Source organism: Alexandromys fortis, unplaced genomic scaffold, assembly GCF_014885135.2.
Source record: "Alexandromys fortis isolate MF-2015 unplaced genomic scaffold, M_Fortis_MF-2015_v1.1 scaffold_122, whole genome shotgun sequence".
In the NCBI taxonomy this organism is placed as follows: Eukaryota; Metazoa; Chordata; class Mammalia; order Rodentia; family Cricetidae; genus Alexandromys; species Alexandromys fortis.
The window spans coordinates 4,674,325-4,743,098 of NW_026068004.1; the positions used below are offsets into that span (position 1 = coordinate 4,674,325).

A 68,774-nucleotide genomic window follows, 5' to 3' on the forward strand; every position below is an offset into this window, starting at 1 on the left:
ACTCATTAAGTAGACCAGGCTAGACTCAAAGTCAGTGATCTGCCTGCCTCTGCCTCCCAAGTGCTGAGATTCAAGGCATGTGCCACCACACCCGGCTACCTCACCACCTCTTTGGGTCGTCTTCACGAGAAAGGCAGGAAAGCTAGACAAGAGTGCCAGGGACGAGGGCTAGAGCAGCAGGTCTTAACCTGTGCGTCAAGACCCCTTTGGGGGTCGAACAATCCCACTGGAAAACAGATGTTTACATGATTCTTAACAGCAGCAAAATTACAGTTACAAAGTAGCAACGAAAATAATTTTAAGATTGGAAGGTCATCATAACATGAGGGACTGTATTAAAGGGCCGCAGCGTTAGGAAGGTTGAGAACCACTGCTCTAGAAGAAGGCTCATGACAGAGAATGTTAGAAGGAGCTGTTAGGGGTTTGAGGAATTTAGGAAATCTGCCCTATTTATGTGATACAGCTATGCAGTAAGAAAAATAAAACAAAAAAGAAAGCACACACAAGTGGCCTTTGGAGTGAACATCAACTGCCTGGCTAGAAAGATCACTGGGGTCTTTCGGGTGAGGTAAGGGAGGCACAAGGAACACAACAGCTTTGGTCTCTGCCATGCTTGGGAAGTGTTCAAGTAGTAGCTCACATTCTGAGGGCATGTGGCTCTTAACAAAAGACCACATTAGAGGGACCAAGGCTCTGCCTCGTTGACACATGAGAGTCAGGCACAGGACAGACAGAGCCTGCTAAAGAAAGAAGTTTGTCCTGTGGACTAGAGTACATGTTGATGTCCAAGTGACACGATGGAGCACCATGGCCTGCCAGAAAAGTCACTTCCTGTCCCTATCATTTTCCAAGTGCTAGCCCCTGCACATTCCTGACTTTGAGGAAGCAATCACTTCAAACCTCTACAAGTTGGTGCTTAACACTCAGGGCAGACCAGAAAAAGGAGCACAACTCCTGGTCATACTACTGGTCAGTGACAAGCCACAAGAGGCTCTGCTGCCACTCCAATCTGGAACACACAGGGAAAAATGTCCAACTCTTAGTTCCACTGGACATTGATCAGGAGCTGAGCAGGGTGGGCGTTTGGAAGGCTTCAGCCTCCGTCCTGCCTAGTGCTGGGATCAGCGCACACGGCTCCTGTGTCCACCAGACACAGAGAATACATTGTCCATAAGGAGGATTATTCTGTACAAGAAACTCAGACAAAGGGAGAGGTTGTTTCCAGCTGCTTGGGGGAGGTGTGGAGGGGGTGGAAAAGGGCTCGGCCTCACATTGGGGGCATTCCTGCCGAGTTTAGCTTTTTCCTTTCAGCAGACTGAGGTGGTTCATCCTCGCTAGCCTGTACCTAGTGCTGGCAATCTGCAAAGCTACATGGAACATTTGGCTACAACCTACCTATCTTAGCTATTGTCCCCAAAAAGCAGTTGAGTGTGGTGAGCCAGCTAAGTAGGACAGCAATTCTACAATGGAAGAAGAGAAAGAATAGGTGGCCAGGACAATCAGCAATGGCTGAATCCCAGCCTCAGGGCAGACTAGAGAGAAAGGTCTTAGGTAACCTTGTAGGGCTTGACGTGGATTCCAAAGTGGGATGAACTGCTGTGGGAAGACATCAAGTTTCACACCTGCTGCTGCTTTCTCCATCCCAGAGCAACCCTGGGAGACAATGGAGCAGACCTCTAGCTAAGGGCCCCAAGTGCAGCAGAGGATGGTTAGAAACAGGAATGCTAGAGCAGTGCAAGTCATCTACAACCCAGATCTGAGCAAGTAAACAATGTTCTTTTCCATAGGCAATTCCATATACATTCCTCCTGAGAGAGCAAATAGTAGGGGTTCCAGACATTCTTTCCATTGTGGGGTGAACTGGTATATGAGCCCCAAAGTGGGAGAGCAGCAGATTTGTATGCTGAGATCTCTGGGGCTCTGAAGGGAGGAGGCGGTGGAAATGACAGTGTGTGCTACCAGAGCAACTAAGAGAGGTGTGGGTGCCTCCACCACCAAAGTGTTTGCTTAAGGGCATGAGATGTAGGTGAGGCCCTGGATGCTCCTCTTGCAGCAGGAAGATATTCCTGTTCTTGGAGAACAAGGAAGCCATTTCAATAGTATGGGGGGAATGAAGTCAGTTTAGCTGGAACAACAAAGACTCTCAGGGTTGGTTACAGGCGGAGCAAAGAACAGCAGTCACTGGAAGATACTCTGAGAGTCTGGAAAAGACCAGCTAGAGTTCTATTCAATACCCCAGTTAGCTTTGACATTTAGTGGGAAGAGAAAAGATGAGAAGATAAACAACACCTGGATGGGCTAATGGCCCGGCCAATTTAAGTGGGAGAAAGGTTTGGCATTGCCTCAGAGCAGATGACAGGACTCCCCTGGTACAGTGTTCTGTGGTCACTTAGCTTTGTCAACACCACTCATGTTTCCACAGCCCAGCAACAGAGGACCACTTTTCCAGGCCTTTGCTGCCACAGCCTGGTAGAAGGCTGTTTAACAAAGACCAAAGACCAAAGCATTAGTGTGTGGCAGGAGAGAACACCAACAGTGCAGCTGGAAGAACCTCTTTGGATCTTTAAATAAAAGAAAAATTAAAGATAAGGGAATACTTTAAGGTGAATTAGAATTACCTGGTAGATTGTTCATAAATTTGAATCAGACAACCCTGAGTCAGTGAACATCAATTTAAATAACTTTATTGAACAAAGAAACCCTTTGGCCCACTTCTGCTGACTCAATCCCTGCCTTTGTCCATGAAAGAATGCTGAGAAAGGCAACATGGCTGCCTGTCCTTTTGGACAGTTCTTCACCTCTCCAAAAGCAGACAAGGTGGATGGGGCTGTGCCCTTCCCACTTTCAATCTGGATTTTATCTGAGCCACACACTGAGTGCCATGGAAGAGGACAGAAACAGGGAGTACTGACTGTGAGGACAAGGCAACCCTGACAAACGACAGTGTGAAGTACAATTTGTCTCAAAGGAGGAAGATGGTATTTCATCTGTGCTATTGCCTGACAGGGCCCCTTCCTAAGAAATCTCCCACCTACTGCTCCCTAGACATCTTCATAGGCAGGGTAGGGTAAAAGATGGGTACTTTTCCCTATTTTCCAGGTAAAAGCAGAACTAGTTTCACCAGACCTGGTGGACGGTGTCCCAGCCCAGAAACCTCTTCACCCGCAGCCTGGATGGAGCCAACAGGATGGAACCTGGGCAGGAGAGCCTACAGCAAAAATATACCTTCAAGACATGCAGGCTGCCATGGTCTTTGGATTACTTGATCCTGTCTCCATTAGCGCACCACTGTCATGGAGCTGTATCAACCACAGCGCATTCTGGGTAAAGGACAGTAAGTAGCAGGGTGGAAAAGTAAAAAATAACTATCATTTATTCAAGACCCAGTATTTCATATACCATGCTAAGTGTTTTACATTCATTTTCTCATTTTAATCCTCACAACAACCCTATGAGGTAGGTATTATGACCATTTACAAATGAGAACCTGGGCTCAGAGAAATGAGGTCACTTTCCCAAGGTCGCACAGCTCTTCACAGAGGAGCTGAGATCTGTCTGTTGCTGAAAGCCTGTGTTCTTTTCATTGTACCCATCTACGTCAGCCTTGAGTAAAAGATAATTTCATTGCCCAGCTTGGCACGGATCACCTGAGAGTGGAGGCTGCTGTCCACACTCACCGCTGGTAGGGATGCATTGAAGCCGACTTGATGTTGGTTTTTATCCCACTTGGCATTTTCCCTAAAAGTAACACAAAGAAAGGTAAACTTTCACAATAAATCAATCAGAAATGCAGCTTCTCAGAATCCTGTTATCTATTCTGTGACTTCTGACTCTGGATGGCAGAGATTACAGGTTGTGGCTCTTCAGCCAGTTCCCTCACTGAAGGTATCAGGATCTGAAAGGAGAGGAGGAGCTGAACAATCACACACACACACACACACACACACACACACACACACACACACACACACACACCCCTGTGGACTTCTGCTCATCCACCATCTATGTCTGGAAAAGACAGGCATGTGGCCTATGTGGTCCCTGTTTAATGTTACAAGCAGAGCACTGTGTTGTTATTTTAGTTGTCCTTTTCCCTAGGCAGCTGTTCCGTGAACCCCTCCAGACTGCTCTCACACTAAGTAAAAATGAGCACGAGAGACAGCAGGAAACCAAGACCAAGGGACAGGGGCAAGGAAAGAATCCAGCAGACCCAGAAAACTGCCAGCTTGTTGATGATTTTTTTTTTCAAGACAGGGTTTCTCTGTAGCTTTGGAGCCTGTCCTAGAACTAGCTCTTGTAGACCAGGCTGTCCTCAAACTCACAAAGATCCTCCTGCCTCTGCCTCCTGAGTGCTGGGATTAACGGCATGCGCCACCACCACCACCCGGCATTGATTCTTGATTATCTACCAAATGGTCTTGATCAACGTCTGGTCACTTATTTCTCTACCTAAGAGATACACACTAACATCCAGAATAAATAGGACAATTGAGACAAAAGTCTGAAATGGAAGTAAAAAGCAACACCAGTTTTTGCTATTCAAGTCCTTCTCTTCACTCTCTGGTACTCGTTGCAAAGCTTCCAAGTGTCTTCTAAGTAGCAATGAAAAGGAGGAAAATCTCCAGGTCCGGGGTTAAAGAAGGCTTACTCTAGTTCATTCCCACACTCCTGGGTAGTTAGCCCATGTCACCCTACCTGGTTGACCTGCTTGAGCCATCTGGACTCCACTGAGCATTGTCTGCTGCTGGTTTGGAGCACCTGCCATTTGAACTTGCTGTAATCCTGAGGCTCCTGCAAGGATTGGACCAGCTCCTGGCTGGCCGGGTTGGCCAGGACCACTGCTACCTGAAGGTCTCCAATTAGATAGCCCCTTCCCAAAGGCAACAGCTGCCACTAAGGCATTGGTGTCTGCAGGGTTGAAAGTCTGCTTGTTTGGCCGGAGACCTGAAGAAAAAGCCAAGAACCCTAAAGTGTATGTGTGTTCAACTCTGGACTAAACCCAGCAGCTGGAGGGCCGTGATGACCACCAGTTCTGACTACAGAGACAACTAGAATTCCTCCAACCCCAAAGAGTTATCTTTGTCCCCCAAACCTATCTTTAATTTTCACTTTGTCCATTTCTCCCATTTGCTTTAAGGCTAGTCTCAGACACAAAACACTAACAAGATACAGACACTTTCCTTGCCAGTTTATTCTTCTTTTTTAAAATCACATTTATTTATTTTGTGTGTGGTGGTCAGAGGACAACTTGTTGGTTCTTCCCTCCACCATATTGGTCCCAGGGATCAAATTTAGGTCAGGCCTGGCAACAGGTACCTTTGCCTACTGAGCCATCTTGCCAGGCCAAGCAGTTTATTCTTCTATCCTTACTTCACCACTAGGCTGATTACTATTACTATTCTAGTGATCTTATACAGCTCCCCCTCTGCTCTGCCAACCATCCCTCCTTACCTCCACTCTCTGATTCTCGTTCTTCTTTGCTGATTTTCTCTAAAAGGTTTGAGCACATTTTATTCAAGCTCTGGATCTGCTTCTGTAACACATATGAATTGATATAGAGATTAGTAATGATTCTGGAGAAGCATCTTCCTTGTGCTCTTCCAGAGGCAGCCTAGCTGTAACCAACCACATACCCCTAATACACAGGCCTGGTAAATAAAGCCTTGTTTCTTGTGAAGGGATGGGGATGGGGCAGCAGGGCAGTGACTCAGTCTAACCTGCGCTGCATCAGCACCAATTCTGGCAGCATCTGTTGTCAGCTGCTTCTCCTGCTCTTCAACTTCAGGGTCAGGCTTGGTTCTCAAATGGTCAGGGACGACCTCATGGCTGAAAACAGGCACTCGTCCTTCAGTCTGACGCTGTAACACCACAGATTGTATTAATCCTATTTGCTATCCAAGTAAAGTTGACTCTAACCCAGTTTCCCTTCCACAAGAAACGGCATTTTCAGAGACAACACAACCTGAGGTATAAATGTAGCTTCCTATGGCACTGTCTTTTCACACACACTCTATCAGAACTCAGGCAAACTAAATTCCACACCGTAACTTTCTTCTTGTTTTTTTTTTTTTTTTTTTTTTTTTTTTTTTTTTTGATTCCCCACCCTGACCCCCATTCTGGGACCAAAACCAGGACTTTGTTCTACCACTGAGCTAAATTCCCAACCCCACATTTTAAAAGACTGATTGGACAAAATCATAGGCAGGCAGAACAGCCCCCCCCTTTTTTTTTCTTTTTTCTTTTGCCTGATATAGATGTTGGAAAAAAGGGTCATGGACTTGGTGACATGGACCTTGGTTTTCACAGCATTGTTTAAGAGTGACTCCCACCTCCAGAAGAATAAAAAAGCAAGTCTTCCAGATGGCAGCCCTTACTTTCCATTGCTATACAGAGGATCCAATCAACAACTGTGCTCTAGACTTTCATTTAACTTGATTTCCCAAGTTTAATCCTTCTTCTTACCATGAGGTCTTCATCTCGATCTGGGGACAGCACCAGAGGGATGATGACCTGGTTACGAAACAGGGGTGTCTTCTCATGCTTTAAGACCTTGTTCAAAGTGTTCAGCTGTCCAGAGAGCAGTGCAAAGCTATCCAGGACAGAGGGCCTGGGGGTGGTAAGAAGTCATCAGAACTACTTTTCCCTATAAAGTAATCTCTAAAAGTTCCCAATGCGGGAACACCCAGACTCACCCCTAGAAGACTCACAGCCCTAGGACTGGCCTAGGCAAGAACCAGACTTGCTAGCAGAAAGGATGGAGTTAGGAAAGAGGAACACACTTTCAATTTCTGACACAGATGTTGAAAAAGGTAACTTGTCTGAATGAGACTGGGAGTGGTGGTAAACAGAAACTGGTTACACTGTGCTAACTGAATACTCCTAAGGTCTATAAAAGCCTCCTTTGTAGCCTCCTAACAGAATCCACCACTGCAGGGTAGGTTAGATCGCAGATTCAGCCACATCTGTGGAAGGAGATACAGCATGAATATAGCTATAATGGTCTTCCACTGGGGGAATACCTCCTCACCAAAGAAGTCAAAGCATAAGCATTAAAACCTAGAAACAACCTGGGTTGAAAAACTGGGCACTTCTCTACTTCCTGGCTATGGAGGCCTTAAACCAAACCATACTTGTCAATGTTGGGCAACCTAGTTCTTTCCAAATCAAAAAGGATATTTGCAAACTGATAAAATAGTTACATCACTGGAGATGTCCTGTCAGCCAGGGGGCTTGGCCCCACCACCCATGGCTCCCTCCCCAGCTTGTCCTGGCAGTCCTTACCAGGTGAGCCGGTCATACTCGTTTTCCAACTTGTAAATGAAACTCCCCAGTGAATTCTTCAGATCAGCCACTTGATTCAGCAGTGCATCTAATGATGCCTCAAGCTGCTTCTCCTCCCTCTGCATCAGTAGGACATTGGGTTACTCAGATACCAGGGAGTGTGACACACAGAAAGGCTAAATTGTTTTCTATCTTGGTATTTGGGTTACTGACAGCATCAACCCTCAGACCTTTCAACCTGTTCACCTGGCCTGAGGTCCTCCTGCCAACTTGGTCCCTTCTATCCTCCTACACTATGGTCCTTCAATAAGAACATTGCACCAGGCCTAAATCCCTTCCGCTTATGACCTCATGGTTTTTTTTTTTTTTTTTTTTTTTTGCCTTCAAAACAAAATTGGCTTAGCACTGTATCCTTTACCCTTTATCTTTTCATTTCCATTCTCTTCTCCCAGCTCAGAAGGTTTGTTGCTCTTAAAAGCCAACCTTCTCTTGGATCTGCAGTAGGACATGCTCAAGCCCAATCTTCTTTCTAAGCCTAGCCCTTTTCTGGAAAATAGACAGAGTCTGCCTACCACACTCCTGCTTGCTGTCATTAACGCTGCTTTCCTTGGGCATATGGAGAATCCTTGTATTGTGTCACTTTGTGGGGTTGGTATTGCCCCATTTCTTTTTTTTCTTTTTCTTTTTTTGGTTTTTTGAGACAGGGTTTTTCTGTAGCTTTAGAGCCTGTCCTGGAACTAGCTCTTGTAGACCAGGCTGGCCTTGAACTCACAGAGATCCGCCTGCCTCTGCCTCCCAAGTGCTGGGATTAAAGGCGTGCACCACCACCACCCGGCTTGCCACATTTCTTCCAGAAGTTCAGTGCATTTTAGAAAGGTCAGGCAATGATAGCAGGGGTGCTATCGGTACTTTAAGGTCAGAAGGAATTCCTGAAGTTCATTGTCCCATGGGGGCCTCTGGAGTCCAGGTACATACAACATTATTCTCTGCCTTGTGAAGGCAGCTACTGTCAATGCCACAGTCTGGAGAATCTCACATTTTGCCTAGATGTGTGAGGCTTTCTCTGAATACCAGCTCTGCATTCCCCTCTGCAACGGGTCGTCTATCCTTAGCATTTGCTGAGTCAATGTGTGCTCATGGATGGCTGTGCCAGTATTCCAGTGCCTCTTTCGTAAACTCGGGTGACCCATAAACCCGCACTGTAGGACTACCAGGTGCAACGAACTAAATGAGTAATCAAAGACAAAGGCGAGGTAACCAACACATTGTTTCTGAACGTTAGACAATTTTAAATGCTGAGTCGGCGGAGGGTTTCCGTTTGACCATCTGTGGTCTATTTACCCCGTTTCTCCACCCTTAGCAACTGGGTACAAGCTGGGAAGAATGATACAAAGCTGATTTGCAAACCCCACAATGTGACTGATGGGGTTAGATCCACCCACAGCCTCGGATTACAAACAGCTTAATTTTCGTCCTTGGCGGCCCACAATCTCTTCAGCCCTTCTGAAGCCTTGTTACGCCAGGGTCGAGGCCTGGGGCCAGTCCACTACTTTCTCGACCCTTTCACACAGTCAATCAAGTCGGCCTTGACTCCCCCAGGTCTCTGACCCTCTCGCGTTAGCGGGCTCAATTCCCGCAGCTGTCCTCGTCCCTTCCTGCTTCGCCGTCTTTCCCCAAACAGCCGAGGCCTCTGCCCTCTCCTCACATCCCCAACTTCCCAGAGTCACCCTGTCCACCCTCCCGACCTGTGGCTAGAGGCTGGGAGGCCCAACCCGCTTCTCACCTGCATTGCCACGGCCGGGCTGGCGCAACCACTTCCTCTTCCGGTTTCTCGCACTGCCGGCTGTGCCCACCAATCAGAAAGCTCAGAACGCGGCCCGCCCAACAACTTCCGGTTCCTGCCCGGTTCCGAGCTAGCTGGGTCAGAGGTCAGGAGTGGAGCAGCCTCCCTGGCCCGGGCCGGCGCGGGAGGGCAGTGTGATGGCCTCGGAGCGCCCGGAGCCAGAGGTGAGGGGCAGGCGGGCGCGGGGCCGAGGCCCGAGGGCAGGCGTGTAGCAGCCTCCACCCTCCGGAGCCTCGAGGAGGCCGTAGCTGTTTTGTTTACTCTAATGTCATCGTGGTCCTGCGTCTCCCACCCACAGACCTAGAGATAATGGTGCTGACAAAACTCGTGTTTGGGTTAATAGTTGCGGTTTTCATTGGTCACACCGAAGCTGACCGACTTTACGGATTTTTGCATCTCATCTGTTGGAATGCAATCAGTAGCACGAGTTGATTCCTCTTTAGCGTCCATGCTTTTGCAAAAGCCCTGCCACCATCGTAGCAGTCTTAACTTCCCAGATCCTGTCTCCTTCTTTATAAAAATCTTTGTTCCGTGATGTGGCTTGGGGAGCACAAGTTAAGTCACATGAGGCACCCCTTAGATGCGAAGAACTCGTGTCAGGAATCTGGCATTTTTTATTCTCCTTTTTTTAAAAAAATATTTATTTATTTATTATGTATACAATATTCTTTCTGTGTGTATGCCTGCAGGCCAGAAGAGGGCACCAGACCTCGTTACAGATGGTTGTGAGCCACCATGTGGTTGCCGGGAATTGAACTCAGGACCTTTGGAAGAGCAGGCAATGCTCTTAACCACTGAGCCATCTCTCCAGCTCCCTTTTATTCTCTTATACAGAGCAGAAAACCGAAAATCAGAGCAGGCAAGGTGCCTTATCGTGCTAAGATACCTTAGGATTATTCATTCTAGCCCAATTAGAGGATCTGAGAAGGAAACGAAATCTTAGATTTGACTAGATTGTCCAGAACCACAGCAGAATATTTAGGAGAGAAGGGTGATGGATGTGTGTAATGATGCAAAGAGTAATGGCTGCTGTATAATCCCCACTACGTGTCAGCCACCATTCTGAGTACTTGACTGTTACCGGTTCTTTCTGCCCTATAAGGCAAGCACCCTTATCACCCCCCCTTCAGGAAACTGAGGTACAGCTATTAAAAAGGAACACAGTTGCACAGCTAGTATTAGGGCTAGAACTCCTAAATAGATGATCTAACTCTAGACCTACCAGCTGTCCTCTGATCTCCATGTGTGCACTATGACACGTGTGCTTTTCCGTGTGTACACAGAGCACGTATATCTGTATACATATGTAGGAGTACACACACGTGCATGGCTGCGTGAATGTGATGAAGAAGCTACGCATGTGAAAAAAAAAAAGAGCAGTCTAGAAGCAGAATGCCAAGAAGACAAAGCGATGTTTGGAGTTGTTAGGTTCCCAAGAGAGAGCAGTGCTGCTCTGGACCCAAAGTTGTGCTGCGTGTCAGGTGGATGCAGAGTGTAAGACTGATCCCCTCTTAAGCTTTGAGGAATAAGTGAACATTGGGTCGCAACGGGTGTGTCGGAGCAAATGAGGATGTTTCAGGTTTAATGGCACATTTGACCTTCTTCTGTAAGCAGTAAGGTGGAACTCAGGAAGTTTAAGTTCTCTTAAGTATCTAGTACAGGTACAATCCTTTTGAAATAGTCAGTCTTGTTATCCCTGTTCACAAACGAAGAGACTGACAGAGCCAGCATTTGTCCCAAGATGCTCTTAACACTTTGCTGCCTGCTTTTACTGTAGTGGTGGGTAAGGGGGCTGAGACTGGGCAGAGGGAAGTTCACGTGGAGATCGTGCTAGAAGTTCAGGTTTATAATGGTGAGAGGCATCATGATAGGAGGGAAGGATCTACATTACGTCGGAGGAAGATAGCACATGTTTTAGAAAGGGGTTAGAGGATAATTTGGCCCTTTATCTCAAAGATACAAGAGCAAAACCTGGGAAAAAGGAAGCACAGAGCCTGCAGCACTTTATTCAGGTTGGCGTAAATGGTATGTAGAGTTCACTGAATATTCTGAACAATGATAGCCTCCCTCTGCCATTGTACTTACCCCCTGTTTGCAGTATCCCTACAAAGATATCCTTATCTTATCTAGCTATTAAAGAGATTGAAGCCTGGAAAAAATTTCAGTAACCTGCAAGGTCACATGCGTAACGTATTATAGAACACATTAGAATCTGGGGCTCTGACGCCAAACGCCTGCTTTGTCTTGTTTATCAGGCTATTTCAAAAGTTATGCGCATCAGACTCCGGGAGGTTAGCATTGAGGTCTTGAAGCTCCGTATGAATGTGAATGCTACGAAACATAACTAATTAAAGCACTTCTCAAACAGTGATATGGAAAAATGCCCAGGGGAGCAAGTTCAAATGTGGATTCTCCATCTCCTTCAGCTCTTAATCCAGTTGGTCTCTGGTGGTACCCAGGAATCAAGTGTGCATTTTAATAAATAGCTCAGGTGATTCTGATGCAGCTGGTGTTCGAAGCCCACTCTGAAAAACATTCCAGCTGCTTAAATTAAGCTAGCCTTCTGGTGCTGATAAAGTACATATTGGATGTATGATACCTTAGGAGGTTTTGGAAATGTTTGAATCAAAGAATCACAGATAAAGGGGAGGTTTTTCCCAGAAAGCTAGGCAGGCGTTCCTGGTTTCAAGATGGATTCTGTAAGAACTGACAGGTGAACCAGACTTCAGTTAAGCATTGGAGACATCAGTCATTCAGAACAGCATTGAGAGCAAGAGAAAGGTTACGAATTGTAAAGCTGAGTGCCCCAATGTGCCTTCAGTAATGCAGTGACTGGTCGCTGCCCTCCATCTGGAGCATCTCATGTAGTGAGCTCTGCTGGACCATCCCATCTTCCTAGGATCCTACACAGGAGCAGGCGGCTTTGTTTCTTGCTGTCATAAAACCACATTCTTTATCCATCAACAGGCTTATTCAGTTTTTAATGATATAATAGCTAAGGTAATTATTCAGTTTTTGTGAATGATAGGTAAGTCATTCTGCTGGGAGTACAGGTTTGGGGTGGTTGTGAAAAAAACGGGTGGAGGGCTTAGAAAGGCTGCTGACCAAGAAGTCAAGCTTCTTAAAATGTACCACTTTGGCAAAATGATCGGTTTCTTCCTGTGAGAGTACAGCTGCCACAGTGTATGTGTGGACGGAGGATGAGATGTCCAGACTCATCTTTGGCAGGGGTTTGTATAGTAGAAAAATAAGGATGTTGTTGGATTGGCCACCTCTGAAGGCTCAGGGGAGAGAAACAAGCATTGGCAGTTGGTCGGCGTGTGCGTGGAGAATGTGACCCACAGGACCTTGACACGAGTGAGCTATCACCTAGGAAGCTTCATTTGCTCAGGAATCTTAAACCATTCAATGAAGGCTTCTTCAGTGTCTGCTGTGGATAGGACTGAGGCGGTTACTGGCGAGTGTTCATGTAGCAGATCGGATACTTACTGGGTCTCATGTAAATATTTGCCAAGCCCAGGGGCGTACAAGCAGGACAAAGCACCTCTCCTACCTTTAGGAGCTTATGGTTTATAAGAGAAACTCATGCAAACATTTGTGAAAACACACCATAGAAGGTAAGTTCCCTTCATCGATGTGGTGGTCTGTGTTGGGAGCACTTTTCATGACGGCAGGGATAGCCGTCAGCTCTGTTGCCTCTCCTCTTGCTGTGTAGGCTCCTTGGACAAGCTGCTTGAATGGGATGTGTATATACTGGGCACTCAATGTCCTCTTTTTTTCTCCTTTATCTCTCTCATTAGGTAGAAGAAGCTGGGCAGGTGTTTCTGTTAATGAAAAAAGATTATCGAATCTCCCGAAATGTTCGCCTGGCTTGGTTCCTTAATCATCTGCATCAAACTGTTCAGGCCACACCCCAAGAGTTCCTGGTATGTCCTAATGACTGACAGGTGGGAGGTGAGGGCATAGCCCAGAAGGATCTCTCTCTTTCTTTCTTTCTTTCTTTCTTTTTTCTTTTTTTTTTTTCCTTGGAGCTCTAAGGCTGCGAGGGGCAGTGGCTTTTCCTGTGAAGTACTTCCTTACGGGAAATTTGCTCATACATTTTCTAGCTAGTGCTGCAAAGGGTGTGAAAAAGTGGAGCCAGTGGAGGGTCATTTTGGCTATAGGAGGCAGGTCTTGGAAGCATTCCTGTGCAGGATTCCCTTGGACGGCATAGCAGCACTTTTGGTTGGTGTTAGGATCGTGTTTGCTTTGCAGATGAGGACAGTGATGCTAAAGAGGTTGTGAACGTTCTCTGCAGCCTCACAGCTACAGCCGGACTGAATTGGGGTTCAGAGAAGAGAGGGAACTCTTCTCAGCCTTCTTCTAACTTTTTTTAATTTGTCTGTGTGTGAGTGTATGTCACATGTGCGTAGGTGCCTATAGAAAGCAGAAGAGGGCATTAGATGCCCTGGAGCTGGAGTTACAGGTGGCTATGGGCCCCTGACACGGGGTTTTCTTTGAGAGCACAAGCTTTCTTGACCAGTGTGCAGTCATCCCTCCTGCCCACGACCCTTTCTTCCTCTTCCATCTTGTCAGCTTCAGTCTGAGCAGGAATTGGAAGTCCTCAGTGTTTTGCCCCCTGGATGGCAGCCAGATGAACCAGTGGTCCCAAGGCCCTTCCTTCTTGTCCCTTCCACCCGGGTCACCTTCCTGGCTTGGCAGTATCGTTTTGTTATTGAGCTGGACCTCAGCCCATCTACTGGCATCGTGGTAAGTAGTTTGAGGGAAATAGTAACAAGACAGGATGGGAGTGAGAAGGAGAGAGAGAGAGCTGGGAAAAGTGAAACAACCTCAGCTTTATGGGAAAAGACAAGCCTGTGAGTGGATGGTAGGTAGGTGTTCGGAATGGAGCCTATTCTATGTCCACGGGCACAGTCGGCCATAAGAAAAGGGTCCTGCTAGCCCTGGAAACATGCTTATTTCTGCACTCTGTAGAACCGCTTTGGACTCCCTTGTGAGATCTCTCTCTTCATTGCCCTCAGGATGATTCCACGGGGGAGATCTTGTTTGATGAAGTTTTCCATGCTCTGTCCCGTTGTCTGGGCGGGCTGCTTCGGCCCTTCCGAGTGCCTGGATCCTGTATCGACTTCCAGCCTGAGATCTATGTAACAATCCAGGCCTATTCCTCCATTATTGGCCTGCAGTCCCACCAGGTGTGTATCTTTTCTCCCAGCTCAGACTTGCACACTGAATTTCCGACAGCCTGTTGAGACAAAGCCCTTATCCTGTCTCCACTGTTTGTGCCCAGGCACCAGGTTCTCAGTTTTTCTGTCTCCTCCTCTCTCTTCCTCTCATACATTCAGTATGTCTGTGTGACTTCACCTTGTTGGTGGACATCAGAGGACAGTGTGTGGGAATCAGCTCTCTCCTATCGTATGGGTTCCAGGGATGGAATTCAGGGCTTCAGACTTGGTAGCAAGCATCTACCTGCCATCTTGCTGTCTGTCTCCCCCACCCCACCCCCAGCTCCGCTCCCCGTTGGCAGAGTCCCACGTTTTCAGAGTCCCACGTCACTCAGGCTGACCTTGAGTTTTCTTTGTAGCCAAAGATGACCTTGAATTTCTGACCCTACTACTTCCACTTCTCAAAGGCTGAGATTACAGGTGTGAGACACCCAGGGCTTTGGGCATGCTCAAAGGTACTCTACCGATCGAGCCACAGCCCCGCCTCTGCTGGCTTCTTGAGCCTGCATCGTATTTACTCCTGCAAGTCTCTCCCCTTGATTTGTTACTCAGGTCTTAGAAGAGTTTCCTCTGGTGAGTTGGCATTGGTAGACACATGCTTCTCTACCCATCCTGTAAATGTCTTTGCCACCTGGCCCTTGACTGTATTATTTGCTCTCCCCGTCCCACACCTGGTGAAGACCCCAGCTCCCCTCTCCCTTCAGCAACTCCTTTAGTTCTGTGAAGTGGCTCCTGTCAGCAGCCCAGGACACAGTCTTTTAGGATCCTTTTGTGACCTTTTGTTTCTTTGTTTTTTGAGACAGGGTTTCTCTGTAGCTTTAGAGCCTGTCCTGGAGCTAGCTCTTGTAGACCAGGTTGGCCTCAAACTCACAGAGATCCGCCTGCCTCTACCTCCCGAGTGCTGGGATTAAAGGCGTGCACCACCACCGCCCAGCTACCTTTTGTGACTTCTGAGCTATTACAGCCCCCAGAAACGTAATTTAAGAGCAGAGAAGGGTTATTTTCTGAGGGCCCAGTGCACTGTCAGGTGTAATGCTGACTGCATAAGTAAAGGTTTCTCTGCCAGCCCTGTAGCGTATCACAAAGCACTCCTTTTGGAAAATGTCCAAGTCTATTACTGAAATACTGTTTTTGACTTAGATAAACACTGGCCCAGTTTTCCCTCGTCTACTCTTAGCCACCCTCAGCTCACTGAAACTGTCCCTTATGGCTATAGTGTCACCCTCAGCAGTCAGATTTTCTTTGAGAGTTAGGTGCCAAGAACAACACCTAAAGGTCTGAAGCATTAGCAGAACAGTTGGTACTGCCAGGTCTCAAGACAGGACTGCTAGCCCTTTGCCCGAGTTTCAGGTGTTCCTAACACAGCCATGAACTGGTAGTTTTTATGTTGTGTCTCCAAACAGAGGCCTGGCTTTGCAGACACTCATAGCCAAGTCAGGAATAGCATAGCTGTTAGGTAATCATTCAAATGCTATTCCTCTTGGGAAATACTGACCAGAGCCTGAGCTATGCCATGTCCAGGCTAAGTCCCGGGGGCACAGATTAACTAGATATTGTCTGTCCTTGATGGAGTAGTTAAGAGCCTAGGAGGGAGACAGAGATTACAGGAGATAGTTTCAACTGAGTATGGTAAAGGCACTGCTAGGTTTTAACATAGGTATGGAGAGAACGCCAATAGGAAACATCCACTAGAACCCAGTCTTTTAGACAAGGCTGCATTTAAACTGAATCTCTTTTTGAGACAAGATCTTGCTAAATCAACCTGACTGGCCTGGCACTCTTATTTTCTGCCTCAGCTTTTTAGATACTAAGATTATATCATCCTGGCTCATGTATGGATGTATGGATGCATGGATGGTACTAGGGATTGAAGCTAGGGCCCCATACATGCCGAACTAATGCCCTACCCTGGAGTTATGTCTCCAGCTATTTGGAGATAGCGTCTGACCAGATTATCCATGGCTTGAAGTCACTGTATACCTTTGACCTTATGATCCTTCTGCCTCAGTCTTCCAAATGGCTGGGGCTGTAAGCCTGCACCACGAGTCATGGAGCATGAACTGAGGCATGAAGGAACAATAAAGGTTAATGAATGATTCAAGAAGGGGAAGTGGGATTTTCAGTCAGAGGAACCAGTAGTTAAAACAGTTAGCCATAGGGAGAAGGGAACCACAAAAGTTTTGATTTTTACAAAGGGAAAAGTCACCTGTATGTGGCCAGTATAGAAGGTAGATTGGGGGAGAGCCTTAAAGAGGGGAGAACGGGCTGTGAAGACAGTTGAAATAGGGGAGAGAGGGTGAGGCCTGAACAAAGACAGCAACTGTAGGCAAAGAGAGGTTGTTTCTCTCTGTAGCTGCTGCAAACAGTATCCTGCTATTCCAAAAGAATAAAGAAAAAAAAAGTTAAGGGCCAGTGAAGGGTCTCCGGTTAAATGATGCTTGCCACCATGCCTGAAATCCTTACTTTGATCCCAAGACCAATAGGCTAGGAGAGAACCAGCTTCTGCAGCCCTCCAGCCCCCCAAAAAGGTTAAATACTTTTTTTTTTTTTTTTAAAAAGCTTTTAAAAAGAAGTTAAAGGCCAAGCTGTGGTGTCACATGTCTTTAATCCCAACACTCAGGAGGCAGAGGTAGGCAGATCTCTGTAAGTTTGAGGCCAGCCTGGTCTACAAGAGCTAGTAGTTCCAGGACAGCTAGGGCTGTTACACAGAGAAACCCTGTCTCAAAAAAAAAAAAAAAAAAAAAAAAGAAGAAAAAGAAGAAGAAGAAGTTAAATCATGTTACTAATATGTCCCCTGAAGGAGATTTTAAAGCTTCCTTAAGAGAAATACCAAACCCTATCCATAATATAATACTCAAAAGGTACTGTTGTTAATGTTTTATGGACTTTGTAGTCTAAGTGTGTTAATCCTCCCTCACCGTATCTCTTCATCCAAAAGAGGAGGAAAAACCATGGTGTACCTTCCAAAATAGATGGCTCGTGTCCTGTTTTTATAAATAGAACATTATTCCATGCAAAAATAGGATTTTTAGTGACTTTATTTTTTGTGGGGGTATCTTTTGAGCAAGATCTCAGTCCAAGGTGGCTCAGTGCTCAACATGTAGCCCAGGTTGGCTTCAAACTCTTGATCAACTTGCCTTGTCTTCCTGCTGGGATACTTATTACTATTCTTTCCAGATGTATTTCAATCTCCTATTGTCCTAATCGGTAGGAGCACATTTTCCTATTTCTGTGGTTCCAGTTCCTGACATTTCCTTCTGCTCACCATCTTACAGACTGGAGCATGGGTCCCGAATCCCTTACCCAGTTGAGAACAGGGGACAAAGAAGCAGAAGTAGTTATTTGGCAGGAGGGCTGGGAAGGATGATCCTGAGGGCCACCATCTGCAGGTCCATCTGCAGGAGACACTTACTCATGGTTGAACTAGAAGAGCCCACAGAGAATGAGTGAGACATAAAGGTTCAAGCTTTGGGAATGGTGTGGCTTGGATAGTATAAGGAACCACTGGCAGTGGGACCAGGATCTAACCCTAGTGCATGACCTGACTCTGTAGAGCCCATTATGTAGGGATACCTTGCTCAGCCTAGGCACGGGGCGGCGTGGGGGGAACCTTGGTCCTGCTTCAACAAGGGGACGGGACAGTCTTTGTTGAGTTCCCAGGGAAGGCCTTAACCTCCCTGAGGAGCAGATGGGAGGTGCGGTGGGGGTGAAGGAAGGGAGAGCGAACTGGGATTGGTATATAAATAATAAATACATAAATTTAAAAGGGGGGGGATTGGCTTTGGGAAAAAGAGGAGGAAGAGGAACCCTCTCTCCAGAGCCTTGAGGAAGAAAGAACAAGCTCGGGCAGGTGTTCATCTGTAGCAGTCTTCAAAGGTGACATCAGTGGCTTGGGGGGTAGTGCATCCTCTGGGTCAGCGTGAGTTCCTAGTGGCTGACTTACTTTCTCCCTGAAGAAGAGTGGGAATTATCTACTCCAGGTAAAAGGAAGGAAAGGATTTTTATTGAGGGGAATATGGATTTTGAACTTTAATCAGAGAGTCTTGAATGCGAAATATATTTAAGAAGAAAAAGGAATGAAATTAGAATAAGAAAGACTTTGCCAGGCAGGGAAGTAGAAGTTTACAGACAGCATCCATAGCCTAACTTGGAAGGCACTGGAAGATCCTTGGGTTGCCTTGAAGGGGTAGGGAGTGAGAAGTCCAGAGTATAGGCCTGGGGACTTAGCGACACTATGACCCTAGAGTAAGTGGATAGTGACTCGAGCTTCTGAGCAGGACTGCAGGGTTTCTGGGTTGAGGGTGCTGAGTAGACTGAGGAGGTGGAACTGGATGTGAAGTTAGGTTCCGGGTGCCTGTTGGGTGAGAAGTCAGAACTCCCCAAAGGGAGATGTGCAGAAGAATAGATGTGTGCTCTCCAGCACTCTGCCCACCCCATCTCACCTCTTCCCTTGTGCTTCTCAGGTTCTGGTGCAGGGTTGCCTTTTGGACCCTTCCCAGCGGGAGGCATTCCTGCAGCAGGTGTATGAGCAGCTCTGCCTTTTTGAGGATAAGGTGGCAACTATGCTGCAACAGCAGTATGAGCCCCAGAGCCAGGTAAGTAGGAAAGAAAGCAGGCAGAAGCCCTTCAGAGAATCCATAAGAACAGAGGGTAAAGAGGAGCCATGACCCACTAGAGAAGGGAGAGCAAAGGGCAGAGTGAGCCACGGCTGGAGCGCTAGTGAACAGGAGAACAGGCTCCCTGCTAGACACAGCCAGCTCATGGACTCTTGCTGGGAGAAAGGATGTTTGTTTGTTTTGCCTTTTCTTTCTTTTTTTCTTCTTCTCCAGTCCTGGATCTGGAAGTGGCCATGGGCAGCTTTGATCTCTATTTAGCATTTTGCACAATCAGGATAAAGCTGTTTGATTTGCTGGTGTGTTCTGCCTTGTTACTTTGGAGACCTTAGAAGTGGCTGTGCAAATAGTGTTGGACGACTGCTGTGTATTTGCCTGGCTATGAATACTTGGGACCAGTGATGGGGAAATATGGAAAGGAGCCTTTCTTGGTGGAAGGTGGAGAGACTGCCTCAGTAGAGTCTGACTCTTGATCTGGCGCTTTGCTCTCTTTCTGTCTGCGGTTCAACATCTTCTCATATGCTGGGCATGGGCACACAGCAGAGCAGAGAATGGAACTTGAAGTACTTAGGATTGCACCTGTCTGACCTGGGTAGTACTGGGTTCTGAGTCCCAGTTTGAGGGCTGGGTGTAAACTCAATGGTAGACATGTACCTGGCACAGGTGAAGTCATAGAGAGACGGAGGGAACTCTGATCCTGCTGTAGGTGGGGCACAGTGCAATCATAGGTTCAGTCTCGTGTACCAAACGAGAGAGACGGAGGGAACTCTGATCCTGCTGTAGGTGGGGCGCAGTGCAATCGGTCCCATTCCTCCTTCTCTGTAATTTTGGGCCAGGCAGAAGACCAGTCCCCAGAATCAGGGGAGTCCTTGGGCCGGAAGGTAGGCGTCTCCATGGTGACAGCTGATCTTGGGCTGGTCAGTATGATTCGTCAGGGCATCTTGGCGCTGCAGCTACTGCCCTCAAACTCCAGTGCAGGTCAGTAAAAGACCTATTGGTCTAAGTGGGAGATGGGTTCAGAAAGGGTAAAGGTTGTTGGCAACGACTGGGGTTTCCCCAGAACTAATGGACCCCAGGCCTTGTTTCCTTGTTTGCCAACTCCGAGCATACTCCCAGGACTCTCAGCACTGACAGAGACCTGCTGGGAAGGACACCATCTAGGAGCACGTGCGGGAGGGCAGGAGGAAAGGGGAAGAAGAAAGGTGCTGGGAGCGGGTAAACTGCTGGTGGGCAGACACTGAGGTCTCCAGGGCTCGCTCTTCCTGTCTCAGGTATCATCGTGATCACAGATGGGGTCACCAGTGTCCCTGATGTTGCCGTGTGTGAGACACTACTGAACCAGCTCCGCAGTGGCACTGTGGCTTGTTCCTTCGTGCAGGTGAGGGTTTTCTAGGAAGGAGGAGTGGGAAGTGGGGTATCTCACAAAGTCAGGAATGGCCGGTTACTGTTTTACAGGCGAGATTTCCCAAGTGAAGATGATGACATGGTTTCCTGGGGAGAAGGTACCAGGTCTAGAGCAGGGTAGGTGACAGTGGGGAAGAGAACTCTCATTGTTGTTGGTTTTCCTCAGGATTTGTCCCCTTTTCTTAACGTTGTGGGGGAAAAATAGAAACTTTGAAATCCGAGTCAGTTCTAATCCCATCTGCTTTAGTTACACGGGTCAGAAAACCCAGCTCAGACTAGCTTAACCAAAGTAGGAAGGGGAGGCCTATTCAGGACACTACCACTCATTTGATGGATGGTCTCGCAGGGCAGGGAGCAAGAGCAATGGGAAGCAAGGCCTGAGGATAGATGTAACCAGGGCATGAATAACATATTCTGCTTTGTAAAGAAGGTTTGAGTATAATCCACTGAGTGGCGAAGGTATGTGGAGGGAAAGTTGGGCTTGTGTTTTACAAGGACAGTTTACTAATGATAAAGACAAGATGGCAAATTTAAACCTGTGCATGTGTTAGATGTGCCCGTAGTTCACCGCAGAGCAGTGAGGTGCATTGCCTTCCAGGTTGAACCTTGGCATTGTTTATTAGCTCTGTGACATTTGAGTACATGGCTTTCTCTTTAGGTGGGATTCATCTGTCAAAGGAGATTGTAAGAGTGCCTAGTGGTGGGCGAGATGATGCACTTAAAGTGCGTAGGGTGCGCACATGTGGGTAATAAAGGGCAGCTCTTCGTGGCAGATGGATACACAGATCCTGATGCCGAGGAAACAGCAGGAGTTGAGGGGTCTCAGGAGAGCCCCAGGGAACACCAGCAAGGAACAAGAGGCAGTGTGATGTCAGAAGTCGGAGGTTTGGAAGGAAGGGGTGGTTCACTTAGTGAGAAACAGCAGAAAGATCAAGTAGAGCGAGGAATGAAAAGTGCCCCTCGGATTTGTTGATCAGGAAGTCACACGGAAAGTTTTCAAGCCATTTCAGTAAAGAGGTGATACAGGAAGTGTGGATTGCAGTGGACAGAAGAGGAACAGGTGAAGATAAATGTTGACGTGAGAAATTTGCCTGAAGTGAGGAACAGGAGAGGCTAGTAGCCAAAAAGAAATAAAGGGCATTTTGTTTTATTTTCTGTTTGGTTTAGTTTGCTTTTTAAGGCGGACACTCAAGCCTTTTATCTAACTGGCATATATTCATTGCATAGTAATAGGTTTTGTAGACTTTGTCATACAAGTAGGTATTTCATCTGCTGTGGCCATACTTACTCCTGTACCCTCACTTTCTCCCACCTCTCACTTATCCTTTGTTCCCTCAGTGTCATCTCTTCTTGATGCTATCATAGATAGGCAAATCATTTTATCTGCATAAAATCTAGGATCTACAAATGAGAAAAATGAAATACATGCTTTCTGAGTCTGACTTTTATTTAACTTAATGTGATTGCCTTCTGGTGATCAGTGTTCCTCCCACAAGCAGCATGATGTATTTCTTTATCACTGAGTAAAGCTCCATTGTGGGGACTGGAGAGATGGCTAAGTGGTTAAGAGGACCCAGGTTCAGTTCCCAGCACCCACATGGCAGCTCCCAATTGTCTGTAACTCCAGTTCCAGGGGATCCAATACCCTCACATAGGCATACATACAGGCAAAACACCAATGCACATTAAATAAATAAAAATTCCATTGTGTACATAGACCACATTTTTTATTCATCTTTCATTGGACACCTAGGCTGATCATCTAACTTGGCTGTTGTGACTATGGCTGCAGTAACCATAGATATGTAGGTATCTCTGTGGTGTGCTGACCTATTTAGAGTTCTTGGGGCACATCCCGGAGTTGTCAGGCTGGGCCATATGGGAGTTATACTTTTAGTGTTTTGAAGACCCTCTATGCTGATTTCCATAGTGGCTGAAGCAATTTACATTCCTGCCGGCATCCTTACTGGCATTTAAGGTTTTCTTAACAGTAGAGACTGGGAGAGAAAATTTCTGTGTATTTTAATTTCCTTTTTTGTTTGCTTGTTCATAGTTCTAAGGGGTCATGCTGTCTGAGAGTGGTTTAAAAATTAGGGGGATAAACAGAAAAAGGATCTGGTAGTGTAAAATTTCTAAACTGACAGGGAAACATTATCACTAGAAACAGATGGAACAATTCTTTATGAACAAGTGTCTCTCTCTCTCTCTCTCTCTCTCTCTGACTTAGAAGCTAAAATGCAGATAAATTCTGTCAAGGGTCTCTGCTTCCTCTCAGCAGTAGACAATGAATCCATAAGGAGAGAAGAAGGACTGATTGGAGGACAGTCCTGAAGACGTAGCTGGGTGGGTGTTGTGTTTTGACATAGAGCAGCCTACACAGTTCCTTCACTAAGGCATCAGTGTAGACACTGGTTGGGGTTTGGGGGTAAGAAGAAAATAAGGGGGCAGATACTTGACAGTGATGATTTCAGAGTGGCTTGATCGTAGGGTCGAGGCTGGGTTGGGTAATGTGGGTCAGGATGGTCTGGATAGACTCAGAGATAACAGAGGCCAAAGACCTGGCAGACAATCTCAATGAGGTCAAAGCACAGCAGGAAGAGGGTGGAAAGAAGCTAAAGGGGTATTGTACTGTGGGATGTGGCAATTTGGAATTGCAAAGATGAATTCGTTCCAAGTGAAGCCAAGGGCCAGTGTGTAGACAGCTGCAGGTGTGTGGAATAGAGATGAAGGGTAGGAACTGAACGGCCAGGAAATGAAATGAGTCATGTAGAGCAGGTCTGCAGACATTTTCTGCAGAGGTCAGGCAGTGAGTATTTAAGTTTTGTGGGCCTTCTGTTTCGTAGCTGCTTGGCTTTGCTGTAGCGGTGTGAAAGCGGCCACAAAGTGCAAGATGAGTAGGTGTGGCTGTTCACAAACCCTCATTGACAAAAAATAGGTGGGTTTGGCCTATGGATTAGAGGTGGCTTGATCTCCAGCCGTGGTGCTGGTATTACCAAATCTTATTTTCAGCGTAGGCTCTCAGGCCCCACACCAGACATGTGCTTTAACAACATCCCAAAGGGTTTTGTATGCAACCATAAAGTTTAAGAAGCACTTTGTAAGAAGTGAATTGACAGGAAGCCAGTGGAGCAGTTGCCAAAATCTGTAGAGAAGGGAGAAGAGTGTTTGGCTTGGAAGAAGGAGGGCATAGGACGGTATGGCCAGCTGACATGGGTTTTCCATAGGCGGACAGGTGCAGGGTGCTGGTCTGTTCTGGGAGCACTGTGGCCCACTGCCCCTCAGCGTCTGTGATGCAGAAGCAGGAGTTCCCTCTCCTGCTCTCCCTTTCCTGGCCCTCTGGTGGAACAGGGTCTCCACTTGCTCACTCTCTCCAGGTGGGAGGAGTTTACTCTTACGATTGTAGCTTTGGCCATGTGCCCAATGTGGAATTGATGAAGTTCATTGCAATGGCGACATTTGGCTCCTACCTGTCCACTTGTCCTGAACCCGAGCCAGGCAACCTGGGTCTGACTGTCTACCACCGGGCATTTCTGCTCTACTCCTTTTTGCGCAGTGGGGAAGCCCTGAACCCTGAATACTACTGTGGTAAGTGGGTGGGGGAGGGCGGCTATAGAATGGTGTGGCCTTGGCTCTGGGAGGACTGCTAGTCCAGCTGGGGCTGGCTTCTCTGGTACTTTCTCTCATAGGGATTTTGGTGTAGCCCTCCCTGCCCATCCATCAGCTGACAGATCACCATTTCCCCTTCTCCATCCTCATGGGTCCTCCAGGTTCTCAGCACCGCTTGTTTAATGAGCACCTGGTCTCCGCAAGCAGCAACCCTGCCCTGGCCTTGCGCAGAAAGAAGCACACTGAGAAAGAGGTGCCAGCTGACTTGGTCAGCACTGTGTCTGTACGCCTACGAGAGGGCTACAGTGTCCGAGAGGTTACGCTAGCCAAAGGTAAGGGTCACTAGACCCTTGTACAGATTCACAGGTTTCTGGTAACTTATGTGTGCAGACCTGCCAGATAAAGGGGGACACCCACCTACCACTCATCTAAGTGTCCTCATGAGAGACTCTGCTTGTCACTTAAGACAAGTGGGCTTTGAGGTGCTTTCAGGGCTGAGTTCTCTTTGCACATAGTTCCCAGTTCCATCTCCTGCCCAAGGTAAAGAGCCGAGGGAGTGTGGTGTCTACAGTGGATGGCAGGCTGTGGTCTGGAAATGTATGGAACTGTGTTTGGAACTCTGGCCAGACTTGAGTTCCATTAGATACATGAGGCTTTGAGTAGGACTCAGGCCTGAAGTTCTGCTTCTTCTAACCCCTGCTTGCCCTTCTGCCCCCTGCAGGAGGCTCCCAGCTGGAGGTGAAGCTTGTGCTGCTGTGGAAACACAATATGCGCATCGAGTATGTGGCTGTGGCACCCTGGCCCCTAGAGCCTGAGGGCCCTCGAGTTACACGGGTAGAAGTGACAATGGAAGGCGGCTATGACATTTTACATGACGTGTCCTGTGCACTGAGACAACCTATTCGCTCACTGTATCGTACTCATGTTATCCGCCGGTTCTGGAACACACTGCAGAGGTAAATAAGGCCACCTCTTCATGAAGAGTACCCCACTTGTAGAAGGACACATCTGGCAGCTGGGAGGAAGGACTCTGTACCAGGTTCATGTCCAGAGTTCTTTGAAGCCCCGAGCTTCCCTTCATCTGCCCCCAGCAGTTTGCTGTAGCTCAGGCTTGGTCCTTGTTCTGCAGCATTAACCAGACAGATCAGATGCTGGCCCACCTTCAGTCCTTCTCCTCAGTGCCAGAACACTTCACACTTCCCGACAGCACCAAGAGTGGAGTGCCCCTCTTCTACATTCCTCCTGGCTCCACCACCCCGGTAAGAGGTCCTGAAACTCCGTAGCCTCGTTCATGTGGTTTAGACTTGAGGCCAGAACCACCACTGTTCCTTCTCTCTCAAGTCTGAGGCACCCAAACCAGTTTTCGCTTTGAAAGCATCTCTCCTCTTCCTGCATCCTAATGCCCTAGGAAAACTATTACTAGAAAAAGAGGGCCTGAACAGACAGACCATCCTAGCAGATGGACATTCTGCAGATGTTTAGGTGATGGTATCCTAGCAGGCTACCATTGCCCTTACGCATCTCCATGCAGCCCACTTGGGCCTCCCTTACCTACCTGTTTTCAACCACCACCAGCCATGAGAACTGAGTACTTCTTGAAGACCACAACTTCAGTTCTGGACTCTCTCCTACTCGGCCTACAGCTGGTAGCCTGGTACAGTGAACACAGAGACCAAAGGAGTGTGCAGTGGCCTCATCATTAGGCCTTGCCAACTCTCAGCAGTTTTCCTCTGAAGTCAGCAATATAAGATAGGCAGGTTCCATCCTCCTGCTGGGTCAGCAGGGCTGTCCAGTCCATTCCCTGGTCAGTCATCCTGATATATCCTTCACGCTGAAAACCAGTTTTTGCCTTTGTCCCAGACTGGCCTGTGTGCCTTAACCACAACCCAATTCTGACCCCCTTGAACTGGGTTCAGCATAACTCTTTGCTACTCCGAGGTTGTATTCTACTTCTCTACAACTGTTTCCCAAGGGCTGATCTTTCTGTCCCCAGGTGCTTTCCCTTCAGCATAGTGGTTCCGACTCATCCCATGCCCAGTTTGCCGCCTACTGGAAGCCAGTGCTTTCCATGGATGCTAATTCCTGGCAGAGATGGCTGCACATGCATCGCCTGGTGCTAATCCTGGAGCATGACACGTGGGTACTCTCAGGCCTGGGCCTTGGCTCTGATGGAGGAACACACTGGGGAATGGGGCTGATGGGAAGAGTGCCAACTGTGGCCAAGCCTTCCTGCTCATCAGCTTCCATGACCTCAGGGTCTAGAAGAGATTGGGGCTAGCACATCTGACTTCACTCTCCCACCCTGTCCCTAGACCACTCCCTAAGCACTTGCACACCCCGGGCAGCAATGGCCGCTATAGCACTATCCAGTGCAGAATCTCACACTCCTCACTGACCTCTCTGCTGCGGGACTGGAGCAGCTTTGTGCTGGTTGAGGGCTATTCCTACGTCAAGCTGCTCTCCAGGTGGGCAAAGTGGTGTTTCCTTACCCTTCTCCACACCTCTTCCCAGTCTCTCCCTCCAGCCTCAGAGCTCATCCATACTCCTGAAGACCATTTACTGTAGCTCAGGACTGCTCACCTAGTCCCATTTCTCCCCAGTGGCCCAGACCAGCCCCCTTCCTCCTTCTACATGGTCCGCATCATTTCCAAGACCCCATGTATGGTTCTTCGTCTGGGGTTTCCAATTGGCACACCAGCCCAGGCCCGGCATAAGGTAAGCTAGCCTCTGACTGCCCTGACTGACATCTGACTGAGGAGTTCCTCAGTCCTCCTAGCTCAGTAAGGAGAGGTGCCCCCAGACCCAGTGAGGCTTGAGGACCATGAAAGGGCAGGTTCTCTCTCTGACTGTGGCTCCCTTCTCCCAGACCTAAAGGGCTTGGGAATCAGGGATTCTGATCACATTTCCCTACAGATTGTGTCAGGCCTGCAGGAAGAGATCCTGCGCCTTCGTTTCCCTCACCGGGTGCAAAGTAAGGAGCCGACACCTAAGGTGAAGCGAAAAGGACTAGGGGGCATTGGTGGTGGCAACTCTCCCTCCAAGTCACCCCCCACACTGGGGCCACAGCAGGCCCTGTCTGATCGGCCGTGTCTTGTAGTCCTTCATAAACCACTAGACAAGCTCCTTATCAGGTCAGTATAGAGGACAGGGAAGAAGCCTCGGGGCACGAGAGAAGACTGAGCAGAAATCCACTGGCGAGCTGCCCTGTTTCTCAGGTATGAGAAGCTACCCCTGGACTACAGAGCACCCTTCTTGCTGACACTGGAGCCACCAGGACCATTACCCCTGGTGTCGGGCCGCTCAGCCTCATCCAGCCTCGCATCGCTGTCACGTTATCTCTATCATCATCGCTGGCTGTGGAGTGTCCCATCAGGCCTGGCCCCAACCCTGCCGCTCAGCGCCATCGCCCAGCTCCTCTCTGTTCTCACCGAGTACGTCTGCAAGCCAACAGGGCAGCTAGGGCAAGGAGAGAAATAAGTTGGACAGTGGCCTAAGCCGGACACTTCCCATCACCACGCACTGTTATTGACCCAGAGCCCCTGCTGTTCCTTCCCACTCTGTACTCCCCAGCTCTGCTAATTTTGGCCTTTGGTCCTTCTTAGACCTGAACACTCTAAGGAACTGCTATTCTCTGCAGGCCTCCAGTGGACTAGGTCACATGACAGCTCCTGGGTGGTGGGAAGTTGGAGCACTGAACTAAATTACTCTTTCCTCATCTTTCTGCTCTGTCCTGACTTTCTGTGGCTTCAGGGTCCGGCTTTCTGAAGGATTCCACTTTGCCTGTAGCGGAGAAGGAATCATCAACATGGTTTTGGAGCTTCCTGTTCAGGTGTGAGCCGTCCCTCCTGAAACTTACAAGGACCATCAGAACCTTGGGACACTTGCCTTCAGTTGGGTGGTGACTGCTAGAAACCGCCTCACCAGATTAAGGGACCTAGGCTTCTCCACTGCCGGGGTTTTGCACAGGATCTTCCGTTTATCCACAGAATGAACCACTGGGGCAGGCTGTAGCTGAGGAGAAGCACACATGTGTTGTCCAGTACATCCTCTTCCCCCCACACTCTACCTCCACTAAAGACAGGTAGGTGAGGCTCTGACCTCTGAACCACCTCTGCAGAGTCCCCTGCCCCAGGTTCACCTGGATGTCTGGCTACCATACTCTAATATGACCTCTATCCCAAACCAGAGCTGAGAGCTGCTGGTTTTAGATGATCCATGCTGGGGACATGCTTGTCTGGGTAGGCCGTATGGCTATCCTCATCCCCCCTGCCACCAGCCGCCACTGGACTTCTTCCAGGAGTAAACCCCCTCCTCTTCTAGCTTCTCAACAGATGATGACAATGATGTGGAGGTGGAGGCCCTAGAGGGGGATTCAGAGCTCAATCTGGTCACCGAGGTATGGGTGGAGCCTCAATATGGACAAATTGGACCTGGCCCTGAAAGCTGGAAACACCTGCAGGATTTGACCTACTCTGAGATCCCTCAAGCTGTGAGTGACCCCAGAACTGTCCTCTACTTCCTACCAGATTATACTATGCTTGGAGACTGTAGCTATGCACTTCTTGAGACCAGAGGTGGGAAATTGGGTCGAATGACGCTATCATCTGGTGTTTCTCTCCTAGCTCCACCCACGGGATGCTGCCTGCATAGGTTCCCTGCTGACCTTTGAATACCTGATACAGCTGTGCCAGAGCAAGGAATGGGGTCCTGTGCCCCCAGAGCCACGGGTCTCAGATGGTCAGTGGAGAGGGTTTGCAGGGTAGTAAGATGGGAGAAGGCAGCCTCAGATAGGTCCCCTGGGTCTCACTGTGCCCTATTCTCTCCCTGTAGGACTGGACCAAGGAAGAGACTCCTGTGTCCATGAGATCCCTTTCCAGTTTGACCTGCTAGGGTTATTGCCGCAGTGCCAGCAGCTGCAGATGTTTCTCCTTCTGCTCTCCAGAGGTGGGTACACCTGGGAGCCACTTACCCCTACCTAAGGGGCCAGCAGACCTGGGCCCCTCAGAAGGTAGAAAGAGGGGCAGCCAGCATAGTGAGTGAGTGACAGGGCGGCTGAGGCTGAAGGAAGGGCTTTGCTGGTCAGGGTGGAGCCGGGGACATTGGCAGCATTGCTGAGCAGAGTGTGTGTCGGGCAGAGCCAGAGGGTGTGCCTCTCACCGAGGGGCCCTGTCCCACCAACGACATGGTGCTGTGCCTGCTGCACAGCTGCCTGGGGCAGGAGCTAAGTGACCGAGAGATCCCACTGACTCCCGCTGACCAGGCTGCCTTCTTGAATGAGATCCTGCGGCGGAGCTGCCGTGATTCAGGTGAGCTCTCCACTGCTTTCCTAATGTCACTCTTCAGCCTTGCCCTTCTTTACCCCGGGGTGGTTTCCGTCTTTGAGTTCTAGCCTCCTTCCCCACCCTTTCACCTCAGAGCCCTGCCTCTGTGCTGATCCTGCCCTTTCCCACCATCTCTACCCCATTATAGGTCCAGAAGGTCCTCTAGTGGGGGGCCACACGGCCCCGAAGGATCCAGCAGGCAACAGCCACCAGGCCACTGGAGACTCCGCCCTTCCTACCCCGGTCAGCACTGCTGCTTTTCCCTGAGCGCTTACCATGCTTACATCCCTCCATCACCACACACCTTTTCCCAGGCTCCCTTCTCCTTGGCAGAGTTCTGGCATCCCCTTCTCTCTGGACCTTGCATGCCATACCTAAGAGGAACCGGGGTCAGGGTGGAAGAAGGGAATGGGACTTGGAATGTTCCCTTGTAAGTTGCTCTTGTTTCCTGTTTGTCTCTTACAGAGTGTAGGCATTCCTGGGGTTCTCAGGCCTTCCCCGTCTGCCCAGACCCCTCAGTGGCACTGCTATGCAAGGCTTCTGAGCCCCCAGCACGTGTTTCTGACTTTTCTCCCAGCTACCTTCACAGGTACCAGTGGCTGACCTTCCTCACCAATCTCAATGATACAAACCCTTGAGCTCCTCCCCACCCCACCAGAGAGCACTGATAGATAGGTGCCGCTTTTTTCTCTCTTCAGACGTCCAACATCTGGCAGCCTATGGCCTGGAAGGTTCCTTTCAAGAAGAAACAAAACCTAAGTTTGGGGATTGGAATGCAGTTCCCAGCCTGAAAGACCTGGGCGGGACTGGACCTAAGGCTACAAAGTCCCAGGTTCCCATCCTCAGTGTAACACTTGCTAGTGGTAAGGCTGCCGCTTGGAGTCGTTGAGGTAGATTGGGGTTGGGAAGCCCATAGCGGATATGAAGATCATGGATGCCTCTCCTCACAGACAGTTCCCAGGACCCAGGAGAGCCAAGCCCGGCTTCCTGCCAAGACTTACCGGCTTACAGTGGGCGCCAGGCTCCTCAGACAGAGGGTGCAGATGGGCCCCGGACCCGGTGTCCTGTCTACATCTATAGCTGTTCTCTGGAAGCACTGAGGGAGCAAATGGTTGGCTTACAGCCTCCTCAAGCACCACGAGATCTCATATTCCGGTGAGTGTACTCCATTTTGACTCTTGGCTTCCTCCAGCCAAGGCCTGGGTACACACTCAGGTGTAGACAGACTGTTGGTCATTCAGGAACTCAGCTTCTTAGCTGTATCGCCCAACAGATCACCAGACACTCCTAATCACGAATGCATTTCTTAAGGCTCTCTACATTCCTCTGGAGTTTGAATGGCTGATGAGGCCAAGGTATCATTTAGGGGAGTCTGCCAAGCTCTGTTTCCCCTCCCATTCCTAGGACTCAGTACCTGGACCACCCCTCTTCCTCAGCCTGGATGGAGCCCAGATACAAAGAGGCAGCCACCCACTGCGCCTTGCTGCAGGAGCACGCACAGCGGTGCTATGTTCGCGGTGAGCAGGAATATCATACAAGGAAGGAGTGTGCCTGAGGGCAGAACTACAAGGGTTACAGGGTTGGAACTGGAAGGACAATGACAGCTGACCGCTGTGATCCATTCTACTTCCATTAGGGCTATTCCGAAGCTTACAACAATCACAGAGAGTGGCCTGCCAAGATTTGCTGACAGCTGTAGATGCCTGCGAGGAGCTACTACAGGAAGTGGACATCACCTCTTTTCTGCTGGCACTATGTGGCCATACTTGGGGTTTGCCTCATGCACCCCCAAGCCCTGGTCCTCTCAGTCCAGGGCCCTTCAGCAGTAGCATCGAAGAAGGACCAGAGCCCCGGGAACGAGCTATCCTAGTTTCTGAGTCCAGGTTAGCATTGTTCTTGAGGGTTGTTAAGCAGGGTTGTAGGAGATACATTGACCAAGTCCCTACAAGCAAGACCTTCCAGTCCAGAGAAGTACACCTGAGAAACAGGTGCCTGGTCACTGGCTTCATTTTCAGTGAAGCTTTGTCCCACTTGGCTTTGGCAACAGTCTCCCTCTCAGGCATGCCTCATCTCTTCTAACTTACGGTGTTCTGATTAGCTGAGTTAGGGCTAACCCATTCCCAGAAGTGAAAGCAGAAATTTTTCTGATGTCTTCCATAATTGTCATGATTCCCCCAACTAACAGGAGTGTATCAGCTCAGCACAAAAGTACATGTTGGTTCCCGGGTCCCCGCAGTGGCCTCCACAGCTCCACAGCTCCTTGCCGAAGGGAGGCTAGAGGGAAGGACAAGGCAGGACGGTTGATGCTGTTAGCTTCTACAGTGTGTTGCTGTTGAGAAAAGAGCAACTAGAATACTGAGGGTGTCAAGGACTCCACCCCAGGGCTCTGGAGCCACAGACTCCCCATTTCCATGACCCCCTCTAAGTGAACACTCTCTTCCAACAAGCTTTGCTTCTCCTGGTCTCCACTTATACTGAACGATACCACCTTCCATTCGGTGATGGGAGTCAGAAGGAGGCACCCTGTCTCTAAGAAAGGTGGAGGTTAGAGCCCAGAGGGAGAGAGGGGGTTGAGTCCCCTCATCACCTCCCAAGCCATTGTTCTAGCACGCTCTAGAGAGAGACAGATGTTTGCTGCTCTAGCACTTGGTGGTTCTTGACGATGATCTGCTTCTTCCGACCCCAGTATAGAGACTGAGGACCTCAGTGAGCCTGAGTTCCAGAGCACCCGGGTCCTTGGGAATCCAGACCCTGGTCCGGAGATTTCTCTGACAGATGTCTGCCAACTTAAAGGAGAGGCACATGATGCCCTTCATGGCCTCATCCAGGTGGGAACTTGGTAGAGCTTCTGCAGCTCTCAGCTTCTTCCCTGGGTTGAGGATGGACTAGTGTCCTCTAAGGGTAGCTCACCTCATAGCCTCCTTCTAAACCCACAACAGGAGAAGTTCCTGGAGATCAGTCGCCTCCACTTCCGCACAGTGCCCTCCAATCCCCACTACTTCTTCTATTGCCCTCCATCCAGTCGGCGAGAGGTGAGAGTCTCTCTCTCCTTTTCCTTCCTCGTGCCCCAACCCAGAGCCCCAGAGGAACGCCCTAGCCCACCTGAGTCCTTTTGAATTTTGATTCTCTGACACCTAGTTGTCTTGCTTTGATTACCTGCCTTTTCCTCTTGCAAGGATGAGGGACCTCGAGACACTGTAGACAGAAAAGTCAGTGACCTGGAGTTTTCAGAGGCTGAGCTCGTGGGAGAGGAAGGTGTGTGAGCAAGTGGGTCAAAGAAGAATGGCTGTTTCACGCCAGGACTGAGTGGTCCCACTGCTTTCTCTGCTGTTGACCGCATGTCTTGTGTTGCTAGGGGACACGTCTGCTTGCTGTGTGGTCACCGAAAGTGATCCAGAGCTGGAGGTGGAATACCGTGAGAGCCGGGAACCAGACCAGGGGCCTGCTGGGCTAGACTCCGCATCTCTGTCAGATGCAGACACTGTGAACCCCGATGAAGACTCCTTCAGTATCTTAGGGGGTGACTCACCCACTGGGCCTGACAGCCTCATGCATGACCTGCCACCCCTCTTCCTACATCTCACATGCTCTGTGCGGTTGCGTGGGCAGCACAGCTCAGTGCCTGTCTGCAGCCTGCCCACTTGCCTGGGTGAGTTTTGAGGAGCCAGGAGGAAGGCCTAAGGTCCCCATATGGCTGGTTTGCCTGCCTGCCCTTGAGGAGAAGGCAGCGGAGAGCTTGGGAGAATGACTTAGTGTCACTTGGAACTCGGGAAGCCACACTTTTTCCAGGACACACAGGAACCCCTGATTTTACTTCTCTCACAGGCCAGGTACTCTCCAGTCTAGAGGGACCCCCAATTGGAGGCCGAGTCCCCTTGAGGGACCTCAGTATCACTCTCGATGTCTTTGTGTTGACGTTGCCCCTGGAAGTGGAACTCCCCCCAGCCACGGACCCTCAGCACCATCGGTACGGCAGCAAGCTTGGCAGGCTCTGGGGCTTTGGGGAATAAGGAGACCTTGGGAAATCCTAGGAGGATAGTAGCTCCTGATCTTTGATTCTGCTCCCACCCTGCTTAGGTCGACATCTGAGAGCAGCACTTCATTCCCACGGTCCCCAGGGCAGCCATCATCTTTAAGGTCAGATGATGGCCTAGGGCCCCCACTACCACCCCCAGAAGAAGAGAGGTACATCCTTATCTCCCTCTCAGTATCTTACTCCCCTCAGTTTCATTCTTAGGAAGCTAGTTTATAAACCTTTCTTCCACTTAGGCACCCAGGACTGTCCAGTCTGGCCACACCCCACAGACTGGCTATTGAGAACACAATGAATGAGGTGAGAGCCTTCTCCCTTCAGTGTAAGCAGTAGCCTTCCAGCGCCGTACCTAATGTTATCCTAGGACTGAGGCAGAGCTCTCTTGGTCTGTAAGGCAGTCTGTCTTCTGGTATCTTTTGGTTTGGGGTTGAAGATGTCCCACTAAGGACTTGCACCTGCATTCTGACTATAGATCCGCTGGTTGTTAGAAGATGAGATGGTGGGGGCACTCCGAAGAGGGGGCATGCCCCAGAGCGCTGCCCTACACCGAGCAGCTGCCCACATTCATAGCTCTTCAGGACGCTCTACCTGTCTTCGCCAAACTCCCCCTCTGAGTTTTGTGTTTGGGCCAGAACGCTCCCTCACACAGTTCAAGGAGGTAAGCCGCTCTCAGAACACTTAATGCTTTCCTGGGGGCTCGTCCCTCCTTGAATCCCAGAAAGAAAGACCCCATTTCTATTTGAATCCCCAGAATTTGATTCCTTGTCATATCATCTACTCCTCCCCCACTTGCCTGATAGTCCAGTTCCATGGACAGTAGACCCCCCTTGTTATTGGGCCTGCTGAGTTTGGCCAAGTCACCTAACCTTTTCTTACCTCAGCAGTGGTGATGTGATGGTCAAAGCGTCAAATGAGAAATCCTGCCTAAACTATGATCTTGGCTCCTTCCCTAGGAGTTCCGACGCCTTCACCTCCCTGGCCACGTTCTCCTTGAGGATCCTGACAGTGGCTTCTTCTTTGTAGCAGCTGGCCAACAACCAGGTGGACTCCATGGGGAGCCCCCTTCAGCGGCCTGGGCTTGGCACAGCCATGAAGACAAGGCTGAAGATGCTGAAGGGGAGGTAGGTCTGACTTGAGGACCAAGAGCTGTGGCTGTTGGCATGGAGCTAAATCTCAGTTCTGATTTCTACTCTTCAGGTCTTAATAGCCAGCCCCCAAGTCCCTGGCTCCCTGGAGGATTCTGAAGGCACCCCCCTCGTCAGCCTGCCTGGCTTGTCGCAGGGAGGTAAGAAGACGGGCAGTATAGGCTGGGGGCCACAGCTGTCTCTCCCAGCTTTCATTTCTCCTGGCAGATCTGCCACAGGAGCCAGAGACACACCAGGCATTTCTCTTTCTCTGTACAGGCAGTCAGCCTGGGCCTACCCGGGGACTAAGCCTTATGTCCAGTCAAGGCAGTGTGGACTCAGACCACCTAGGTAAGGTCAGAGTGGGGGTGGAGCACCCCAGGTTGATGATATATGGGCTTAGGGCTGCATAGGGGAAGGTATCATGGGACTTAACTTAAAAGAGACTGTCAAGCCTGATGCTCTTGAGAATCAGAAGACTCAGGCTCAGCTAAGGATGGGATGAATGTGAGCACATTTGACACAGGTTATGATGGTGGCAGCAGTGGCTCAGACAGTGAGGGTCCCAGTGAGACCCTTGGTGAGAAAGCCCCCTTCACACTTCGGACTCCACCTGGACCAGTACCTCCACAGCCTTCATTCTCAGGCCTTCCTGGGCCCTCCCTGCCTGACTTCTGGCTCATCGTCAGGATACTGCAGGATCGTGTGGAAGTATATGCGCATGCACGGTATGTAGAAGCCGTGGCCTGCACCCTGATGATTTCAGCTTCTTGTGTCTAAAGGCACACACCTTTTACCCCAGCACTTGAAAGACAGAGTCAAAAGAGGTCAACCTGATCTTCGTTATCTGTTTCAGGTCACCAGGGCTACAGTGAACCCCTGTGTTCAGGGGCGGGGGGGGGGGGGAGCAGGCTGAGAGCTTTGGTAGGATCTTCTGAGACCCACTGCTGATCTTCCCACATCTTCTAGGAAAAGCACATCACTCAAATTTATATTATTTATTTATTCATTTGTTTTTGAGATAGAACTGGCCTGGAACTTTTATAGACCATGCTGGCTTCAAATTCATAGAGTCCCACCTGCCTCTGCCTCCGAATGCTGGAGTAGAGGTGTGTGCCACCATGCCCGACACACCTGACTGTCTCAGTGGGGTTGAAAAGCTGATGGGGTTTGTGTCATCTACCTGAGCCTTCAGAGCATCTACAGTTCACAAAAGTTTCAGAGGTTGATGGCTGATAGTTAACAGTGTGTGTAACATGTAAGTGCCTGTCTAGCCTGTGCAGGGATCTACATAACAACTCCATAATCTACAGTAGTATTGCCCTAACAGTGTGGGTGAGGAAACTCAGTACAGAGAATTAAATACTTGCCCAGGTCACAGTAAGTGACAGCCAGGACTCACTTAAATACAGGCATCTGTCTAAATACCTATTCTTAGAGATGGCACAAGAGAAGGCCACATTTTGACCAAGCTTTAAGACTAAATAAGGGGCATGCTGGATGCTGGGAGCCTCAGTACAGTTCCATGAGGAGCTGGCAAGGCAAGCATAGAGCTTAGGTCTCCAAACTGCTGGAGATGTTCGTGTTTTCCCTTTCCAGCGAAGTTCGCTTCCTTTGTCCATATTTACCTCCTTTATTATGGTTTCCTTTGGCCCAGCACCATGACCTTCCCTCCCACTTGGGACACCTAAACCTTCCTCCCACTGCAGTTCTCTGTCATTCCATCCTCCCTGCCTAGGAGCCTGATTCGGGAGGATGGCGGGCCTGGCACTGAGTGTCGCCACCTGCAGCAGCTCCTGGTGAGGCGTGTTGGGGAGATCTGCAGAGAGGTCAACCAGGTAAGTCAGCCAGGGACAGGACTCAGACACTCGGGCAGAAGAGGAAGGAGTTTCTAGGAACCAAACTCTTAGAACCTGGTGGTCTGTGTCAGACTTAATAATGACAGAGACCTTTTCTTTGCACCCCAAGTTCTAGAAAACTGTTACTCCTTCATTCCCCACAAGCTGGAAGGTTTTCTTTTCGTGCCAGTGACTCCTGAGATGTTTCCTGTCCTTCCGCTGTGCTAGCATCAAGAAATCACTGAGAACCAGACACAGGGACCCTAACTCTATAGTGCTTGCGTAGAAGAGGCCATGTAGACATTGAACAACTAAAACTAAAGTACGTGGATGATTTCAGTGTCAGCTGTGGAGAATGATTCTGTAGCAGAAAAGCAGAGGCTGCTGGGAGAGCACGTGACAGGGTTCTGACCCTGGAATATCTGGGAAGACTTCCTGGATAAAGCAGTTTTAATTGAGAACTGAAAGATGGTGACCAGATTCTCTACTGGTGCCTTCCATTACTGGTACCCTCATTGGTGGTGCCCTCATTACTGAAACCCTTCATTGTTCACTCTTAGAAATTCAAAATTGTGTTTCTGACTCCCCAAGCTACCTGTCCCCACCATGGGCCATTGTTCTCTATGTCTGCTTCTCTCCAATCCAAACCCCCAGATCACCTTTTTCTCCATGTAGACTGAACATGGGTTCTGTGTCTCCTTGATGAGAAGCCTGTTCTTGGCTTTCAGTTCTCAATGCCTAGAAGTAACCTTTCCATAGTTATCAACACAGGCTGTTGTCCTGTGGCATGCAAGGCTGACCCGGTATTAAAGCAGATTGTCCTTGGCTGCCTCCTACTCCTCAGTACATCCATGGACTTTTGTTTTTGATACAGTGTGTTATAGGTAGTCCAGACTAGGCTCCTGGTATTCTTTTGACCTTGGACCTCAGCAATAGTGGTCATTCTCTGTGGCCTTTGCTCACCCACTTAGTAGGACATATTTCAGTTTTCTGACACCTTGCTCCTTCTCCTAGCGACTGCTCCTTCAGGACCTTCATGACAGTCACGTTTGTAACTCCCTCTTGGTGGCCGAGAGTGAAGAAGATCTCTGGCGTAGTGAGACGCCTTTCCATTCCCGTCAGCGGGCACCCCTGCCCAGTGATGGTATGATGCGGGCACCCCTGCCCAGTGGTGGTGTGATGCGGGCACCCCTGCCCAGGGGTGGTGTGATGCGGGCACCCCTGCCCAGTGGTGGTGTGATGCGGGCACCCCTGCCCAGTGGTGGTGTGATGCGGGCACCCCTGCCCAGGGATGTTAGGGCACAGCCAGGAGTCTCCCTCACAAAGCAGTGTCACTGCCTGTCCTTTTACCCATGCCTCATGTGAGAAGCAAAGCTAGAAAGATAGGATCCCTGCATTTGACCGCTGCTAGGTTGTCACTGACTTTAAGGAAAGCAGTTCAGTGAGAAATGGAATAGAAGCAGATGAAAGGGCTGAGTGAAGGTAGATAGCTGGAGCAGAGGGCAACTGCTCTTTCAAGTAGGTCACAGAGAAAATGGGTATATGACTGAAGGAAGGTAGAGGCAAGGGAAGACCTTCAAATGAGGTACAGAATTGAGCTTTCTTGGGTTTCGTAGGGAGAAAGTGGTACTTGAAGAATGTTGAAGACCATTAGCTCCAGTCTGTGACCTAACTTCATAATGGCACGCCTTTGCCTGTTCTTGCCTTAATACCCAAAATATTCATCTTAACGTGTAGCTGGGTTTTTTTACTCTTACTCTTTGGGGGCCCACCACCCAGTTCCCAAGTAAATACATAGAGACTTATTCTTACTTATAAATGCCCGACCTAAGCTTGACTTGTTTCTAGCCTGCTTTTCTAACTTAAATTATCTTGTTTCTCTTTAACTATATTTTGCCTCTGGGCTTTTTAACCTTTCTTTAGTCTATATCTTTCTTTCCTTCTTACTCTGTGGCTGGCTGCGTGACCAGGTGGCTGGCCTCTGGCATCCTCCTCTCCTCCTTTTCTCATGCTTCCCCTTCCCTAGATTTCTCCTCCTATTTATTCTCTGTCCACCAGCCCTGCCTATTTCTTTCTCCTGCTTAGCTATTGGCCATTCAGCTCTTTATTAGACCAATTGGTTGTTTTAGGCAGGCAAGTAACACAGCTTCACAGAATTAAACAAATGAAACATAAAAGAATGTAACATGTCTTTGCATCATTAAACAAATGTTCCACAGTATAAACAAATGTAACACATCTTAAACTAATATTCCACAACATTAACCCAGTAGGGGAATAGACAGGTGAGGAGTGTGACAGGGTGAGAAGTTGGCGGCCAGTTCTGCAGGGAGGAGACAGAGGGAGGAGTCTGAGACACTTTATAGAAAGTTGGTCTTCTGATTGGCTGTCCCCCTGACAGACAGACATAGGGCTTCTTTGGGATTCCTGGGGTTTCTGGTCATGGGAAGGAAACACACTAATCTAATGGGGATAGTAATTAAAGCCTCAGCACTTGGGCTCCCTTTTCTTGCACCCCATAAGCACACATGCCAGCCCACAGAAGAGAAGCCCTGTCATGTCCTCTGCAGTTTTTCCTTCTGGTTTGAGAGGCCTCATTTGTAATATTCTCAACCATTTTTTACCATTGTTAGAGGAGGATTTCTCTCTGCATATCCTGAAATGTTTCCTGTATAGATGTAGAAATCCCATAATTAGGGCTAAACAGATGGCTCAGAGGTTAAGAGCACTGACTGTTCTTCCAGAGGTCCTGAGTTCAATTCCCAGAACCCACATGGTGGCTCACAGCCAATTGTAATGAGATCTGGTGCCCTCTTCTGAGGTGCAGGCAAAATGTAGACCAAACATGGTATGGACAATAAATAAATAAATCTTTTAAAAAAAGAAAGAAATCCCATAGTTAGCAGACTGCTATGGTTTTTCTGGTAGTTTCTGCACATGAGTCTGAGCCTAGACAACTAAGCAGCGCCACACCAGGACTCACAGCATGGATGGAAGGCCAGGCAGAACCGAGGCACGGATCTTCCTTGTTTCAATGTCCACATATTCTCTGAAGCCCGCAGGCCAGAATGTCCGGGTTCTGCATAGCCTGCATGTTGCTGTCCCCTGACAGTGGTGTTTCTGGGAAATCAAACTGCTCCTTCACCCTTAAGAAAGTTCCTCGTTCACCTGGAAACATGGCAAGGGTCAAACAGGGCACTGGGCAGTGCACATACCTTTAATTACTATACCAGCCTTTGGGGTCTCTCCTTCAAAGCACAGGAGGGCTACCCCCACTGTGCAGCTAATGTGCACAGCATCCGTACTTGTTTCTCAGTGAGGTACTGCTACAGCTCTTGGTGATGCCAGGGGCTACTGCCATGTGTTATCACAAGCCAGAATCATTTGGCATCGCCTTTAGGATTGCCTTTCTTGATATCCCTCCTTAACACCTTCCAGTCTCCCGAAGGCAGTCCCAGAAGCCTCGGCACCATAGCCTGGCCTTCTCAGAATGTGCTTGTGCATAGCTCTTCCTTGCTCCGCATGCTCACCTTTCCTTAGGAGAATGTCAGGGGTGAAGGAATGGAGGAAGAAGTCTAGGGTAAGGAGGCTGAGGCCTGGGTGTCCTGTTTGTCACCCATACTGCCCGTCTCTGCAGATTACGCTGCCGATGAGAGCTGTGCTCCCCGAGGATACCTAGCAGCCACAATGCAGTTTGTCCCAGGCCATTTCTCCTGTGATGTTGTATGGGGAACTGTGATCCGAGTCCATTCACGCCTCAAGATGGGACCCAGCATGGGGGTTTCTCGGGGTATGTGATTGGCATGAGAGGGTGGGCGGGGGGGGGTGTGTGTGTGTGTAGGAGATCTAGAGAAAGAAGTTTCTTCACCCCATGTTATTATTCCAGCTATCCAGGCCCTGCGCTCTGTGCTCAATGCCTTCTCTGTAGTGAACCGGAAAAATATGTTTGTTTATCAAGAGCGAGCAACAAAGGCCGTGTACTATCTTCGGTACGTGACCCCTGAGAACATGGGTTACAGCCTGAGTCAGGGATGGCGTGGGAGTAGACATACCCAAACACCTTGCCTTTCTCTTCTAGGCTTCTGGAGACATCTTGCAGTGACCGACCATGGGAAGGGGACTCTCTGCCCCCATCCCTAGCTTTGTCTCGAAGCCAAGAACCCATCTCCTCTGAGGATTCCTTGGTATGTGTCTTTCCACCATCTGTTGCCCCCATGCACCTCTCACACTTTGCTTTTTGGAGCCAAACCCTGACCGTTGTTGTCCCTATAGGGTCCTCGCTCTCCCCTGGACATGGCTTCCAGCCGCAGTCCTGATGCTGTTCGCCCTGTGGGCCAAGTAGACAGACATATCCAGCTGCTGGTGCATGGTGTAGGGCAAGCAGGTAAGGATTCTGAGAAGTATTTCTCTCTTGTCTGCCCCGGGCTCTATCCTCCAGTGCTTGCTATGCTCTGGGCTTGGCTGGAGCAGGAGCCGGGTGAGACAAGACAGCCGATTGAGGTATAGTGTGGAAGAGGAGCAGGATAGCTGCTGGGTCCACTGGCATGAGACCAGAGATGGACTGGGTGAAGATGACGGGATCAGTTGGGCTACGTTGAAGCCGAGGTGTCCAGGTAATGTGGACCAGATCACAGGCTAAGACTTCCGTACTGTCCTACCTAGTTTCATTCTGTTGCTGTGAAAAAACACTAAGTAAAGCAACTTGGGAGTTCATGTCAGCTTACAGGTTACATCATCAGTGGAAATCAGAGCAGGAGCCCAACAGTCACTTAACGCTCAATCCACAGAGATCACTGGTGCTGGCTCACTTACCGGCTCATGCTTACCTAGCATTCTGGTGTTTTCCTCCATGACTCCCTGCCCAGAGGATGTCCTGGGTCTTCCTACAGTAATTACTAACCAAGACAGTCTCCCACAGATATGCTCACAAACCAATCTGACCCGGGCAGTCCCCCAACTGAGACTTCATTCTCAGATGACTCTAGGCTGTGTAGAGTTGGGTTAGAGCTAGTTAGCTAGGACACTTCTCTTTGAGGAATTTTGCACAGCTCTGGGATTGGTGGTATATGGGAGTGGTATTACCATTCTTTGGGTAAGGACTTTGAGGATCTTAGCTAAAATTTGTGTGTCCAGAATCATGTAGGGCAGGCTGACAAAACGAGAATTTTGCTGGTTCCGTTTAGCTGCCATGTATGGTTATATCCAGTCCCATTGTTGTGGTCAGGGGCTTAAGGCCTGGACTCAGGATGGCTGAATCCTCTAACAATATCCCCCACCTTTCTAACATGGTTCTGTCAAGGTCCTGAAATCACAGATGAATTGGTGAGGGTTCTGCGTCGGCGTCTGGATGAGGCCACACTGGATGTCATCACAGTCATGCTGGTTCGGAACTGCAAGCTGACCCCAGCTGATGTAGAGGTCAGCTGCCTCTCTGACATCCTCTGTGGATCCAGCTGCGGGTGTGCCGGGGACACAGGTGTGCCGGGACGAGTAGTCAAGAACCCATGCCTTCAGCTCTGTCTCTTCGCAGTTCATCCAACCTCCTGGAAGCCTCCCCTCAGAGGTGCTGCATCTGGCCCTGCCCCCATCTTGCAGACCCTGGCTTCCTGCCTTGGCCTGGTACCTCCGTCAAAACTTACTCACCTTCCTGCACTCACCCAAGTACACAGACAGCAATAGCCGGAACCACTTCCAGGTGAGATTGCCCTACCCGTCCACATTTGGTACCCTGTTCCCTGCACACCAGACTGTAACTTTTCTACAGATACTTCCATCTCTGGTTTTGCCCATAGCCTGTGTACGTCCACCTGCCTATGTCTCCCTGAGCTCCCATGCATGCCCGTACCCTCTTCCCCACTTAGCGCTCATGGCTGTTCTCTCCCCAGCATCCACTCCCACCACAGGGCGGCCTCCCCGACTTGGACATCTACTTGTATAACAAACCTGGTGGACAGGGCACTGGTGGCAAAGGTAAATTGCTGGGCTTAAGCCTTCGACTATAGGCAGGTGTGAGCAAGGGTTTTTACACCTTTAGGCCAAGGAGCCTTGCTGCTGAGAAGGGGCCTGGGAGGGGCTGTGTGCCTGTGCTAGATCTGAGCCTTCCTACGGATTTCTCTACAGGAGTTGCCTGCATCACTCTAGCCTTTGTGGAGGAAGGAGGAGCCCCCATCTCACTAGCATTGTGGCCCCCCTCCTCTCCGGGGCCTCCAGACCCCCTTCGAGAGGAAGAATTTGAGCAGCTGACTCAGGTCATTCGCTGCCCGAACATGTTAGATGGTGCTTCAGGTAAGACAGCCTGCTGAGGTGGAGTGTTCCCTCAGTGCTGTGAGGCAGGAGCGGGGACAGGGTGGAAGCCACCACAAGTGACCTCCAGCTTTCCCTCCAGCTCAGGATGGGTCCCCACGGCTTCGACTGGATGTGTGGGAAAAGGGGAACATTAGCATCGTACAGCTGGAGGAGAAGCTCCGGGCTGCAGCTCGCCAGGCCCTGGCTGACGCCATCATGGAGCTGAGACTGCTGCCGGCTTCACTGTGTACAGAAGACATACCTCCAGGTATGCAGATCAAGAGCCCAACTCCTATGCTGAATCCAGAGAAAGTCAGAAATCAAGGCAGAACCATGCGGTGGACAAGGGTGCAGACATGAGGTTCAGAGAAAGAAACAGAATCCCATCACCTTGTCTGTGCATCCTCAAGGTGAGGCAGTGGCAGAAGTGTATACACTCAGCTGCTCTGCCCGCAGCACACACCTGAGGAGGAAGATACCCTCAGGAGCTCGTCTCTCAAGCATGTGCAGCTACACACCGTCAGTTTTACCAGGCTGGGGGTGAGCTTTTCTATAAAGAGAGTCAGTGATGGGAGCCTGCAGTGTTTGGTGTCCATAGGAAGTCTCAGAAGCGGGCCATTGGAAACTAAGAGCCCTGCCTGCCGCGCCAGCACCTTTCCCTCTACCGCTGTGTCCGGGGAGCCTGTGACTCCACCCAGCAGAGCCAGCCGTCGAAGCTTCTGGGATATGCTGGTAATGGAAGGAAGTGGTGAAGCTGGCTGCTCCAACCCTCTCCCCCACAGCCCTGTCGCTTGTCTTTTGAGATAAAACTGCTCTGTCCTTTGGATAACATATGAGGCTCCCCTTGCTAGAGAGTCCTAGCTTATCTACTGCCTTTATGTTTCAAATGGGAGCCCTCTAAACAGTAGCACTTTTACCCACAAGGAAGATGAGTCAGGAAAGTTAAGTAACCTGCCCAGACCTTAGTTAACTGTTGACCCCAGGACTGAGCCTCAATCCTCTAGCCCCTCTAGGCTCATTTCTGCTCCACAGTACTCCCATCTCCCCTTTCTTCTTCCTAATGGCCGCTCCTCACTCCCTGTATTGTTGCTAGAGTAAAACAGAAGGTGGAGATTTGGGCTCCCCCAAGACAACTGATGATATTGTCCTGGATCGGCCAGAAGATACTCGGGGTCGGAGACGTCATAAAACTGAGAATGTTCGGACCCCAGGTGGATCTGAGCGGGCACCAGGCCCAGATTCCGGAGCCCAGAGACAAAGGTATGTGTGTGGTGTGGTGTGGTGTGGTATGGTATGTTGTGGTATGTTGTGTGGTGTAGTGTTTGTGGTGTGTGTGGTGTGGTTTGGTGTGGTGTGGTGTGTGTGGTACAGTGTGGTGTGTGTGTGTGTGTGGTGTGGTGTCAGGGCGTGTCCAGGTGTGAAGTCCCTGAATGGTGCAGGTACCCATGTGTCCCATGAGTGGAGCATTCTAACCCCTATTCTGCCTTTAGACGCCGGACAACACAGCTAGAGGAGGGCGAGGTGGGGACTCTGCACCCTGTGTTTGCTCGTGTCATTCAGCGCTGGATGGGATTTATGGTTCAGATTGGTGAGACCCCGGTCCCTCTCCCATTCCTCAGTCCTTGGCCTGCTTTCCATCCTGCAGCCCAGCAGTGACATCTGTCTTCCAGGGTGTGCCTCGGTGTCCAGGAGCTCCACGCACATGGTGTCCCGGTTCCTCCTCCCATCCATCCTGTCAGAGTTCACCGCCCTAGCCATCTCAATGGCTGGAGACACCAGTGTCCGTGTTTTTGAGCAGCATTTGTGAGTTTGAGATCTGGTAGGATTGAAATAGCCTTCCCCAGAGCCCTAAAAGCTGGCAACTGGAGTAAGCCAAACCATTAGGCACTGGGCTAGGAGAGGTGGGCACAAGGCCTCGGGAAGTATAGGCTAGACCAGAGAATGGGGCCAGGAATAGTTTCCCTCTTACCCATTCCTTCCTCCTAACAGAGGTTCCGAGCCGGATACCTTCAGCCCTTGTTCCCCAAGGCAGCTGGGCCCGGCCCCCCGCCCAGCAGTGGAGCGGCACCTGCTTCTTCTGGGAAGGAACTTCGCACAGTGGAGGAGACCAACCCAGCAGGGTGAGGGTGGGGGTGAGGCCCTGCAGGGGGAGGGTAGGATGGGGACTCAGCCCTCAGCCCCCATCGTCCCCTCCCCTCCCTGTAGCTGCCAAAGCTGTGCAGCGCTTTGAGTCAGGAGGAGATGGAAGTCCAGGGCGAGGTGCTCCCCGGCAAAGGCTCTTACTGCTCGAGGTCATAGACAAGAAGGTAAGTGTGGTCAAGGGCTGGGGTAGGGAGGAGGAGCTCTGTAACCTGACTAATCCTGACCCCTGTCTCTAGCTACAGCTGCTGACTTACAACTGGGCTCCAGACCTGGGTGCGGCATTAGGTCGAGCTCTGATCCGCCTTGTGCAGTGGCAGAACGCACGAGCCCATCTCATCTTCTGTCTGCTCAGCCAGAAGCTCGGGCTCTTCCATCACTGTGGCCAGTTGGATTTCCCTGTGCGAGATGGAAAGGTACCTACTGCCTAGCTCCCACTGCTGGTCTGGCCAGGGAAAGGGAGACAGTCTGGGGACAGAGGTGGTACCAGAGGAAACCCTGATGTGGGAGGAAGGGTTCAAGGTCAAAAGGGCTTGAGCCGGATGTGATCCTCCATCCCTCTCAGGAGCCAAACCCATTCTTGCTGCCAACCATGGACGTGGAGATCCTCATCCGGAACGCAAGCCCTCCACTGAGTCGCGAACAGGGCCGGCTCAGTGGGTCCTCTCGTGGTGGAGGTCCCCTTCCCCTGGACACATTTCCCTTTGATGAAGCCCTGAGGGACATCACAGCTGCTCGCCCCAGCTCCACGGTTGGTCCTGTGCCCAGACCTCCAGATCCTGTTACCTACCATGGGCAGCAGTTCTTACAAATCAAGATGACCGAGCGAAAAGGTGAGGAATGTGGGCCAGGCGATGGGGAAGGATCCTGTGGAGACTGGAAGGGAGAGGAGGTCGGCTGCCAGGGCTTCTACTGATGCCTCCCACCCCCAGAGCTGGAGCGCCAGATGAAGATGGAGAACCTGTTTGTAACATGGCAGCAGCGGTCTGCGCCAGCCAGCATGCCCATCAGTGTGAGTAGCCCCCTCTGCATTCTCCATCAACACCTCTGACCCTTCCTTGGCCACTGTCCCACTGCTACTGCCCTGTGTCCCCAGGCTGGGGAGCTGGAGACCCTGAAGCAGTCATCCCGCTTGGTGCATTACTGTGCGACAGCTCTGCTCTTTGACCCAGCTGCCTGGCTGCATGGACCCCCAGAGACTTCTGTGCCTGCGGAGGGGCAGGTGAGCCCTGGCTTTCTCCTCAGAGACCCATGCCCAGCAGTGACCTGCACTTCATCCCTACAGTGTGGTCAGTAGATAAGAGCCTTAATTTCCATTCCTGCAGCGGCGACATCGCCCTGAGTCAGGATCTGGGGGTCGAGAGGGTCCCACAAGCTGCGAATCCTTGGATGTGCCTCCTCCAGTAGCCCGAGAGGAGCCATGGCTGAAGGAGCTGAGCTTGGCCTTCCTGCAGCAATATGTGCAGTATCTACAGAGCATCGGCTTTGTGCTGGTCCCGCTTCGGCCCCCATCACCTACCCGCAGGTGAATCTGGTCCTTCTTCCCTAACCACTTAACCCCCATGAGTGAGGCCCCACAGCCTTCCTTTCTTCATATGGCTCCTGCCTTGATAGCTCAGGCATAGTCCATGTTTACCTTCGCTCACCACACTGGTACACATGTATGAAGACCTTAGACACGTTTCATGTGCTACTGCATGTCCTATAAACCTCATGCAGTTTGTAAAACTCACAAACACATGCACAGACTGCATGTTCTCACCAAGCTGTGCCCACCCACACCTCATTCTTTTACATGTCTGCATATATCCATACATGCAGTTCTCACATTCACGCCTAAGCTTTTGAATCTGAGTCTTACTGATTCCTGTCTTGGTCTTCGAGTTAACCTCTTCACCTCGGCCCATTTTCACCAGGCACTCTGCACTGGTCCTACTTGTACCCCTGACTATGGCCTGTTCTTAGTCATGCTCAACTCTGGTTAGTACTAACAGCCTAAGTCCTGGAAGAAGCCAGTTGTCTCTCAGTCACTACATAGCATCAACCCTAAGCCTGGCAATTCTCTAACAACCTTTCTTGTCTTGGGCCAGATTCAGAGCCTGTATTTTTGGTTTTAATTTGTGTGTGTGTGTGTGTGTGTGTGTGTGTGTGTGTACACAAAGACTAGCATGACCTCTTTTCATGGTGTAGACCTTGATAATCTATTCAAGGGTGCTTAGTCCAACTTAATGAACCCCGGTGTCCTTGAGTGCTGACAGAAACACTGACTGCACAAATTGAGCTGGTATTTTCAGATCAGACCATGCAGTTTGAGCAGACACAGCAAGAGTGAGGATCCTGATAGAACTTACATGAGTGACTTCAGTACATCTGCAGGTGACCTGTCTTGTTCTCAGGTGGCCAATGAGGAAAAATCATGCCTTTTTTTTAGACAGAGTTTCTCTGTAGCTTTTGAGCCGGTCCTGGCTGACCTCAAACTCACAGAGATCCACCAGCCTCTGCCTCCCAAGTGCTGGGATTAAAGGCATGCACCACCACCGCCTGGCCTTGACACTAATTTTTTTTAAAAAATGTTTCTAGAACATAGTTTAAAGTCAAACATTCCCTTCTCAGCAGTTTTAGTGATGGCTCAGCCTCATAGTACTTCCTTGAGGATTAAGCGGAACATTTCTACCAGAAAGCCACGTCCATGGCAAAGATGCCCCGAGCAGCACCCACTGCAGACGGTAGATAGCGACTGAATCTCCAGTGTTCTGAGTGGGGTGCTGAGTTTACTGACCCTAGGAGAATCCTCCACACACTGGTTCAAGGCTGGTAAGCCCCTAACTTGTCCCCCACTTCCCTTTCTTCAAGCATTGGCACTCCATTACCACCTACCAACACGGGCCGCCATTTTTGCTCCTTGAAGCCACAGATGGGACCCACCATCTCCTTCAGACTTTTCAAAGTCCTTCCCTGCTTCTCATTCTCCTTGGCTCTGAGTTAAGAACAGAAGGAAGCCGGGTGGTGGTGGCGCACGCCTTTAATCCCAGCACTCGGGAGGCAGAGGCAGGTGGATCTCTGTGAGTTCGAGACCAGCCTGGTCTACAAGAGCTAGTTCCAGGACAGGCTCCAAAACCACAGAGAAACCCTGTCTTGAAAAACAGAAAAAAAAAAAAAAAAAAAAAAAAAAAGAACGAGAAGGAATTGGAGAGATGGCTCAGTAGTTAGGAGTTTTTGCTGCCTTCCACAAGGCCCAAGTTCAGTTCCCAGTACCACATTAGACAACTTACAACTCCAGTTCTAGGGAATCTGTTGCCCTCTTCTGGCCTTCACAAGCAAGTGCAGACTTATCACATGCATATACTTAACACACATACACAAAACATATGAATTTAAAAAAAAAATTAAAGATCAAGAACAGCGGGGCTGCCATTCCCCAGTTAAAAGAAAACTGCCTTTCCCTCTTAGAGGACCCATCCAGCATCTCCTAGTAAGGTTTCAGACATGCCTCATCTTCTCCCTCCCTTCTGCAGATCTCTCTCCCAGGTAATAAAGAAAGATGCCCGGTCTCCTCCCAGCCCTGTACCCACCCTGAACATAGCTTACTTGCCAGACAGCAGCAGCTGCCCTGCAGTCTGGACATGGACTCTAGCCCCAGCCATGCTTACTGAGGCACTCAGAGCAAGTCATCCTTCCTCAGGCCTGACTCTTGCCTGTAAAACAGGTCCATGTGAGATAGCCTGGTACCAGAACTTTCAGTCCCTGGCCAGCCTCACTCAGCCTCTGTCTCTCTTCCTTCTCTGCAGCACCAGCCGGCTACGGGCTATGGCTGTCCTTGGAACAGAGGGTCGAGGCTCCTTCTCCTTCCCTAAAGCCAAGACTGAGGGGAGCCCTAAGGTAACTCATTGTCACATGATGCTAAAGTCAGCAATGGCCTGAGTTATGTTCCCATCCGTACCCAAAGTCAATGACTGATTAACTTACCAATTGGTTGATCCTAGACTACCAGTACTAAAACCTGTACTGATTGGCTGATTCCTAGACTACCAGTACTAAAACCTGTACTGATTGGCTGATTCCTAAACTACCAGTACTAAAACCAATACTGATTGGCTGTTTCCTGGACTATCAGTACTAAAGCCTGTACTGATTGGCTGATCCTAGACTAGGACTCCGCTGTGTTGGCTTGAGATTGGTGAGTCCTCAGCACATGTCCCCTTTTCTTTCTTCAGAGCACTGGCACCCCAGCCACTACCTACCACCTGCAGCGGGCACTGCCTGGGGGCATCATCCTCATGGAGCTGACATTCCAGGTGAGAACGGGGAGCGCTGAGTGGGAGAGCTCCCCCTTCCTCTCATACCCCCCTCATCTCATCTCACCCTCTCTTCAGGGCTGTTACTTCTGTGTCAAACAGTTTGCTCTGGAATGTTCCCGAATTCCAATGGGACAGGCTGTCAACTCTCAGGTATGTGATGGGGACAGGATAATGTGGAGTGGACAGAGAGCTCAAATACACTCGTTGCCACACCATTCTATGGTGGGCCCTATGGTTTCATGACCCTTGTAGTGGACGTAGTGCTGACCGCACCATTCTCCTGTCTGACCCTGGGAAATCCAAAGGTACATTCAGCTGTAGCACAAAGGCTACAGAGATGGTCCTGCCATGTGCCAGCACATGGATGTAATGTGACACATGAGATCAGGGCCTGTAAGACCTGGTCTGCTGCAAACTGGGGACAGTTGACATTGCCAGTGTAGTCACCAACACTGGCACTTGATCATTGTTATGTCCTGTCAGTCTGCCTCAAGGCAGGCCCTTGATACCCTGGAGGGAAGTAGTCAGGAGTGTGCAGTTAGTCTAGGAGCAAGCAAGGCCAGCAACCTGAAGCCCTGGCTTGTCTGGTTTTACTCTTTGGGTTGCCAGAAATGTCACGACAGGGCCCATACCTTGTCATAAGTTCACATGTACCTCTAAGACTAGGATCTAGTGGGACCCAGTGCAGTCAAGACTGCCTCCTCTCTATCGTGGGAACCACCATGCCTGGATGATTCAAACCAAACCCCAGATGGTTGCCTTTGCTTTGAGCATTGAGCATAGACACGTGGTCACGGTAGGTCACAGGGTAATACAACCTAGAAAAGCATAGTGCAGGAACCTTCCTGGACCAGAGTGCTCAAATGGAAGCTTTGGTTAGCGGGCCCTCACTCACACTTTTCTGAGGGTTGGAGGTCTTCCTCCTAACTGCCTCTGGCTGCCTGTTACCTGATTTCCAGAGATGCGTAGGCTCTCTCTAATCTCTAACCCTGCTCAGGCTTCTGAGTTTGGGTTTTTGAGAAGGGCCCAAGCTGTCCTGGGCTCACTATGTAGCCAAAGATGACTCTGTACTCCTTACCCTCCTCTCTCCACCTCCCAACTGCTAGGATTCACAGGCCATGAGGAGGGAAGAGCTGATCTTGTGCAAGGGTCTACATTGCTTTAGGATGCCTTTGTTTGTTAAATACTTCTCCATGTATGAGAAAAAAGAAATAGTTTATCCTAGGCAGGTGCTGAGCCTGAAGGTCACAGAAATTAAGTACTTTTGTTCTGGGATACACAACTTATCAGTGGCAGACTTGGTTGAAGTCTGGGTTTCTGTACACTGATTTCAGCCTTACCTATTTCGGCTCATCACACTGCCCCTGACTGAGATCTGTGCATTATCTCCAAGGTAGGTCAGGAAGCTGACACCTAGAGACTGGTTTACCAGGCCCACACAGCTAGTCAGCCCCCTTCTAGTGTTCGTTTGCTCTTCTATCAACTAATGCTCCCAAGGGTGTCCAGATGAAGTCTGCCATTCCAGCAGCACACACCCTGTTGTTAATGCCGTTGGTGGAGCAGTCCATGAAGAGAGGGCTTTGCCTTATCTCTCTCATCGGTCTACCACGTCATTCAGCCAGGTAGTCTCAGAGGCAGAGGAGAGAGCGTATCCCAGGGGAAGCTTTTTAGTGAACAGTAGTGTCAGGTGTCAGGCAGAGGAGCCTTCCAGGGCTCATAGGTACAGAGTGCAGAGGAGAGAGCGTACTGTCCTTGGGAAAGGCAGGTGAAGACTTCCCGATAGATGAACATCTGGCTTTCCTTGATCTTCACCTGATGTTCTGTATCTTCTAGTGCTTTGTAATTATTTATTCCATGTATTGTCTATTGTCTCCATCCAGCTAACTTATATAAGCTTCTTGAAGGCAAGGGTCTGTGTCTGTTTCCCTACATTTAGAATGGTCACTGGCAAATACATGGGAGACCATCAGTCAGCCTCTGCTGCATTGCTGAATCTGTGTCAGACTTGAATTAGCTACCCGAGTGGCCCCGGATCCATATAACCAGGGAGGAACAACACACAGTGTTAAGAGGAAGGTTCCCCATAGAAGCTGCTCTGGCGGAGAGTTCTGGGTCCACAGCAACAGGAAGTGCTGCCAAACTTCCTCTCTGCCCAGGAGGGAAGAATGGATTGGACAGTGTGTGCTCCCACACCCTAACCCCAGCTCCTCCTCCTCCTGTCGCTCCCCAGCTGTCCATGCTCTTCACAGAGGAGTGTGACAAGGTCCGTGACCTGATGCACGTGCACTCCTTCAGCTATGACTTCCACCTGCGCCTCGTGCACCAGCATGTGCTCGGTGCCCACCTGGTGCTGCGCCATGGCTACCACCTCACCACCTTCCTGCAGCATTTCCTGGCCCACCACCCTGATGGACCCCACTTCGGCCGCAATCACATTTACCAAGGTCAGTGCCCAAGAGCAAGCCAGTGAGGCTAAAATTGAGCAATCACATGGCCAGGCCTAGCCTGGTAAGGCCATGAATTGCTCATTTCCCTTGTACCATGTCCATTCTTTGGGCCTTTGTCTTTTAAGTTTTTCACAGCTGGTTTCACACCAGAATGAAGGTCCTGCGTCTGGAGTTACTCTGCCCTTTCTTCTGGACATTTTATCCCATCTCAACAACATTCCACAGGACCTTGGGAGCTCCCCAAGGAAGCAAAACCTTAGTATTCCCATTCTCTGGCCTCCTCCCCCACCTGCCCAGCTTGCTTATCCCAGACTTAGTGTCTCTTTCTCCTGTAACTTGCCACATAGGAACACTGGAGCTCCCCACCCCACTCATTGCTGCCCACCAGCTGTACAACTATGTGGCCGACCATGCCAGCTCTTACCACATGAAGCCATTGCGAATGGCCCGGCCCGGTGGCCCAGAGCATAATGAATATGCCCTGGTGTCAGCATGGCACAGGTAAAGCTAGGAGGCAGCTTCCAGCACACACCTGGTAGGGCTGAGGTTGGGGCCACAGTTGGAGTAGGAAGATACGTTTTCTTGGGTACAAGGGTTGGGACTGGTTTCATTAGAGCCTCGGAATTGACATCTCCCCACCCCAACTATGCAGCTCTGGCTCCTATCTGGACTCTGAGGGACTTCGCCATCAGGATGACTTTGATGTGTCTCTGCTTGTCTGTCACTCTGCTGTACCCTTTGAGGAGCAAGGAGAAGCTGAGCGACATGTTCTGAGGTCAGATCTCTTACCTCAAATGTACCCATTTCTCAGATTGCCATCTGCTCCTATCCAGAAGTCCATGGCTGTGATGCTCTCCCACTCTCCTGCCCCTTCCCTTCCCTAGGCTTCAGTTCTTCGTGGTGCTCACCAGCCAACGAGAGCTCTTCCCAAGACTCACTGCTGACATGCGCAGATTCCGGAAACCATCCAGGCTTCCCCCTGAGCCAGAGGCTCCTGGGAGCTTGGTTGGTAGCCCTGGGGAAGCATCAGGGATTATGCTGACCCCAGGGCCAGCTCCTCTGTTCCCGCCACTGGCCACAGAAGTGGGTATGGCCCGGGCACGTCTGGCTCAGCTGGTTAGGTTGGCTGGTGGGCATTGCCGGCGGGATACCCTCTGGAAGCGCCTCTTCTTGCTGGAGCCAGCAGGGCCTGACCGGCTAAGACTCGGGGGGCGCCTGGCCCTGGCAGAGCTGGAGGAGCTCCTGGAGGCAGTCCACGCCAAGTCCATTGCGGACATTGACCCCCAGCTGGTAAGAGACCTCACTCCACACGGGCCAGCATCACTTTCAGCATTCCATAGGTGACTCGGTGGGAGGGAAGGAATCTTGGGTGACTCTGGAGTGGTAGGCTCAGGGCTGTGATTCCTCCCCAGGACTGCTTCCTGTCCATGACGGTCTCCTGGTACCAGAGCCTCATCAAGGTTCTCCTGAGTCGATTCCCCCAAAGCTGCCGCCATTTTCAGAGCCCGGACATGGGAACCCAGTACCTGGTGAGTCCTATTGTCCTCACTCTACAGAGAAAAGCCGCAGAAATCCTCATCTGACATTACAGAACCATTCAGGGAGCCCAGGCTTGGCAAACAAGCTCTGCCTTGTGTTGTTGTCTTGCTGGAGTTGGGCCACACTGATAGCCTTTAAAACCTCTGAGCGGTGGGTAGTGAGCCCGAGTGCATAATTGCTGGGAAGTGATACGCCTTGGCTTGAGGTCCCAGACACCAAGTGTGGCACTCGGCCCACTGAAACACAGGTGCTCACCCTCCACCATTGTCTGGGGATCTGCGTCTCAGCAATATCCCAGAAGGTGGACGCTGTACACGCGGGCGTGAAGGCACAGCTGTGAAGGACAGGAAGCGAGAAAGTGACAGTGATGAGTGTGTGCATGGGAAACTAAAGAGATGAGAAGATGGCACAGCTGTGGTTAGGAAGACCGCGAGTGAGAGGAGGAGTGGGCCTGGAGCAAGATTTGTCTCTGCTATACCACAGGTCATCCAGAGAAGCCAAGACTACAGTGGGGCAGGCAGAGGGGCGTTTGGGGTACCAGTGACGGGAGCGCTGAAGCTGGAGTGGGACAGAGGAAGGGTGATGAGTTCTTGGGGCAAGTTGAGTCTGTCATCCAGGAAGTGTGTGGACATGTGGGATCAAGAGAGAGAGGCCACAGCCACATTGGTAGGTGGTGCAGAAGCCCCAAGGGGAAATCACCCAGTGGTAGAACCGGAGCTGAGTGGTAGGAGCAGCCGACGTCAGGAGGCAGTAGGAGACCTGGAACTGCTGGAGGGTTGTGCCAGGTGTCTAGAACTGCCCTTCCCTGATTGGCTTCCCTGCCATGTCCTCTAGAAGATTCTGAGAGGGCTCTGACAGGCAGGGTTGAAGCCCAGTGTGGCAATACCATCCTGAGTGACCCAGGCTCGCAGATAGGCTCAGACGTGACAAAAGGAACCTCACCCTCCTGCCTCTTCAAGAAGCCCTGCAGAGGGTTCACACCTACTGGTTCACCCCCTCTTCTTTTGTATCTGTTGCTTCAGGTTGTGCTGAATCAGAAGTTCACCGACTGTTTTGTGTTAGTGTTTCTGGACTCACACTTGGGAAAGACGGTGAGAACAAAGGGCAAGGGACTTCACGAGAGCTGTACCCCAAGTACTCGAGTCAGCCCTCTAAGAGTAGGCTCCCTCCTTCTGCAGCTAGCTCTCTGTCCCCCCACACGCCTCTCACCACTGCGCCTCTGTCTCGTTCCCCACAGTCTCTGACGGTGGTTTTCAGAGAACCCTTCCCGGTGCAGCCCCAGGACAGTGAGAGCCCCCCAGCCCAGCTGGTCTCTACCTATCACCACTTGGAATCTGTCATCAACACAGCCTGTTTCACCCTCTGGACCCGCCTCCTCTGAGAAAGTGGACTACTGACTTCATTGGTTGAACTGTGGATCTCTAAGCGTGCCATTTGAGGCACGACAGACCAGCATTTATGAACCCCGAGTCCTCAGACACAGTGACAGCAAGGATTGTGACTGTCTGGGGAACTGCTGCTACAGTCTGGCAACAGGGACCACCCTCCTTCCTGCCCAGCTGGTGGGGCCCCAGGGAGCTTCACGTGAACTGGCAAGCACTCACCCCTCAGAGCACCTGACTCAGAGTTGTCACTGCGTGCAACCTGCATCCTTAGCCCTCTGGTCTTTGCTCTCACTTGGCCATCACTGTTGAACATTACTCTTGTGATAAGACACTGGCTCTAATCTTGGCCCTGCCTCTCAGGCACCTGTGACCAGAGTTTACCTCCCACCCCCACTGGACCTTTGGTTCCTTGTCTGTAGATAAGGAGGGCCGAGAAGCTCTGTGTATACACAGCAACCCTGGCACCGACTGGAGGATTTGAGCTTGAGCTGTGTGTCCCTTCTCAGTAGGAGGGAATTAACTCAGAGACATTGAAGCATTCGACACTGTGTGTCCCCTGCCCCTGTAATATACACATGAAAATGCCCAGTGCGTCTTTAATTCAGAGGAGCCTCTGGGGAACCTCACCTGCTGCCCCAGGGCAGCATGCAGGTGCCTATCAAATCCTACTGGCCACTCCGTGGGTGGCCCCGTCTGTCCCAGTATGAGCGTAGCCAGCTCAGACCCTCCACCGTGTCTCCTGCAATGAAAGAGAGATAGTGCCATCTCGACACATAAGGAAAGGACAGCCCCCCCGTCCAACATCCGTCCCTCCAATGACCCCTTCCCCAAGCTACCAGGAGCCTCACCTTGAGGCCGATACTCGCAGCCCACAAATCCTTGGTAACCTTCATCTTCTAGCAGCTGGAACAGGTAAGAAAAGTCCAGCTCTCCTGAGCTGCCTGGCTCCCCTCGGTCTGGGACCTGTGCCACCTGCACATGCCCTGGGAACAGATGAGGAGACACAAGGGATGAGAAAGGAAGCAATCATAAAACACAGCATCAGGCCAGGAGGGAGCTTGGTAGGGGGAGCCCTCACCAACAATGGGCAGGAACTTCCTGATATTTCCTGTCAGATTCCCATCCATGATCTGCCAGTGGAACACGTCCTGGGGAGAGAACGTCAAACCCGCGGGTGTCTGCCACAGTCCCCCCAGACTGGAAGACGGGACCTGGAGAAGCACCTGTCTTCTACTCACCATCTGCAACTGAAGATTGGGTCTCCCAACCTTCTGCAGGATGGCTGCCGCTGTGGGGGAGAGCCAGGAAGAAAGCCATGAGGCTTTGGGACGCGTGGGTTAAAGAAAGGGGGTGGCACAGGACTAGAGTCCTACCCTGCTGGGGTGTATCCAGGAAGTACTGGGGGTCCGTGATTCGGGTGTTAATGGGCTCCAGCAGTCCCACGAGGTTCTCCTAGAACCATGTTGGAGGCTGTCAAGGATCACTGGTAAACAACCTCATCTGTTCCTCTGACCTGTGCTCCTGCTCAGCTTTGTACCTCACCCAGTGTGCCCAGTCCCCACCGTCTACCCCCTTACGCTCTCACCTGAGCCAAAACCCCAGCCGCGTGCCTCAGGTTCTCCAGAAACACTGTCTCCATCTCCGCCTTGACTGCTGCTCGGTCAGCCCCGGGGGGTACTCGGCCAGCCATCAGGTGGATCCTGTAGAGAAGGTTGTGGGGAGGGCTCATGCCCTCAAGTCCCTGTGTGTCTTCTGGGTTCTCTCTGACTGTACCGGCCTCCCCCATCACCCAGGTCTTCAGACCATTTAAGGCATATGCCCAGACATCCCAGCAGCCTCCACAGCTGCGTGTCAGCCCAAGGCAAGTCACCCACGTCCTCTTGCAGTCAGCCCATGGGGCCTCTGCCTATCTCTGATTCCCTCCTGGACTCTTAACCTCGCCTTTCCCTTGTTCCTGCACAGCTCATAGCATGCCTGAGGCTCACTTTCTTTTTTTCCACATTTTTAAAATTTATTTGTGTACGAGTGTCTTGCTTGCATGTATCTGTGTGTACCATGTGTGTGCCTGGTGCTCTTGGGGTTGCCCCGCCACTTGATTGTGAGCTGCCATGTGGGTACTGGCAACCCAGCCCAGGTCCTCTGCAAGAGAACAAGTGTTCTTAACTGCTGAGCCATCTCTTCAGCCCGGAGGCTTACCTTTTAAAGAGGATTTTAACCCTTGCCCCTTTTAGACAGTCCTTGTTGCTTAACCCTGCTTCACATCGTAGCCTCCTCCCAAATGCTCTCTGTCCCTACCTACTGTTGACTGATAATGAGCCTCCTGCCACCATTTGCTTCCCAGCACCTCTTGACCTCTGGGGTTTGACATTAGTCCCATTTTGAGGCTCCTCATCTCAACAACATCCAAATTCCCACAGGCCCTGCAGGCGTCCAGGCCCTTGGAACTCAGTGTTCACCACCTCCGGCCTCATTAACTGAACTGGGCTCAACAACCGTCCTCTGGCAGGGACAGCCTCCTTGCCTGAAGAGTGGACCTCTCCCTATAAAGCGGATGTGTGGGCCTGCTAGTTTCGTTACCTGCATCGCTATCTGCAAACCGCGCTGCCCCCCATCCTCACCCCCAGACCCCAACTTTCTCATCCTTGTTAAGCTCCCTCATCAGACCCCAGCACCCAGCATGTGAGGTGAGCCTGAAAGCGTGGTATACAGAATGACACACACGAAATACAAAAAGCAGTCTGCAAATGCCCTAGCCCACTGAGGCGGGGCTTCTCCCGACCCGGCCCGAGATCAAGGGAGGGCAGGGCAGGGTACCTGGGGCAGCCCAGAGCCTTGGCGTACAGCACAGCCTGCTCCAGCCCCTCTCGGAAGGCCGCCTGTCTCCCGGGGACAGCCCCCAGCCCCATCTCCCCCTTCTCTTGGTCTCCTGCGGAGAGAACCAGCGTTAGTGCGGGCTTGGCTCCCCACAGCCCGGCCACTCCCCGCCCCCGTGCGCACCCGGCGGCGTGTTGATGAGCACCAGCCTTAACCCCGCGGCCCGTGCAGCGCTTGCCAGCGCCTGGGGCGGCTCGGCGTACGGCCAGGCCACCTCTGCCGCCTCGAAGCCCGCACGGCCCGCGGCCTGCAGCCGCTCGGGCAGCCCGGGGAGCTCCGGGAACAGCCATGAAACGTTGGCCGAGAAGCGTAGCGGAGCCATGTGGGCGGAAGGCGGCGGCTTCGGGTCAGGAAGCTGGGTAACTGGCGAAGGGCGGAGCCAGGCCGCCCTAGCAGCGACCGCACTGGAAGCCAAAGTCCCGGTCCAGTTCAAACAAAGGGAGGTGGATGTCTGAACGAATCGCCTGGTGGAAGAAAAGAATGTAGCTTTTCGCTAAGTAACGCTCGAAAGTTATGAGCAAATAGCTTTATTTGAGTCAGAGTCTCACTATGTCACATATGCTGGCCCAGGTCTCCCGCCGTCATCCTCCTGCCTCAGCCTCCTATGGGATTACAGGCCTACCTCCACCACACTCGGATCTTTATACCAGCAGTCTTCACACCGCCAGCCCGTTGGTTTTCCCTTAAAGACTAAACACTAAGTGAACAGTTTCTTTTTCTGAGAAAATTCGGATCATGTTGTATATAGTTTTATAGCCTATCTTTTTCCAAACGACAGTCTATTAACATTCCCCCGTTTTCTTCCATACTCTTCAGAGTCATGCCAACCGCTGCTTATTGTTGCACTGCACACTTCGACAGCCCATAATTATCTTCATGTCGTTGTGGATGGTGTGTGTGTGTGTGTGTGTGTGTGTGTGTGTGTGTATGCATGCGCACTGTAGGAGCCCTTTAAAGCGCCTCTGGGTCCCCATCTTATTTTTAAGATTCCCTTTATAACGATGTCCATCACAGAGCTTGCCAGTTCTAGATGTTTGTCCATAAAAGAAACAGCTGTACCAGGGTAAGGGCGGTAAGCAGCTGGGGGTGAGGCAGTCTCCGCCTCCGCTGATTGGGTCACGCGAAGACATCTAAGGGCAGCCAACCTGGGCCAATCAAGATTCCCTTATCTGGATTTGGGTTTGCCAGATGATTGGGTATGTGGAAACTTAAAATAAAACCTTAAAAAAATAATTTTAAAAAGTGGAACAAAGGTAGAGCTCAGAAGAGCGTAATGGAGTCCTTAAGTAAAAGCATCGGGAAAACCTGCTGTCCCAGTGGGGCGGCTCCACAGCTGGGCCGCTTTCCCTGGCTGGGATGCTACGGTACCTGCAAAGCCTCCTGTGTTTCTTGAAACAATTTGAACAAATCTCTTTCATCCACAGAAACCCGACTTACTTGAGGCATAGAATTATATAGTTCATAAGTGGAAACAGGCTTTTGTTTGTTTTATTTTTTTCGAGACTGTTTCTCTGTAGCTTTGGAGACGGCTCTGGAACTAGCTCTTGTAGACCAGGCTGGCCTCGAGCTCACAGAGATCCACCTGCCTCTGCCTCCTGAGTTCTGGGATTAAAGGCATGCGCAACCACTGCCTGGCAATCTTTTTTAAAATTTATTTTATGTGTGTGGTGGTTTTGCCTACTTATATGTCTGTGCAGTACATTCATGCAGTACCAACGGAGGCCAGAAGAGGGCATTAGATCTTCTGGAATTAGCTGCTAAGTAGGTGCTGGGAACTAGACTTGGGTCCTGTGGAATTGAACATCTTCCGCAACCACCCTTAAATTCTTGTTTTGTTTTTGTATTATGGAAAAAGGTCACCAGCCATTCAGGCTATACAAGAACATACAGCAACTAGCAAGCCTTTAGTGGTACCAACAGCCCTACCTTTCAAATGGTTAACTGAGAAACCAGTATGGGTTAAGAAGTGGCCTCTAGCTGAAGATAAATTTCAGGCTTTGGAACAGCTGATACGGGAGCAACTAGATGCTCACCATATTGAAGAATCAACCAGCCCTTGGAATTCTCCTTTGTTTGTTGTAAAAAAAGAAATCTGGTGAATGGAGAATGGTGACAGATCTTAGAGTTGTCAACAAGGTAATTCAACCTATGGGCCCACTACAATCTGGAATTCCTCTGCCTTCTCTGTTACCAAAAGGATGGCCTCTTATAGTTATTTATTTGAAAGATTGTTTTTTCACTATACTTTTACAATAAAAGGATAGAGAAAAATTTGCCTTCACAGTGCCTACTTATAGTAATTCTCAGCTTACTAGGAGATAACAATGGACTATCCTCCCACAGGGGATGCTCAATAGTTCCACATTGTGCCAATATTTTGTAAGTCAGCCATTGGAAATAATTCATAAGCAGTTTCCTAAGTCTATAATTTACCACTACATGGATGACATTTTGTTATCTGATTCAAATACAGATACTTTAGATAGGATGTTTGAAGAAGTAAAGAAAGTCTTGCCTGCCGGGCAGTGGTGGCACACGCCTTTAATCCCAGCACTCAGGAGGCAGAGGCAGGTGGGTCTCTGTGAGTTCGAGGCCAGCCTAGTCTACAAGAGCTAGTTCCAGGACAGGAACCAAAAGCTATGGAGAAACCCTGTCTCGAAAATCCAAAAAAAAAGAAAAGAAAAGAAAAGAAAAGAAAAGAAAAGGAAGAAAGAAAGAAAAAAAGAAAGAAAGAAAGAAAGAAAGAAAGAAAGAAAGAAAGAAAGAAAGAAAGAAAGTCTTGCCTAAATGGGGATTACAAATTGCTCCTGAAAAGATTCAAAGAGGAGACTTTGTTAATTACCTAGGTTACAGTATAGGTTTACAAAAAATTAGAACACAAAAGGCACAAATTAGGAGAGACCGGTTTCAGACTCTTAATGACTTTCAAAGATTGTTAGGAGATATTTCCAGTCTATGACCAGCTGTTGGGATAACAACTGATCTAATAGTTCATTTAAATAAAACCTTAGATGGTGATAAAGATTTGAATAGTCCCAGAGAATTAACAGTTGAAGCAGAAAAGGAACAGACAATGGTTGAGGAAAAATTACAGGAGGCACATGTAAATAGGGTGAATCCAAATCTTAGTTGTATCCTAGTCATATTACCTTCCAGAATTTCTCCTACAGGAATTTTAATGCAGAGGGAAGATATTATTTTAGAATGAATCTTTATATCACATAAACCAAGTTAAAAATTAAAAACTTATGTGGAATAGTCTCTGAATTAATTATAAAAGGTAAACTGAGACTTTGTCAACTAGCAGGAATAGACCAAGCAGAAATTATAGTGCCTTTTACTACTGAGGAAATAAAAAAGTTATGGGAAGATAGTGAACCGTGAACCATGACAAAGAGCTTGTGCTAATTTTTTGGGAGAAATTAATAGCAACTATCCCAAAAGTGGTAGACTTAACCTTATAAAGAGAACTTCTTGGATTCTTCCATGAATTGTACATGATGCACTAATAACTGGAGCCTGTACATTTTATACTGATGCAAATAAATCAGGGAAGGCAGGTTACGAATCAGAAGAATTGAGTAAGGTGGAACAAAGCCCTTATAGTTCTGTCCAGAAGGCAGAATTATATGCCATTCTTATGGTGCTGAGGGATTTTAAAGACCCTCTTAATATAGTGACTGATTAACAATATGCAGAAAGAGTTATCTTACATATTGAAACTGCTGAATTGATACCAGATGATACAGAATTGACTTCCAGGTGCAAGACATAATCAGGAAAAGGCTTTGTCCTATGTACATAACATATATCTGATCCCATACAGGTCTGCCAGGTCCTCTAGCATAAGATAATGCAGAAATTGATCAATTATTGATTGGAAGCATGTTGCAGGCTTCAGAATTTCATAAAAAACATCATGCCAATAGCAAAGGTTTAAAGAAAGAGTTTTCTATTACATGGCAACAAGCTAAGGAGGTTATAAAGAGATGACCTACTTGCTCTTTCTATAATCAAGCACCATTGCCTGCAGGAAGTAACCCACAGGGTACTCAAAGGAATGAAATCTGGAAGATGGATGTGCTCCACTTTACAGAATTTGGTAAATTAAAATATGTACACCACACAATAGACACATATTCAGGTTTTCAATGGGCTACTTCCTTGAGATCAGAAAAGGCTGGTTCAGTAATCACACATTTATTGGATATTATGGCCATCATGGGTATACCTGCACAAATAAAGACAATGGTCCAGCATATGTATCTAAGAAAATGAAATGCTTTTTTGCTTATTATAAAGCACATTACAGGTATACCAAATAATCCTACAGGTCAGGCAGTTATAGAAAGGTCAAATCGTACTATAAAGGATATGCTGAACAAACAGAAAGGGATGGAAAATACCCCCAGAAATAGATTGCATAATGCTTTATTAACCTTGAATTTTCTTAATGCTAATGAAAAAGGAACAACAGCAGTAGAGAGGCATTGGATAATGGAAAAAAACTTCTGAGTTGAATCAACCAGTATATTTCAAGGATGTATTAACCTCACTATGGAAACCAGGAGATGTACTCTGTTGGGGAAGGGGTTTTGTTCTTGTTTCCACAAGAGAGGAAAAATTATGGATACCATCAAAATTAATAAAGATTTGCTTTGAAAAAGAAAAAAACCTTTTGAAAAAGAGACATGAAAGAGAAATGATACCACATCCACAATGGTGACAATCATGCAGGTGGTAAGCAAAGCTCATAAGGGTTAGGGAAGGGTTCTGCTCTTATCTTTGCAGGAAAATACACATCATCAAAAATTCAAGAGACCCTGGATGTTTGCATGCTGACAGAAGAAAAAATAACTATCTACTAAGAAGTATCTAGAAAACAGAATATGGTTTATGATTCCAGGTATGAGTTGCACTTACATTTATACACACACACACACACACACACACACACACACACAAATATATTCATCTGGTTTTGGAGTTGGGCAATGGCTCTGTACTTCTCTAAATCCAAGTGTGTGGTTAAAAGGAACATTCAGTGTTTCTGTCTCATATCGGGAGCCATCTGGTGTGGGACAGAAGACTTTAGGAAAAATTTTTACTTTCTCCATGCCTTTTTTGCCTATATCATATTCTCCATTGAATGTTTGTATATATGAAGGATGTTTAAGTTCTTCATGATGAACAATAGATTTTCCTACAGATCCTTTTCCTGCAGTAATCTTTGAAGTTTCCAGGAAGAAGATGGGGCCCCACAGCAACAACTCTACCTAGTTGAGATGACATCGTGATGCAGACAGCACTTCTATAAGACCACTTCTTTATTTGGGTACCAGCTGCTGAAACGCTGCACCTTCTCATGACTTTCTGGCCAGAACTCCAAATAAGAACTTTGGAAGAAAAAAAAACTATCAACTTCTCAGAAATTATTTGCAACTATACTAGACAGTAAGTTTGAAACTTAACCATCACTTTAATTTTGCAGGATCCCATTAAGAGACTATCGCCCCCATGACAGCGGGAAGCGATTCTATAAGATGACACCTCCATCCCCAAAAAGTTTACCCATAGGATTGGGAACACTGTTTAGGGATTGTTGATTATTACTTGTATTAGGTAGAGGGTTGGGGTAAAAACTATGTTTGTTTAAAAAGGGGGAGGGATAATAATAGTGGGTAATAGAGTGAATACTTGTGAGCTATTATTCATGGATAATTTATATTAGTATAGTTTTTTATATTGATACAAGTTCAAATTATATTTGTTACTTTTGTTTATTTGTACACCTATACAAAGTTATTTTGTCAGATTGTGTATATGTATGTTATTATCTCTGTTTAGGACATTTTGTATATTGATACAACTTTTAGGATATATTTTCTTTTTTGTTTTTTTTTTTTTCAAGACAGGGTTTCTCTGTAGCTTTGGAGCCTGTCCTGGAACTAGCTCTTGTAGACCAGGCTGGCCTTGAACTCACAGAGATCTGCCTATCTCTGCCTCCTGAGTGCTGGGATCAAAGGTGAGTGCCACCACCACCCAGCTAGGATATATTTTCATATTGCATTATATATTATTCCTACCTCTGATCAAGATACTTACATATTGTTTACATTTTGAGGTCATTGTCCTCATTTGTTACACATTTATTTACAGGTTATTTAATATTCTGTCATGAAGTTTTAGTCTTTAGGTTATGCAGGTATTAATTATTATAGGTCAATAGTTGTTCATGCTTGCTGAACATACAGTTAGATCAATTAGGCTCTTTAGATATATACATAGAGATTGTATTCTGTCTAAATAGGTAATCTTCTACTACTTCAAGGATCTGTGGAACATGGCATTTAAATAACTTAGGGTTTTGTTGACATGAGACATGATTGCTCCTGGCAGCACCGATCTATTCCTGAGAGAATGTTGAGCATCAAAGACACTCCACTTGGAGCCTGTTTTCTTCTTGGCAAAAACTGGCCTTTGGGCAAAGAAATGCCCATGCCTCAACCACTGACAAGATATAGTATCTGAAAGTGGATAAGCAGGACTGTCAAATCTTGCTAAGACAGGGTAAGACAGTTTTGAAAATTTTTCTTGCCTTTGAAAATGGTCTGTCAGTTATTCTAGGCCTTAGCCAAAGTTGGTTGCTCCAATGTTGCAAATGAGACTTTGGGTGATTGCCCAGGTAGCCAACTGTCTCTGGCATATACTGCTCACTTTGGAAGCTGCTTGATTGCACTTCCTGCTTGCTCAAGTAATATTATCTCCCTTCTCAGGCCTTCGATAGGGTTGAAGATTAGATAGTCATAATTACTGTCCTCTTATTATCTAGCCAAGCCATTTCCAATAAAAGGCTTAGACTCCTTAGGATAGAATGTTTATTAAAACATTTAGCATATGTTCCTTGCTTAGTATTATTTATGTTGATTGTAATTCTAATCTTTTGCTTGATATCTGTTCTTCATGTATATTGCTTTGTATCAGGTTTGGAACTCTCTTATTTAAACAAAAGGGGAGGTGCTGCGGGAGCTCCCTCCGCTCCTTCAGCCAATAGCCTTTAAGATACCAGCCCACTTGGGCGTGGTCTCTTTTGCTTTAAAAAAGCAGTGGTAGCCCTGTGCTCTCTCTCTCTTTTGCTCCCAACTCCGCTTCCAGCTACTAGACTCCTTTCCTGGTTGCACAGAGGGCTGTTATTTAGGACGGTCATCTGTAAGTTTTCCCTTTAAATAAATAACCCTTTTATTAATCATAATTCCAAACTGGTGTGGGATTGTTTTGTGACTTACGCCTTCATGTTTATTATGTATACAGTGTTCTGCCTGCATATGTCCCTGCAGGCCAGAAGAGGGCACCAGATCTCATTACAGATGGTTGTGAGCCACCATGTGGTTTCTGGGAATTGAACTCAGGACCTCTGGAAGAGCAGACAGTGCTCTTAACCTCTGAACCAGCTCTCCAGCCCCCGCCCAAAGTCTTGATAGCTGTGTGAGACTGACACAGAGGACACTGTGAGTTCAAAGCCAGCCTGAACAACAGAGCAAAACCTTGTCTGAGAGAAAGGAAGGAGTTTTAAAACCTAAATTTATACCACACCCCCCATAAGTAGAACTCATCCTAGCCTCCTTTCTGAGAGCTCCAAGTGTACCCAGCTTGCTCCCACTGTTCTGCTCAGCCTCATCGACTGGTCCAATCTCATACCATCCTTAAGTCCAGCCCACACAGACACTGGTCCAATCTCATCTTATCCTTAAGTCCAGCCCACACAGACGCTGGTCCAATCCAGTCCCATCCTTAAGCCACGTGCTTGGAGGTTCCACTCCCACAGCTCCGTCTCAAGGACAGGCCCACCAGCTCATCTGACTTTGCCCATTTGCCGCTGAATTTTTCTCTTAGACCTTCGGCTCGTTCTGGAGTGTGTTTCTCGGCTAGAGTCCGATAAGGTTGTGGCCTCTTAACTAAGTTTAGCTTTTTAATCAATCAGCAGGTTTACAATCCAGAGTGACATCGAAGGAAAGAAATTCCTTTATCAACTCTTCACTGTAGATCCCTCACCCATACCAAGATAATTCTATTTAAATCCTAATAGCACCACTCCATCCCAAGTTCCAAATCAGGAACAAAATTCTCGGACCCACAGCGATCCGCAACTTCTTTCATATTACTTTATGGTGGCCGAGAGAGTGAGTTAGGTGGACATAACTCCCTTTTCCTCCCAATTCCCTTATGGGTTTCACTGAAATAAATACATAAGGAGCACCATGTCCGTGAAAAGCATCTTCCCTTTTATTCCGTGCTAGGGATTGAACCCAACCGACCCTACATGGAGAACATGCCTTTTCACTGAACCTGTACCCCAACCTATAAAGTATTTTCTTCACTCATAACCTGACCATCTATAGTTTCTAGAACTCTGCGACATGGGGATCAGACTGAATTATTATTTCAAGTCACAACTGGGTTTAACTTTTACCCAGAGAAGCTGCATAGGAGTGGTGTTATTGCAGTATCAGCAACCAGTAACTATTAATGAGTGACAACTGACACTTGAGTGTAGAGTTCAGAGTTCAGGGTCTCATCTGGTCACGTGACAGTATCCACCGGTGCGGACTTGAGACAGTCACAAGCCTGTGTACAATACAGATCAAACCCACAGTGAAATTCCACTCACTACCATCCAGACTAGCGAGAATGAGAATGAAAGTCAGACAGCTGGAATGCTTCCTCGCCGTTGGTGGGAATGTGAATCACTCTAACTACTCTGGAAAACAATTTGGCGCGGACTCTTACAGCCGAGACGCCCTTGATCCAACAGTTCCTCTTCCAGGTGTGTTCTCTGAAGAAGCGTTTGCCCCAGTGTGGCAGGAGCGAGCTCCATGATGTTCATAGCAGCACAGTTTACACAGCCAAAGGACAAAACGAGCCAAACGTCCGTGGAGACACATGCAGATGATTTGTAGCATGGTCCCACAGGGTTGCACGGAGAGGGAAAGACAAAACTGGCGGTTCCGATGAAATACTGAGTTTGCTCTTGTACTGGAGCAACGTGAAGTTTGGTGGAGCTGAAGTTTGGCTTAAACTGAAAACATTAATGTGATGGTATAAAAAATCTCAGAAACAAGCCGGGTGGTGGTGGCGGCGGCGCACGTCTTTAATCCCACCACTCAGGAGGCAGAGGCATGTGGATCTCTGTGCCAACCTGGTCTACAGAGCAAGTTCCAGGACAGGCTCCAAAGCCACACAGAGAAACCCTGTCTCGGGTGGGGGGGGGAGGAGCTCAGAAACTTAATTTTTAAGAGCAATATGCACAGTACGTTTCCAGTTTTATTCTTTTAAAGATTTGATTTATGTGTCTGTGTCAGTATGTTGGTGTGTGCATGTAAGTGTGGATGTGTACATGTGAGTGTGTGTATGTGAGTGTGTGTGTGTGCATGAGTGTGGATGTGTGTATGTAAGTGTGGGTGTGTGAATGTAAGGGTGGGTGTGTGCATGTGGGTGTGGGTGCCTGTAGTGTCTGATTCCCTGGAACAGGACATGAGTGCTGGGAACCAAACTCGATTCCCTTCTTCTATTGTGGGACCGTGGGGTTGAACTTAGGTCACCGGGTTAGTACAGCAGCACCTTCCCCACTAAGCCATCTCACCAGCCCTACTTCCATTTATACAAGGCAGGGGAAAACTGTATCACATGAAGAGATGATACCAACGCAGCATGATTGCGCTGGGAGGGAAGGGAAATAGAAGCTATTGGAAACCTCAGCAGTCCTTATCATCCCTTCCCTAAGTCTGGATAGTACAACCATGTATGCAAATTATAGCATGTTTCTTTATCACTTGCATATGTTTTATAGACACCCATTTTGTGTATCAGTTTCATATTTAATAAAAACAGAACTTTCAAACCTACCACCTGCTAGCGCGTTCTGTGTTAACATTTTCGTTGTGGGATCATCAGAATCTCAAGGTTTTGCTACAATCTCGGCTTCCTTGCAATGTTTGTAGTTTGGGCTGTGATTGTGGTTTCTGAGACTGTCACTGCTCAGTATGATGGGCTTTTAGGGTATTATCTGCTCAAATGCTGTAGTGAGCATCTTACAGCACGGTCCCTGGTGATCTATGTGATCTATGCCTGCTGGTGTCCAGATGTCTGGATACCCCTTTTCCCTTGAATATGTGACTCACTTGCAAAAATTTAGATAGTGAAAGATACCTCAGAGAATGACTTATAAAAAAATTTTTGGTTTCTTTCTTGGGTATCGTGCTCACCTACTCTGGGGAATGTACCCTGTTGTGAAGTGCCCTGCAGAAAAACCTGCGGGGTAGCAACTCTGAGGTCTGTGGTTAGTGCAACACAATGTGTCGCTCTCAGCCCTCACATATTGAAGTTCTGTGTCAGGCGGATGTTTTATCGCTGTGACAAAACCCTAAGAAAAACAATAGAAAGGGGATACGATTTATTTAGTCTTATGGCTTCAAAAGTTTCAATGCAAAATTAACCGAACAACTCGTTGCTTTGGGCTTTGGACTAGAGACAAAGCAGGCTATCCTACCAGCAGGAGCACAGCGGAGCACAAAGACTGCTCACCTCCCAGAAGGCAGAAGAGGAAGGGAGAGGTGTGTGTGGGACACACACCCTTAATCCCAGCACTCGGGAGGCAGAGGCAGGTGGATCTCTGGATTCAAGACCAGCCTGGTCTACAGAGTGAGTTCCAGGACAGCCAGAGAACTACAGAGAAACCCTGCCTCAAAACTAATACGTGAAGGGAGGGGTCAGGCTTCACGTATCATTCAAACCCACAGCCCAGCCGCCTGCTTCCTTTAGTGACGTCCCACCTCTCACAGTTCATACTCAAGTTTAGAATCCATCTTTGGATTAAGCCACATGACCTAATCATCTCTGGAAATTCTCTGGAAGACACGGCCAGGTGTGTGTTTTCCTTCTGACCTCTGTATCTCTCAGTATGATCAAGCCGATAACTAACATTAACCATTACAAGCTCGTACTTCCTACGTGACAGTATTGAGAACTGGGGCCCTTGGGAGACAATTAGATGTAGATAAGATTGTGAAAGTAAGATTCCGATTCTGTGACGGGGTCAGTGTCCTTATAAGAAGAGGCCCCGAGAGACCAGGGTGGTTTTCTCTGTGCACCAAGTGAGGCAGCCGTCTGCGAGGCAAAGAGAGTCTCTGACTTGCCAGACTGAGGAACTGTAAGAAATAAATACCCTGTTGTCAAAGGCACAAAGCTATGCTAATTTAGTTCATCAGTCTGTGTTAGCTTTCCTTACCCGAGCTCATCAATTTACAGAGAAAAAGGATGTCAGCGTGGTAACACACACCTTTAATCTCCGCACTGGGGAGGTGGAGACAGGAGGATCTCTGTGGGGTTGAGGCTAGCCTGCCCTACACAGAGACTTCCAGGCCAATCAGAACTACACAGTGAGACCTTGTCTCAAACACACACACACACACACACACACACACACACACACACGACTTATTTTGGTTCATGGTTTCAGAGGCTTT

The 68,774-nt window shown here is 49.1% G+C and overlaps 3 protein-coding genes and 1 pseudogene across 5 annotated transcripts; 1 reads left to right on the top strand and 3 right to left on the bottom strand.

Annotated features, from left to right (window-relative positions):
• Positions 1-3,349: 3,349 nt before the first annotated feature.
• On the bottom strand, positions 3,350-9,187 carry Med8 (mediator complex subunit 8). Of its 2 annotated transcripts, none has more exons than XM_050161212.1 (7): positions 9,065-9,187; positions 7,282-7,400; positions 6,463-6,607; positions 5,718-5,858; positions 5,452-5,533; positions 4,696-4,944; positions 3,350-3,738 (listed from the first exon to the last, which is right to left on the bottom strand). In XM_050161212.1, the coding sequence occupies exons 1-7, from the start codon at positions 9,068-9,070 to the stop codon at positions 3,674-3,676; spliced, it is 807 nt and encodes a 268-aa protein (XP_050017169.1). In that variant the 5' UTR covers positions 9,071-9,187; the 3' UTR covers positions 3,350-3,673. The 2 variants fall into 2 exon arrangements, with proteins under 2 accessions (XP_050017169.1, XP_050017168.1); XM_050161211.1 differs by lacking the exon at positions 9,065-9,187 and adding an exon at positions 7,854-8,300.
• On the top strand, positions 9,176-54,963 carry Szt2 (SZT2 subunit of KICSTOR complex). The gene is made up of 72 exons (XM_050161208.1): positions 9,176-9,288; positions 12,925-13,050; positions 13,700-13,873; positions 14,146-14,316; positions 18,810-18,941; positions 19,796-19,937; positions 20,231-20,337; positions 23,738-23,948; positions 24,131-24,301; positions 24,691-24,925; positions 25,099-25,228; positions 25,963-26,105; positions 26,282-26,434; positions 26,570-26,684; positions 26,883-27,100; positions 27,185-27,400; positions 27,720-27,798; positions 27,956-28,050; positions 28,290-28,458; positions 28,592-28,706; positions 28,800-28,913; positions 29,105-29,275; positions 29,439-29,533; positions 29,756-29,879; positions 29,989-30,153; positions 30,241-30,445; positions 30,695-30,807; positions 30,927-31,173; positions 31,977-32,118; positions 32,230-32,322; positions 32,467-32,545; positions 32,646-32,939; positions 33,116-33,257; positions 33,368-33,475; positions 33,560-33,623; positions 33,796-33,981; positions 34,277-34,444; positions 34,521-34,608; positions 34,727-34,798; positions 34,974-35,175; positions 36,186-36,285; positions 37,300-37,429; positions 39,923-40,075; positions 40,172-40,274; positions 40,364-40,469; positions 40,558-40,669; positions 41,585-41,703; positions 41,816-41,980; positions 42,171-42,255; positions 42,406-42,570; positions 42,671-42,838; positions 43,169-43,302; positions 43,664-43,830; positions 44,061-44,158; positions 44,241-44,373; positions 44,560-44,690; positions 44,776-44,876; positions 44,949-45,125; positions 45,275-45,542; positions 45,642-45,721; positions 45,806-45,931; positions 46,035-46,234; positions 48,498-48,588; positions 48,924-49,004; positions 49,083-49,157; positions 51,238-51,451; positions 51,802-51,955; positions 52,107-52,229; positions 52,339-52,744; positions 52,867-52,983; positions 54,016-54,084; positions 54,231-54,963. The coding sequence occupies exons 1-72, from the start codon at positions 9,262-9,264 to the stop codon at positions 54,372-54,374; spliced, it is 10,296 nt and encodes a 3,431-aa protein (XP_050017165.1). The 5' UTR covers positions 9,176-9,261; the 3' UTR covers positions 54,375-54,963.
• Positions 46,241-48,490, bottom strand: LOC126513062 (40S ribosomal protein S29-like; annotated as a pseudogene).
• On the bottom strand, positions 54,957-57,617 carry Hyi (hydroxypyruvate isomerase (putative)). 2 transcript variants are annotated; one of them, XM_050161209.1, is made up of 8 exons: positions 57,376-57,616; positions 57,193-57,304; positions 55,964-56,078; positions 55,752-55,830; positions 55,617-55,666; positions 55,457-55,526; positions 55,227-55,361; positions 54,957-55,117 (listed from the first exon to the last, which is right to left on the bottom strand). In XM_050161209.1, exons 1-8 carry the CDS (start codon positions 57,572-57,574, stop codon positions 55,044-55,046), a joined length of 834 nt encoding a protein of 277 aa, XP_050017166.1. In that variant the 5' UTR covers positions 57,575-57,616; the 3' UTR covers positions 54,957-55,043. The 2 variants fall into 2 exon arrangements, with proteins under 2 accessions (XP_050017166.1, XP_050017167.1); XM_050161210.1 differs by lacking the exon at positions 57,193-57,304 and having other exon boundaries at positions 57,376-57,617.
• Positions 57,618-68,774: the final 11,157 nt, after the last annotated feature.

Bases quoted from the DNA above. Each gene is read 5' to 3' on its own strand.
- Med8 (XM_050161211.1), bottom strand. From the start codon at position 7,874: ATGACAGCAAGCAGGAGTGTG. The intron at 7,401-7,853 runs GTAGGCAGACTC...CTACTGATGCAG, and splicing joins TGACAGCAAGCAGGAGTGTG to AGGGAGGAGAAGCAGCTTGA. The intron at 5,534-5,717 runs GTTAGACTGAGT...TATGTGTTACAG, and splicing joins TTGGTGCTGATGCAGCGCAG to AAGCAGATCCAGAGCTTGAA.
- Szt2 (XM_050161208.1), top strand. From the start codon at position 9,262: ATGGCCTCGGAGCGCCCGGAGCCAGAG. The intron at 44,877-44,948 runs GTAAGTGTGGTC...CCCTGTCTCTAG, and splicing joins TCGAGGTCATAGACAAGAAG to CTACAGCTGCTGACTTACAA. The intron at 48,589-48,923 runs GTAACTCATTGT...TTCTTTCTTCAG, and splicing joins AGACTGAGGGGAGCCCTAAG to AGCACTGGCACCCCAGCCAC.
- Hyi (XM_050161209.1), bottom strand. From the start codon at position 57,574: ATGGCTCCGCTACGCTTCTCGGCCAACGTTTCATGGCTGTTCCCGGAG. The intron at 55,831-55,963 runs GTGAGAGCGTAA...ACATGGTTCTAG, and splicing joins CGGCTGGGGTTTTGGCTCAG to GAGAACCTCGTGGGACTGCT. The intron at 55,362-55,456 runs GTGAGGGCTCCC...ATCTGTTCCCAG, and splicing joins GAAGTTCCTGCCCATTGTTG to GGCATGTGCAGGTGGCACAG.